We start from the raw sequence: 72,089 nt of genomic DNA on the forward strand, positions 1-72,089 counted from the left end.
CTCAAAATCTCTAAATATTTCAGTTCTGTTGAACCCCCTTTTCCCCTCAGAACATGCATATTTTTGGACACCAGCATCTAATTTAAATTGCCATTCAGTATACAAAACCTTCCATTCACTGAGCTTTTCCCTTGTGCAAAAATTGTCCAGTCAGACAGCAGATGGTTGTGGGGTTGTGTCAGTCTACCCTAAATATGGTACAGTACCTTTTTAACTGCAAATACAGAGGTTGGTTCAGGCAATGGACTCAGTGCCTCTTTATAAAGGCTTTTTAAGAACTATAATATTTTATATTCATTCATTTCTAAAGAATGTGCAGCAGAATACTATGTATATTTAGATTTTATAAAATGGGATTAAATGATTTTATACACTTTAATCAGTGTGCAGTAGTCCAGTGCAGTAGCATTCCCTCCCATGTGCCTAAGCCTCTCATTCACTCTGACACTGAGGGAAGGAGATTGACAAGTCGTGACAATGGGCTAAGAACTTTTTGAGTGATCAAGATATTGACGTGTGGTTTACATTTGACACAGGATTAATATTGCAAGGATAAAGCTGTTCTGTCTGTCTGACCTCTGACTCCCCTGCCTATGACAAGGATGTAATGCCCTTCTGAGGCAAGATGCATGCTGGGAAGAGTCCCTCGGTAACAGTTTGGAATGGAAGACCTCGCAATAACACCTGACCTGTTAACACCGAGGCTGAGCACTCAGGCATTGAGTTCTGGGTGTTTTAGCAAGTTTAATCTAAATTATATAAAACAGAAAGTCAATCTTTTTTCAAGTGGACCCCAAGCCCTAGGAGAAACTAGAGCGCATGATGAATGAAAAGTCTACAACTCATGAAACACATGTCAAGTCCACGAATATACTTAGAAAAATTCCCTCAGCAAAAAAATACTTTATTGTTCTTTCACACACCACACGTTTCCTGCTATGCTAGCTATTCTCACCTGATTGAGGGGGAATTCATTAATAGATACATTTTGCATGTATCATGTTCCAGATGACAAAACTAGGATGCATACAATGGTGAAGTACCATATTACAAGAAGAAATGATCTGTTGCATGATTCATAGAAGCTGTCTGCATGTATCAATTCTCCTTTTTGATGAATTATGAAAGTAACTATTGATTTATTGACATTGTAATTCGTATTTTATTGAAGAGTTCTACAAGAAGGTCATCACGAGCTGTAAAACATTTCATACTCCCCCCTTAAGTCCTTTGGAGTTATTAATTATAGATCTGATGCTCATCAGATAAAACGTTGTCATGGTTCCCAGGAGAAATGATGCAAATATGGACACGCATAATGTCATTTCAGAGAACAGGTTTATCACTTCTGCAAAAGTAGCATTCTTGGCCAGTGTTGCGATTATTAGTCCCAATTCTGGTGAGTGACAGAATGGACCATCTGTTCTCCTAATCACATACTATTTTTAGCATTGACGATGAAACTGGCAGTAAAAATGAACAGTATTCTAATTTTAAATGTTTTCAAAACGATCAGCTTTTTAGGAGTAAAAGGGCTATTGTCCAGTTGAAGAGTGATGTTTATTAGTAGACAGTGGATCAGAACCATTAAATGTAATCTTGCTAGTCTGTTTCAGACCTCAGGAGAGTGCTGAAAGTTGTTTCAACAGGGTTTCAAGCTGTGGTTATTTCAATCTTTTTGTCATTGGATCTTGAGAAGCAGTTTAACACAAATATGCAAAATACAAAGAGCTACAGGCCATCACTGCTGTTCATAATGTAATTCCAGAACTTGTTCTGCTATCTTACACTATTACAGTCTTAAACAAAGTATGGTCTCAAAAGTAATCTTGAACACATTTCACAATGTAAAGAAATAAGAATTTAAATTTCATTTATTAAGGTGCGCCTGGAACTGTGTGCTCTTCTCCTGATTGTTTTGCTGTTAAAGTCAGTTGTGATTGTGGTAGTAATTGTATAATAGTTATTTTGAAATAAAATATAGGTTGCTGGCAGGCTGATTATGGATGAATTGAATGAATTATGGCAGAGTGCATTTGAGTTATTGTTGGGAGTACAAGTCGACAAAATGTGGTAAATGTTAGTTTAATCACTGAAAACTGATATGCTTTATCCAAGAATTATCATCGTAAATTCAATTTAGCACACTTATAGACAAAATAAATATCAGCTGTGACTGGAAATGGCTAGATATGGGTGCAGGACCTAGAGAACCCTTCTGTTCTTTTGTGTGAATCCATTTACTCATTTGGTAGACTAAAATACAATCCTTTAGCCTATGTCAGCGTGCTTTTCAGCATATAGGCAGTTTTAAATACATTGATTATACATCCTGCAGCTCTGTAGAGATGGTCCTCACATAAGAGGGCTGAAGAGATTTGATGCAGGCGAGACAGGCTGCATCTTCAGGAAGGTAGTCATGTGCCTCCCCAACTCTAGAGGGAGCTGACACAGCACATCTTACCTTTCTTCCAGCATACCTTCCTCCCACATATTTTGTAATGCTGGATCAGCAATTCTGGCTTGAGTAATATCAATACAAATAAAAACAGGAAATTAAGTGATAAAATCAGGACCCTTTAGGTTGGTTCTAGATTGTATCACTGTTTTACACAAAAGCTCTTTCCCTGCTCAATCAACTGGATTGTTTATGTGAAGCACCTACTAACAATTTAGTCAAGTCTTACTTTTTCCTTTCTTCTTGTAAACATAGTCTACAATACTATTCCCATTGGAGAAGTAAGCATATTGTAATGATTTGTTTTACAATGTTTCTACAGCACTGTTTTGCTTCCATTTGCAGAATTTCAAGATATCACATATTGGACAGAGACATCAACAATGCCATTGTAGTCAGGGCATGAACTTGGAAGTTTCCGGAATGCTTGTGGTCCTGCTCTGCCAGCACCCCAAGCATGTCCACAGATAGCCGTGTCTGGCTGCTGGCGCGCACAAACGCATAAAGGAATCTCTAAAATCCATACAAGCTGTGACATCGTAGCCCTCGTTTCACCTTGTAATGTGACCGCCATTGCAGGAATGTGTGCGTCTCTCTCCACCTACACAGAGAAAGGGGCATACAGCCGCAGGACCAGTGTGCTTTGAAGCCTTTGAGCCGGCAAATATGTCCTCCTGGCCGCCTGACAGACGAGCTGGAGACGGGCCCTGACGGATGGCGTGATATGAACCGCGGGCTGAAGAGGCGGTGGTAAGTGTGGACGCGGATGGAGTGAGAGAAGACGGAGAGCAGCGCCTGCCAGAACAGAGACGCGGATAGACTGCGTGGAGAAGAGCGGGGCGCGGGTCAGGGGTGAAGGGGAGTGAACTGAAGTGGAGTATACACTACGCTCATTAAGGATCGACCTTGAAGAGAGATGAATTGCGTCCCCAGACCTCGGCCTGTCCGAAAAACCTGCCTTGATGAGCCTGGTTTCCCCCGTGCAGCGGTTCCAGGGCAGGCGCCGCCTCCCCTCCTCCACCGTGGGGCCCATCGCTGCACCCGGATCAGCCACCGATGGATCTTCCTGCACATTTGGCATGGGGCTATGTGGAGGGAGGGGGTAAGACAGAAAGAGAAAGATCTAGATTTAAATTATAATGAGCCATTAATTAATGTTCTATTTTTACATACTAAAAAACTCTGAGGATGTCAACCTGAGGATGTTGGAGATGAACACATATATTAGTGGTATTGGTGATACTTATTAATGGAGTTCTTCAATAATGCAACATATGCAAGGCCTTACATGATGACCTATGGGGGCGGATACCTAGCAGCCAGGTATGTAATAGTCGAAAGATTTGTAGCCAACGCAACCGAAGATGACTTTTTTTGAGCAAATATGCTTGCCAATGTTTTCAATGGCCCTCCACCATCATCAGTCAGAGTGCTGTCAAGCGACCATTACGGCTCTACGGACTCAAAGAAAAAGCAATTAGGTCAGGCACGCAGACCATACGGCTGAATTGGTGCCAAGGTCACAAGCTCTCCTCCATCTTGTCTGTTTTTTTTTTTTGCCTAATTTATTATTATTATTTTTTTTTGTGAGTGTTAGTATAAAAGAACACATTTGAGATTTCATTTTCCAAAATCTCAGAGAAGTGATGCAGTATTAACACCGAAGGGTGGTCACAAAAAATATTGATTTTATTTAGTTTTGAACTATTCTGCCAAATGACTAAAATCCATCCATCCATCCATCCATTATCTGAACCCGCTTATCCTGATCAGGGTCGCAGGGGAGCTGGAGCCTATCCCAGCATACATTGGGCGAAAGGCAGGAATACACCCTGGACAGGTCGCCAGTCCATCGCAGGGCACACACACCATTCACTCACACACTCATACCTACGGGCAATTTAGACTCTCCAATCAGCCTAACGTGCATGTCTTTGGACTGTGGGAGGAAACCGGAGTACCCGGAGGAAACCCACGCAGACACGGGGAGAACATGCAAACTCCGCACAGAGAGGCCCTGGCCGACGGGGATTCGAACCCAGGACCTCCTTGCTGTGAGGCGGCAGTGCTACCCACTGCACCATCCGTGCCGCCCAAATGACTAAAATGTAATGTAAAATGTATAGTATGTTTATTTTGGACCTTTCATTTAATTATTTTTGAAAGAAACTTATCTGTACAGAATGTTATACAGGTGCCTAAGACTTTTGCACAGTACTATATATAGTAGTCTTTCATTTACATCCTTAAGATATTTTTTTCAATATCTTCACCATTTAACAGCACATTTACTCAGTTATGTTGAATTATATTCAACCTCCGAACCCCAAAAACAAAATACATTTCTGAAGATATAAATCTTTTGCTCTTTGTAATTCCCACAGTGTAACTAACCTCAGTCAACCAGGGACACCAAACTGGCCCGTTGTGACGTTAGACCATATGTACTGACATGTTGATGTAGGATTATCCAGCCGTCCAGGGGTAGTGATGTGAATTGAAATGGCTTCTTTTGTATTTGTCTAGTCACCTTATATACACTTCCTTTGGATGAGAGGAACTGCAGCCTAATCCAAATTGGCTTGTCTTGTGTTTAACTGAGGTGTGTTAATTCTTATGAAAGGGGAAAGAGACATCACAGGCCACAGCACAGGCTTTCTGATTAAATGCTGGTGATTTGCTCAGGCCACTGCTGCCAGCATATTTTGAGGTGCCAAAATTGCATTTTAAATTATATTAAAATGAAACCTTTGCATTTACCATGAAATATGAAGTCTCCTTAAATTAAGGATTCCTTTCAATACAGTGGAATATGCTCAGAAATGAGTTATTGGCTATGTTTTGACCGTCACAAGTACATACTGTCACAGGAAGCACAAAGTAACTCTGCAACAATAAAAAAACAGTGTTAACTAATATATACTCTGTTAGAGTTTAATTAACTATTGAGTATAGCATCGAGGGAGGTTTTGAGTCATGGGGAGGTTCCCCTGCATCATTGTGAAACAGGCAGTTGTGCATAAGTGAATAGAAGCAGTTAGCGGTTAGCGGTTATCTCTAGAATGATACTCATGCTAGTGGGTTGCTGGAGTTGATGGTGGAGACTAATTCTCAGAATGCGAGACTTAAACACAGAGACTTTGGTGCTCTGAACTTGACTGTGGTTGTTTAGGGTTTAAATTCTAACCATGCTGCCTTCCTGAGCACCAGACACCTTCAAACACGCACTCTGCCTATTAGTCTGAAACAGGTTCTGTCTGGGGAGATTACGCAGTATCTCTATTCCCTGGAGAAACCAGAGGCTTGATCCAATCCAGTGCCGGGGCCCATGCCTGACAGTGCCAGGAAGGTGAAAATCTTGGTACCGTTTGAACTAAAAAAAGGAAAACAAAGGGGCTGAACCTCCAAAAGGAAAGAATCCATGATTCTGGACTTCCAAAAGAACAATGGCAGAAAACAGCACCCTTTTTTGAACTGAAATGGTGCTTTTTATTTTTGGTAAAGGCCAGGAAAATGTATTAGCCTTTGCTGTTGGCACATTGGACTATAACAATGAAATAAAAAAGGCAAACCTTTAGCTAATGAAGTGAAATGTTTAAAAGCAGACAATTCTCTTCCGTATGTAGCTAATTGGTCACATACACAGAATTTATTTATTTATTTATTAATCTAATCTTTTTCCCTTAAAGTTGAACTGAGCATTTACTATTCCGCCAAGCAATTGTCTGAATCTGTAGCTGTGCTCTTCTCTTAGGCACACGGCCACATCTGGAAAGTGTATATGCTTTTACCATGCAGTCCATGGGCACCCATTTGACCAGCGGGGGGGGGGGCCTTAGACAGTGATTAACATGGATCCATAACCGACTCCACTCTCTCATAGCGTTGGTGACAGAGAGCTGACTGTGGGGTTCAGCCATGCACCATGCAGATTATAACATATATTTAATGATATGCAACAATATATGATATGTCATTGTAGCAAAATATTAATATTTTATTTACATATATCTAAAATACATGTATGAATAATGTAAATATGTTTATATATCAGCTAAAATTAAGAATGCAAATTATGAACTATTTTTATAAACCAATGCAATATTTGTTCTTTTTCTTTCCTCTAGGGTCCTCACCGCACTTGTCCCTGTGTTTGATTTGACGTGGCTCTGGATAAGAGCGTCTGCTAAATGCCTGTAATGTAATGTAATGTAGTATACCTGGCATATACTGTATATGTTTTTTGTTTATTTAATAAAGTGATATATTTCTTTTACATGTGGGCATAGAGCAACATTCTTCTCTCTGAAATGACGCAGTCATGTGACCTGGAATGAAGCCAAATAAAGGTCCCTGGCATGACGGAGCCTGAGTGAAATGGAATGACTGATGATCATGTGTCAGGCAAACAGCCATCATGGGGGATGGAGTACCTGGTTTCCTGCACTGGCTTAAGGAGTTAATAACAGTCTTGGAGGTAGCTTGCCTCTTCTTGCTCTGACATAAGACTTTTGGGGTTACCAGGAATGAGATTCTGTTATGACACACTGTCTCAGTTTTATTGATGTGGTCTGTTGGGTTCCTGCCTGCATTCTGCCTGCAGCATTAATGCAAGGAAATGTACGTAATGTGCTTTGTATGTGTAGGTTAGAAATTGGTTGAGAGAATGTACAGTTAGAAATCTAGGACTGATAATGATAGGACTGATGATTCCCTGGATGATGGATGTATCTGTCTTCAAAGGCTTCAAAGACCATATTAAAGCTTCACAGAGGTTGGGCACACCGTAAACCGTCCACTAACAGGAAAAAAAACACAGCAGAACAATCAGGCTATCGTCTGCCGGGCCCAGTGTCGCAGCTCAAAATATATTTAGGAGGAGTGGAGATTCCATGTTTTGTCTGTGCCCCCTTCTGGCCCCAGAACAGCAAGACACAAAGCGGAGGAAGGGCAGGAAGGGTGAGGCCCAGAACCAACGTCGCCAGCCTTCGTGTTCTGGCCCTCCTGAGCGGCCTGAACCCAGTTGTGAGGAAGGGGCCGAAATCAACATGAAAACAACAATCGAGGATGGACAGCTGCTGTAAAACTGCTTGTCCTGTTCTATTTAGAGCCTCGTGGGCTACTGTAAGCACGACCCAGCTCCCTTTCAACCCCCCCCCCCCCACCCACCTTGGGGAAACGGATCAGAGCATCTTGAGGAACACTTCAAACGTGTCTTGATTAGGCATGTATTCTGAGCAGCACGTTACTGTCACCCCCACCCCCACCAGCACCGCCATCCCCCAGTCCCCACTCCTCATTCCCCTGCCTCCACTCAACTCAAGTAAGTTTTATTGCCAGACTATTGACCCTGCCCTGGCCCTGAACGTAAAGGACGTCCAGTTTACAGAGGCTCATTCTCTGCTCCCCCATTTTAGGAGGGCAGTTACCGCAATTTATGTCCGCGCCAGCTTGACTACACTGTGCACTTGCGTTTACCTGCAGCTAAATCTTTCTTTACCCTCCTGTTTGTTTCATACTCTTGCATAATTGCAGCTGTGGGACCAGGTACACTCAGAATGGAACCAAATGAAAAACAAAATTTTCAACAACACCACAAATCTGTTCCAGACTGTAGTACACATTGGTGTCAGCCAACCTACTTATGGAAAAAATGTAAATGGAAAATGTCTGATTTAATTACCGCCCCATACATTTCTTGAAAGGGTTGCTGAACGAGCGCAGGCTACTATTTACTTCGCCATTTGTGGACAGTGGCATATTCAATTGAAAAAAACACTACTTAATGATTGATGTTAGAAATGAATACAGTACAGAAATATTTTTCTACATTCATACACCTAGCAGTTGGATTGATAAGAGCAATTATAAGCAACACTCATTGGAATCATGTGTTGTATGCAGTACACACTTGAGGTGGCTACAGTTTATCCTCTGCCCAAATGGTGGACAGTCTTAGGCTCCATCAAATGTTTAATATCATTGCCATGTTTTTTTTTTTTTTCAAATAGTCTTTGAGTCTATCAAAGATGGTCTGATGTCTGTACAATGACTATTACAGTGTGTATTGGAACTTTTGTCCAAGCTAAAGTATGACAAGCAGGAAATTAGGTTTTAAAAATGGTTTATTATACAATTTGTAAGAACATTTTGCATAATGTTGCCTTCATCCAGAATCCTCTTCATATCGAGAGTTTGGGTTAGTCCTCTGGTCAAGAACATATCAGTGGCTCTGACTGATCTTGTCAACATCATCTAGATAATGTCAATATGTACAGACAATGATTAAGGCTTTAGGAAATGCATTTTGTGTGTAAAATTTAACTGAGGGAACAAACATATTAATTTAATTATAAAGGAAGACCTCCCAAGTTAATTGTACACAGGTCATTGCAGAGATCTAATTGCATATTTCACCACTGACTGTTTCATTGGATTAATTATGTGTGTGGTACAATGCCTCATTGGCTTATACACCTGTGAGAAATTAAGGTTCACTACAAATACAGATGTTGTGGCAAAGTAAATATGCTTAGTTGTGAGTAGGACTGCTTTGATCACAGTTGAACATTCTGGTTTGTATTATTATATCCTTTTAATTTGTCAAAAGGCTGCAGTTTTTATCCTATCCAACCTGGAGTCTCCAATAGACCTTCTGGATTCACCACCGTGTCATGCATACGTGCACGTGGAGCCCAGCCGCTGAAGTGTGTGCCCCTCTGATCCACACATATGAGCCAGTGACTAACACAGGAGAGAGCTAGCACTGGTTGGGAAGTACCAAGGAATCTTGGTCTGCAGAAGGACCCTACCTTTACACACTACCTGCTTTATCACCATGCACAAAATCTCTGCATTTACACCTGCAGCGCTTTCACTTTGTCCATCAACTTTCATGAAGTACTGCATCAGGAGAACTGCATGCATAATTCTCTTCAGGAGAATAGGTTTTTTTTTTTCCCTTCATTGTTGCAAATGGCGACAAAAATATTTCTCACACCGTGTTGGCCAATGACTAAGCATTGAGTGTGAAACCACATTTAACAGGCAACGCTTTCCTTCCGGTTGACTGAGGATAACGATCAAAGTAGAGGGGTTCTTTTAATCAATTGTTTCACTGAGAAACAAAAATGGATCTACAAACACATTCTTGTCATTTGATCTCCCAATGTTGGCACCCTTGCATGAACAAGGCTCATAGATCTTATGAACCATATGAGGTATTGCTTGGCCTGGTAGTTTTCCTAAAAAACATTGACTTCATGGTATTCTCTTGTGGCCTGCAGGAGAAGAATATTAAGCCTGATAAAAGATATGTAAAAAACATTGATATCATAATATAAACAAAGCAGAAGCCCCAAGATATTTTTTGTTAATATTCCCCAAAAATCTAAAATTGTAAATGTAATAATGTTTTATAAGGGCAGATTAATGACCCAAATTTAAATGCGTTGGAACTGGGCCAAAGAGAAGAAAAATCTGGGAATCAACTTAATATTTATTTCCCTGACAATCAAGTAGTGACCTGACCATGGGTTAAGTCTTTTCAGATTAATGTTATGTGTTCGTATAGAATGTCACGTCCAAACCCCCCCCAAGGGAGTAGTTGTACAGGGGCTCTTAAAACGGCATGGTCGAAAAAAGAGGAAAAAGCACAGAAGTTAATTAGAACCAAGCTGTGACCATCCTGCTCACCCAACCGTGAAGCACCTAGGCTCCTTTTTGAACCCATGTTTGGAATTCACACTGTCGTCTGTGACTAACATATGCCCTCCCTCCCAAAGCTAATATATTCTCGAGAATTTACTTTTCCTCTTTTATGGAGAGTCATGGAGACGGTACTCCACTTCAGTGGCTTCCAGCATCTAAAATGGCCTCCGTTGGGATTCAGCAGAGGTTAGAATGTGAGTGGGACCTTTCTCCACTGCTCAGCAGGGGTCATTAGACATCAGCTTGCAGAAAAATGGCAAATTTCCCGGTGTTGCATTATTGGGCACCATGTGGAAAGTTACCTGCTCTGGTTGCTTCCAGTTCTCAGTTCTTTGTCTCCGATTAACAATCTGGCTGATTGCCCCCCCCCAATCTGGCCAGTGTGTCAAAGAAACAGAATACAACAGATGAGGATATCAGACAGTAAAATAGTACACTCTAAAGAGATTTTGGATCTTTGGATTTGAATGAAATCCAGTATATAAATATAGCCACATGCCATCTATGACAACAGTATTATTACAGTAACTGTTATTCATTGCATCCACTCATCTCAGTTTACACACCAGCATGCAGTTAGTATCTTGTAACTGGTGAGAAAAAGAAATACCTGCATGTAAAGTTGTTTAATATCTAAATATTTTTTACCTGCAAAGGTATCCCATGCCTGAAATTCATTATGAGCATTCGATTCAGGTACCTTTTTTTCCTCAGTTGTACCCTCATGATATTTCTGGATGTGTGCACTACCCTTTCTTTAATCTTGAACATACCACACATCATTGATTTTGGAGTGATCGTATATCTGTATTTGTTTTCTCCGTCATCTCTGAAACATTTCTACCTTACCCTCATCTCATGTACAGTAAGACCTGCTGTAAATGACACTCTTCTGCTGTAATGCATCCTTTTAACAGTTACGTATTGCTACAGTCCCTTTGCCTAGACAGTAGTATCAGGTTTTAAAGAAAAAACAGGGCACCCCTGCCCCCCCCCCCCACTTCTCCAAATGTTCCCATGATTCGGCTTTCCAAAGGAAGAGAAAATACACAGTGGAAAGGAATCAGGAGAATTGAGGCCTTTCCGGAAAGTTCTCCACATTGTGTTTAAAATGCATCAGGAGGGGGGGGGGGGACTTGTCTTAGTGCAGGCCTCCACCTGCAACTCTGAGCAAATAAACAGCCCGCGCTCAACTGCTTGACTGTTCAAAGTCTCAGGAAACCGTCTGCCTTTAACCCGCTGATTGCTAATTTGTGCTCTGAACAGACTGAATCAGAGAGGAAGCTTGTTGCTCATTTCGAAAGGGCGGTTAGCCAGCCATGCCTTTGAAGTCGTTGGGGAGGAGGTTGTGATCCAGGCTCCGTTCGCGTGCAGTTCCCACCTGTGTCATTGAAATTGTCAGTTTCAGTATGCCTGCTGCGCTGTGGCTAACATATACACCCCAGCTCCCACCCGCCCCTAAGCACACACACCCCCCAGGTCTGGACACTGCGGTCCAGCTTGTGCCCACTGGGGGGACCGACACAGGCCCTGAGCTTTAGCGCTTGCTTCCAGGTCCTTCACTATATCTGTCTGTTATTGTGGCCCTGTGGTTAGCCTGCACGCTATCCATCAGCAGGGCCCATGCCAGTCATGCTGCCAGGCAGATAACTCTTCAGAATGAGCTTTTAGGCATCTGTGCAAGCTGTCTACTCTGCATGTGTAAGCGATTAAAAAACGGTATAATGTGAATTTTAAAAGCTTAGGAAATCTTAAATACTTAAAATTTTGATGCATTAAACGAAGCAAGGGTGAGCACAGTGATCCCTTCTACAGTGTTGAGCTTTTAGCTCTGAATCCAGGCACCGTGGTCAAGTGGGATGAACTTGGCTCCTGTGAGCTATTCAGCCCCAGTGATTATTTCAAAGGTAAAAGGTGGCGTGGAAACAACTGAGGTCAACACATATATGACCCCAAGAGACTAGACTCCCACATTACTTTCCCACATAAAGTGATTGCTAAACTAGCTTTGGAGACATACATTATTCTCTTTTTTGCCCCCAAAATGATCAAACATTAAGCTCTAACAATGGTAGTGATTGAACTAAGACTTCAACAGTTCACATTTTGTTCACATAACCATGTTTTGACAGGAACAGGCTGTCTTCTACAGTATATTCACTCCAGACACCTCAGACTAATGTATATATGCTTCACCAGATCCCAGAGGCAATTCCATTACGAATAACATCCCTTCTGGGTCGGTGTTTTATTACAGTCAATCTGCTGTGGATTATTAAAATGGTGGGTTTCTTCACATTTCACGAAACGAGACCAATATAAATCAAAAACACTTGAAAGCTGTCAGGATGAACAGGATACGAGTTGTGGGTACACAGTGTTGACTGAGATTTGTGCTGGCAGGTTGTTATATTTTAAAAGATCTATTTTGACAATAAATTACATCCAGTGATGGTTTCTCATGACCATCTGAAATATTAAAATAACAGATATCGTAGTTTTCACTGGGACGTACTGTACTATTCAAATGGGGATATCTATAGACTAGTAATACAATAACACTGCCAGCATATAAATGTCACAGCTGTTTATAGTTATGCTGCAATTTTGCACATTGGAAGGACTTGAATTTGCTCCAAAAGCACCAAAAATCAGCTCCAAAAATCTAATTAGTATTTGTGTTTGTATATTTTTATCCATTTATTTATGCAATTCGTTAAAGTTAAATATTTTAAATGAATCATTTTAGCAAGCTGGTTACTTGCCTATCCCCAACACTAAATGGATTGTTCCACTGATGAACTCTGTTACTATGTACACTTTTCTTGCTCATGTTTAGCATCACCAAACCAATCTCATGAACCACTGCTGGACAAGGCCTGAGAACTTCTGCCGTGGGCAAATAGTGGTTTTTTTACCAGCCTAACAAGGCTTTTAAAATAATACCTTTGGTCCAGGATACCACACGCTCTGGTAATCTTCTATTTATTCTTGTGCACTGTAGGGTCTTCACTCATTCCAAGAGCATGTAGCCTCTATTAATCTTAAGTAAACCCATCAGCCTTTTTCCTGTTTTGAGTGAAAGGATTTTCCTCCGGTCTTGTGCACGCTATGGCAAACGTGGCTCGCTGAAGCTGATTGTGTCAGCACTTGCATTAGTCTCTCCAAACTTCCAGCGGCACTTTGGCTTCTAGGACCGGAAGGATTTGTCTTGTCAGAACTAATTTGCTCCTATTAGCAAGGTGTTCCTTTGTAATACTCTGTGCCATTTAGCCTCAGAAAATCAGCCCCACAGACTTAGAAAACAAGTTGTTTTATGTTCTCACTGCTGTCATTCAGTCTAACTTAAAGAGTTAGGAGGCAACTCAATTCACTCGGTTTGGATGTAGTCACTCTCATTTCATCAGATCTTGGAGGTTTAAGTGCACATTAAATATACTTCCCTGGTCAGAGAGAGAGAGCAGAGTGAGGTAGGTATGGGGAGAGAGAGAGAAAGAAAAAGAGGAGAGGTCCACAGTTCTATATTTTCTCACCTGGTCGTCACGTTTGTGTGTTTCCGCAGTGTCCAGACCTGGGGGGTGTGTGTGCTTAGGGGCGGGTGGGGGCTGGGGTGTATATGTTAGCCACAGCGCAGCAGGCATGCTGAAACTGACAATTTCAATGACACAGGTGGGAACTGCACGCGAACGGAGCCTGGATCACAACCTCCTCCCCAACGACTTCAAAGGCATGGCTGGCTAACCGCCCTTTCGAAATGAGCAACAAGCTTCCTCTCAGGATTTAATCTAAACTGCTTGTGCACACTGCTCACCTATCATATGGAGACAGGTAATTAACTTTGGCTCCTATTTACATTCTTATGTAGATTAGAACATGACCTTGCATAAATGGACATCCACCTACTCAGTTTTCAGGCTAATTAGGTTAGCTACATTCAGCTACATTCAGATCATCCACCGATGCAGTCAGCACCAGTTCTCTGTCAGGCACCAGAACCAAGAACCCAATAGCAAGACCACGGAAGTGAAAGTTAGTCCACAACAGATCAGACAGGCAGGGGTCGATAAGCAGCAAATTAGGCAGTTTGTAAACGAGAGTCCAGGCAAACGTTCGGTGTCCAAGCAAACAGGTACAACAAGGGAAATCTAGAAAACACGGGAGATCAGACAGCCATAAATGCTTAGACAAAAACTTAGACAAAAACAGATACAGAAAAATACAGAACCTGACCGTTCTCGTTCTGAAATAAACTCAGATGTCCCCAGCAAACAACAAAGAGGACGGAGGGAGGAAATATTTCCTTCTACTTCCAGGCGGCTATAGCTAGTCATCGTTTGCATCTGGTCCTCACTTGTTCACTGGTGAAAGAGGAAACAAACACAGGCTGGCACAGGCACCCAGGGTGGACACGATCTCGCAGTGTTCGCTAAACTTGCCCCACTAGGTCATTTCCTGTCTGTTATAAATAATAATGACCTTTGGTGGAGTTAATTGTAAGCAAGGAACTATTTTTAAGAACAGTGTTTTCTTTTGATAATATTGATATACAAAAGTTTTTTTTTTTTTTTGTTTTTTTTTTTCACACAGTCGTCCTCCTGTGGAAAGGGCCGGGCGGAGAGCGTGTGGAGACGGGGCAGGGAGCCAGGCAGGGAGCCAGGCAGGTCTCCGGCTCCCAGGGCAAAGCCATCAAAGCTCCATTAAGCTGGCTGCTCCGGGCTCCGAGAAGCTTCCAGTTCTGGAAGCACAAACAATGATAATGGCTCCGAGCACTTAGCGTGGGCACAGGGCTTCAAAGCCAGGGGTTGGGAGATCACGCACGGGGCTATGGGAGAGAGCACCGAGGGGCTCCCAGAGTCTCAAGCATTCCAGGCAGTCTGATTTGGACAGGAGCCTAGGGAATCATAACCGCACTTATTGAACCTCTCTCCTTCGGCCTCAATGGGTGCATTTAAAATAAAACGCACAAGCTGGACAGTTGTCTTAAATAAACAAGGCCTTATTCGGAGATGTGATTGATACCCGACCACCACTGCCGTCGGGTTGAGTAACAGGTTAGGGGTCCTCTGGGATCGCGGCGAGTTTGGCGGGATGCCACCGCGCGTGAGCCAGGCCCATCACCGCCGTCTTTTTAACCTGAGGGCCCCCCGAAATAATCATTCACCCTGATCCTGATTAATGTACCGCAACGCTGAGGCTAAAGCACAGATTCCTCTCTCCTCCACATTCCTGCTCTCTCCTGTCAGCACCGCGAATACTGAGCGCTCTTCCCAGGTATACAAAAAACAGTGATAGGGCATTCCCTCACATTACAGTGCAAACATATATATTTTTTCGCTGGAAAGGAAGGGCCATTAACGATAAACAAACTTCCAGGTAGCAAATTAGTCTGTAACTACTGATAATGGGCTGTGAGGAGGGACGAAACCTGTCTGGGAAGTTTGGCTGGCGGTCATTTCTGGAGACGATTTGCAAAATGGCTACATGGTCTTATCATCCCCAAAAAAAAAATCTTGGCATGTTAGGCACAAACATTATATTCTTTGATTAAACGAAATGGAACACTAGCCATTGAAAAAAAGGCTCTGAACAGTCAGTCATTAGACAAATACATTTTTGTTCCATGTGATATTTCATAGCAGTCTGTGGCAGAAATGGATATGCCCTATAATGATGGGCAACCTGTTGCCTGATTCCTACAATTTTTTACTGTCATTTGTAATTATACAAATTACTGTTATAGCTTGATTTTCTCCAGGGGAATCCCAAACTTTCTCAAAGGCATGCATTGGCATGCCCTTTGAAATTATGGAGAAGATCCATCATGATATCCATCATCAAGTCTTGGCAAACAGACCACCCATATCACTCTGAAACCATGTGAAAAAGATGACATTATCTCTAAATAAGTAATGGGACATTCAGTCTCAGAGGATCCTTAAATTTGATTATCAGTATCATGACTAAAATCCTAACTTGTTTTAGTAGCCAAGAAATGTGTAACGAAGTGAAAAATGTAACTACAGAATATGTTTCTGTGAGATAATACATGCTGGCGTCCTCTTTTCGGTTAAATTAAGGATAGGGCATTCTAGTGGTTTAGCGAGACCCATAACACATAGGAAGGTAAATAAATACAGTGACCATGCGAAGGGATTAGGTCCAGGCAGGAAACTGGCCTTTAGTGAACCGGCCTGAGAGCGGAGAGATAAGATTTAACCCCCTGCTCTACTTCTGGAGTCAGACAAACATGGAAACTGCCCGACGCAGAGTCCACACGAGAAGGGCCTCCCGCCATTGTCCTCCGTCATGCCACGCTATCCCGGGGCGCCCCCGCATTGTGCTGCCAGCTCTGCCGCGCCTCCGGGGACCATGGGAAATGGTGTGCTGATGTGACCCTTCTTCTCATTGCTGAATGCAGTGTGGAAAGGGAAAGCATTGTGTGTGAACTGGCACCAGGCGAAGGAAAGCTGAGCACATTTCTTTTTTTTTCTTTTGTAATATTTTATGACTATTGTTAGGCCACACCTGTAGTCCTGATTGGATTCTCATTTGAGTCATCATCATTATCATCTTAATTGGTTTTGCATCATCACGTATCAGTCGTTAATGTAGTGTGTTTACTCTTGAAGTACTGACAATAAGAAATGCTTGTCCTTCTTGCTGCTTTGAAATGAACTCATGTTTACATTGCAAATAAAGATGACAGATTCCAGCCTTCAAGCTTCCTATATTCTGCTGCTATGCCCCCAGTTTTCTTCTGGCCTGCATAGTGTAAGCATTGGGAAAACCCCATTGTATCCACCAACAGTGTGCGAACGAGATGTTATGTTATTGTTTTTTTTCTTCTTCATTGTAATCAGATCAAGGGCTGTGATTTCAGTGGTAGTCGTGGGAAACCGTGCTTCCTCGTAAAAACTGCAGTCACAGAAAAGCACAGCACAATATGCAAGGCCATGCTTTGGGGAATCAGGTTTCCTGTGTTTGAATGAAATTAAATATTCCCCTCGGAGACAGGAACCTTGTCTACACGAGAGGACTAAGGCTGGCATCCCTCTGCTTGGAACCTGGCTCTGCTGGTAACTGCTGCCCCCAGTGCAGAGCTGTTATCCAAAGGGCAAGCTTCAGAGTGTGATGGGGCACTTGATACGGTCCCGACTGGTCATTTATCTCTGAGCAGCACAAACACACAGACGGAAAAATCGATTTGGTGTTATGTGTTATCGTGCCCACAGGAAACATCTGTGCAGCATTTTTTTAGAACTTGAGGTTGTGGATGCTGTTGCCCAATGATTAATGAAATGTAAAGAGAATGGGCAATGACCTGTGTCGCCAGGTACTATGATAAACTTATCATCATATAGGCTGCTGTCAAACTGCCACCGCAAAAAGGCTATGAAGGGGGCACGTTTACGGAAAGGCTAGTCATTATATAAAAGCTATAACTTTTATTTTTAAGAGGGGAAACATTATGATTATGTATTTAGGACATCGCATATCTTTCATATGGCAGCCTACCTCTGCTGTCTCACAGGTGCAATACAAATGCTGCATCTGGGATATGAGCCAGCAATCGCAGATTTATAAGTACTGCCCACAAGGTGTTTTTCCAAAAACACAACATCAAAGCTTCTGCTTCTGTGGATACTATTAAGGAACACACATAACATGTTATTTGCACAAATTTAATTCATTTCAGTACCTTATATTTAAAGGACTTTTAGAGTTTCACATGATTTTCTTACAATGAACATCTGGACACTAATTCAACTCTACTAGATACTGGCAGCCAGTCCCTGAACATGGCAAAAGCAGAAGTGAGCATGGGGCACCATCTAGTGGACAATGTGACAGAAATTAAATCTTACATGAATTTCAACTGTGGGCAAGACAAATAATGTTTTCCATCATTCAGACAACATACAATATATTATGCAAAAACAGTAAACCAAATACGGTGATTCCAGCATCCAAACAGGCAATGAATATTCCTTTGAATTAACATTCAGCCATGTCAATGTACCAAGACAAAAGCTCATGATAATAGTCCAAAATCCACAAAGCACCACGCACACTCATTGATGATGCATTCAGAGTGTTTTTCTTGTTTTCTCTTTGTTGCTTACTGTTTCTCCAAGAAACATGTCATACTGCCCATCTTGATGGAATTAAGGAGATTATAGATGTTGGAGAGAGAAATCTTAACCCCTACTTCCTGTCGTACAATGATAAAGACTCCAAAGACTCATACTGCAACACAAGTGCTTTAAATGGCACTTAAATTGTCAGAGTCTAATCAGTAATAGGTTATGTATTTTGCTTATAAGATGTTGCAGGTTAATTTATTGATAATGCACTCTATCTCTGGAGTGGAGTGTGTTTCTCTTGGTTCTTTATAGCTTACTATTTTTCGCATACAGCTCATCTTGACAGCTTTATGAGATTTTGAATGCCAGTTTGACCAGTCAATTCACAACATTATCAATTCAATCCCATCCAACCATCCAACTCAAATAAATGATTCCCTCTCTCCAGTTTTACAACTACTAATAGCATTCAATCTTTTAGTGGCAGGACATTTTCAATCGATGGTTGGTGATATTTGTTCTTTCAAGCGCACAAATCCTCTGTGTAGCTGTGTCCAAGGTGGATGTTGCCATTTCAATCACTTTGTCAGATTTCCACCAAGACATGAGCAAGGTGTAATTAACGTCCATGTATTTGTGGGGTCAGAAATGTTTGAATCCAGCCACCAACTCCTGCAAGCTCCCCAGGCCATGATCCGATGATGTTGGTGATTTCATGTTGATGATCACACACCAGCTGAACATTAATAGAGTGACAGTTCTTCGGATTCACATATTGGTCACTCCAATTAATGTTCAGCTGGTCTGTAATTGTCAATAGAAAATCAGTAACATTGTTGTCATGGCCTGGGAGCATGCATAACTCAAGAATAGAGAATTGAAAGTCTGGAGTACACAAGGGATGTCCTGACTTGTGAAAGTGGGTACCATCTAAGGCTCATGACACCGTTCATAAATCCAGCCCTTTTCTTTTTTTCCCCCCATTTCCCAGCCTTTTTTCACCCTGCTATTCATTATCACTTTTTCCTGATGTATGATACTATTGTCAGTCAAGCAGTAGACCTAGGCACTCAATTTGCCAGGAAAACTACAACAATGCATTGATGCACACAGGATCAATCATTGAAAAGACACTGCTAACATTCTGAACTCTGAGTTGAACCACGAGCACCTTATATTAACCTGCTGTAAAATCAAGCTAGTTCTCAGGCTGGTTATAAGCCAGTCTAGCTGGGTATGAGCTGGTCAACCAGTTAGTGCTGGTAATAACCTATTTCGATTTACATATCTAATAATCCTAGACCATACTCCATACCAGTTGGTGGCGGTAATGTTCCTTTTGTTGTTTAATAAACGCCATAAAACACCAAGAAGAAGAAAAAAAAGGAAGTGACGTTTTTTTCGACGCAATCTCTTCTCCGTTCAAGATGCCTGCGGCCGTGGTGATGGGTGACAACTACGAAAAATTACTAGAGCAATGTGAAGCTCAGGAGCTAGAGGTACTTGGTTTCAGACATGCATTTCAAAATATCTCATTGATATGGTTGCTGTCGTGTATTCGCTAACCATAAAAAATCAAAACCTGGTCTTGCGTATGCGTCAACTTGCTGATGTTAGCTGGGTAGCTAGCTAATGTTGGTAGCAGTGTTACTTGAAATTGCTGGCAAGCCCAATGTGTTTATGTGAAATTTCATCTAACATGTGGGCGTTTTACTACTGTACCTTACTTGTGGTAACAGTGGGTACCTTGTTGGGCTGTCAAATGAAATACGAATGGGCACTTGGCCGTGTTCTTGTTTACATGTATGTCATTTAACTTGGGTTTCAGTGTGAGCTGTACGGTAGTTTTAACTTGCTAGCCACCTAGCTTAGACTAGCGTTAATTTAACCAACCGGAAACTTCATTTTCAGCTGCAGGGGGTGGAATTTGCTGTGAAACTTGTTATTGCCAGCTGTCTGGGAGTTTTAGCAACCAATACGCTGCCAGTGTACGCGTCAATACCGCTAGCATTACATAGCAAGCATTGAGTGCGATAATGTGCTATTAGAGCAAAGCAGCTAGCGAACTGTTAGTTGTTTACTGAAACTATTAGCATTAGGTAGCTAAGTTAACTTATCTAATGATCTGGCAAGCCGACCAACTAGCACGCAATTTAGTGAGGCTTGTTGAGTGAAGTTGTTGAGCAGAGTGTGCCTTGATCTTTCTCTGAGGCAGGAATACTGCCAAAGGTGTTTTGGCATCTTGTCACCTCTAGCTGGCAGCATGTTTATGTGTAAATCTATGTTTTGTCATCGCGTCACCTCTAGCAACATGTTTATGGGTCATCCTGAACACGTTGCATAATTTATCTTGTCTTCCCCTGTCTTTTTCGTGGAAATTCTCTTCGAGTTTACGGGCGTTCAGAACATTGATCTATTCTCACTTAAAACCCATTTGCTATCCAAGAACGGATCATCAGTCAAATGTTGTAGTCAGCCCAGTATTACAAATACACAACTCTGCATTTTACTTTTATTTTGGGACTGAATTAATGCTCCCTCCCCCCCAAGGTAACACATCGGAGGGAAATCCAAAATTATCTGAATCCTCTTTTCTAGATTGCTGAAATAACCCCAAATGTGAAAGGAATAGCTCTGTGTACCGCCAACTTCTTTTTGCGTGCACACACTGTATGGAGTAACCGTTGATGCTATTCAGAGTTGATTAATGGACTTTTCTGTCCAGGCTCCAGGCGGGATCGCCACCCCTCAGGTGTATGCACAGCTGCTGGCCCTGTATCTCCTCCACAACGACATGTGAGTCCTCAACAACACAGGCTACTGTCTGGCCTGCTTCAGGCTTACATAATAATAACAACAACAACAACAACTATAATAATGTGGTGTTGAACAAAGTTATGGTGGGGGCATTGTTAAGAAGACTTGGGATGTTCAGGTTTTATGTTGACGTCTTGGTGTTATTTTAATGTCTTGTCTGGAGGCTGCTCAAGCTTTCTGTGAATGTGTAGAAAGAGAAAGTCCATTGCATTTCGATAATTTTATTAGTCAGCAAAGTAACACACATTCATAATGATGAATATTTTGAACATTTTTTATTGTAAGCGGTCATCATATTTGCAGATTCATATTATTTCGTATTTTGTCTTCAAATTTCTGTATCTGCAGCCATAACAGAATTTGTAATCCAGGTCTCTTTTGTATTTTCTGGAAGGAAATCACATTAGTCAGCTCAAGTTTGCAGGTTCAAATATCCAACCAGATTCATTCTGTACTAATCCTGTAGGGGACACTAGTGTATTCCAAATGTAAGTAAACTCAGCTTGTGCTTCTAGTGGTTTCTTGGCTTGCAAAGGCAATGCGGTAACTGTTGTTATTTCTTACAAAGCCCAATAATAAAGTTTGTTGGCACACATTAGTAGTCCCCCACTAATTACTAAAAGTTCAGTTTCTTGGTTACCATTTTTATAAAGTATGATGTTATCTTCACACTAAATGCATTTTGTACATTGAGCACACAGTTTTCATGCCATTTTGTTCACTACCATCCTGTGAAGTCAGGCCTGCAGCCTGAACTTTTTTCATATATATGCATATTCTTTTCACTAGTTCATAATCAACAGCAGATCTGTGAGGATTAAAAAAATAAAATAAAAGGGCATGCAAAAAGTAAGCATTTGTTATGGTCTACAAATATTAGTATGAAAATATCAAATATGTTTTATTTTCTTGAGGCTAAATATAACTGGGCTGAACTGAAAGAGTTGGCCAGTAACATTTGGTGACATATGTGAGCTAGAATTTGTTGTTGACTTTGTTTGCTTTGGTGATACACACAGAAACGATTAGACCCTTAATCCCTCATTGCTCCAGGAGGATATTGTCTTACAGCTTAGTCAAATCAACTGTAAGTCACTTGGGATAAAAGCATCAGCCAAATAACATGTACTATACAGTAATGCTTCTGATCCAGAATCAGTTGTTAAATGGCAAGATGTCCACTAGTCTCACTTGAGAACGGTTTTCTGTTTGCAGGAATAATGCTCGGTATCTTTGGAAGCGGATTCCACAAGCTATAAAAACTGTAAGTAATTTTGGAGACCATTAAAGACAAAAGAAATGCAGCCATGTTGTGTACCTGTAATTGGGCCTATTTATTCTCAAGCAGAATTATTTGGGCTCTGGAATTATCGGCGCCACTGACTGGCAATGCACAACAGTATAATTATTAAGATAAACTATAAAATGCCGATGTGAAAAATGCTGTGCTTTATAGATGTTTCAATGGAACTAACCAGAATCAAGGGTCCAAGGTATCAAATGAGCCTCAAACCACTGTGCTGCTGTCAATAGTTTCTCCTGATTATTAGTTTTTCCATTGACTTTAACAGGAAAATTGATCGGGAGAAACAATTCTTGTAGTATCTACTGCATATCTGGCAGCAGCATGATGGTTTCAGGATCATTTGAGCATGCAGATATGGACGAGTCTCTAGTTTGCAGAGAATAGTGTGAAAAACTAAAAACATCCAGTGAACAGCTGTTCAGCTGGCAGAAATGTAGTCCTATATGTAGCAGGGAAACGGGTTATTTTTGCTGTGTACTTAAAGCATTCAGATTTGAAATCAAAAGATTAATAAGTACAGATGCTCAATGCGTAATGTTTTACTGACACTGTTATTTTTGTGCATCATTTTCAGTGGAAATATTTAGTTCTTTGGAAATTGTGTGTTCCTTTTCATTCCAATTCAAAATGAATCGTTTTTCCTTGAAACTATCCATTATCTTCCCACAGAGAGGTATTTATTGGACTGAACAGATCTTGGCTTGCTGAAACACAAACTGTCTCAGGGTTTCGCCACGCATTAATTTTTATTAACAGATAATTTTGTTGAGGTCACTCACGATAGGAAGCACAAATCATATGAGGAATTCATGTGATGACTTGAAATGCATTCTTTCTTTTAAAAAATTTGGCATCGCCATTCCCGTCCGAATTGACAAACTGAACAAGCGTGTGCAATATACTCTCCCGCCTGCCGGCTTGCTAGAGCTAATTCCACTCCCCGGTTTCCACTGAAACACGCAGTGTCAGCCTGGTGCTTCTCTGCACGTTGCAGCCAGAGGCCACGCATATGCAGTGTGGGGGTGGAGGAGACCCAATCATACATGTGCGCAGAAAGCCAGCCATTGGTACCCGGATGGCCATCGGGTTCAAGCGATGAATGCTGATATCCGTGCCACCGAATCCCTCCTCCTCTCGGTCAGGACGGGGACGGGGACGGGTCAAGCGGTGCTCAAAAGCGTTCTTTTGATGGGATAATTGAAAGCAGCGCTGGCAGCGGAGGAGCGCACCGCCTCTGCTCTCGTGTGAGCGCGGACCCAGGCGTGCGAGCGCGTCCTTTGAGGTTTTATTATTAGAGCTGCTCCTGACACGGGCTGGCCCGCTGGCAGGGGCGACATCTGACATTTAGAGCCCCGTCTCCTGCAGCTTGAGGAAACGTCTGCCCCCGCACCGCCAGAAAGTGTTTAACTCTCAGCTGGGACGAGTGTGACGCAAAGCTCTGCCCCTGCCTTGCCCGTGTGCGGTGTGATGGAATTTAGTCACCTGTATGGGCACCTGCCTAAAAGTGTATCATACATTACTCAGGATTGCGGTGTCTAAAAAAACTATTGAATGAGCATGTTGTGTCTCTGACTGTTGGAAAATACAATTGGCATTATTCTGCCGCCATGCTTGAATAGCAAGTGCTGCGTTTACTCTGATTTTTATGTTTCACTCTTGCTAGACTTGCAAGTGTTATTTTAGGAAGGAGCTGCTGGTTTATAGACTGCAGCAGCAGAGCCCCCTGATGTTGAAGCGTAGGAGCGGGAGTGAACTTCCTGTCACTTCCTGTCTCTTCCTGCAGGCCAACCCTGAGCTGGCAGCGATCTGGGCGGTCGGACAGCGCATCTGGCAGCGGGACTTTCCAGGAATCTACTCCACCATCGCTGCCTACCAGTGGTCAGAGAGCATCCTGCCCGTCATGGAGGCCCTGAGAGGTAGCTGCCTCGCCTCACACACCTGCACATAGATACGTGCACAGAACCACACCTGCACAGGGATTCATGCAAAAATACACTCACCTGCACAGGGATACGTAAACAAAAACACTCACCTGCACAGGGATAGGTAAACAAAAACACTCACCTGCACAGGGATATGTGCACAGAACCACTCACCTGCACTGGGATAAATGCTCCAAACAACTCCCCACACACCTGTGCAGGGATACACAAAAACACACACCTGCACAGGGATACGTGCACATAAACACACACCTGCGAAGGGATACACAAAACCACACACTTTTGCAGGGATACACAAAACTTCTACTCACACACTTGCACAGGGATTCGTACACAAACACACACCGGCACAGGGATAAATGCACAAAACCACTCCCCACACACCTGCACAGGGCTACGTAAGCAAAACACACACCTGTGCAGGGATACACAGAAACACACCTGTTGAACACTGTATGCACAAAATACACCATCCTCACCTGTACAGGGCTACATGAAGATAAACACACACCTGTTCAAGCCGTGCAGAGTTTCATGACCAAATACACACACCAAACGCTTGCGCACTGAATTGGGTTACCTGTGTTACACCATACGCCTGTGTTTGGGTTACCTGTGTCACACTGTGCACCTGTGTAGGGTTGCCTGTGCCATGCCATACACCTGTGTAGGAGTGTCTGTAGTACACCACACTGTTATATGAAGTTACCTGCACCATATCATGCGATTGTTGTTGTAACAATCTATCTAGTAACATCTATTCCTACTATTCCTATTGCTACTACCTACTGAAGACAGCAACACGGCAACATTTTCTTCAATTTCTTTTTACAATTTGACCGTTTAAAACAATTGACTGTATAGCAAATGGATGTTTAAAGGTTAGCATATACTTTTATTTCGAAAAAGGAATTTAATTAATAATTCGTGGGTAAAAATTTTAGATTTATACTCAAGCTTCCATTTTCCAGCTACTTTAGTTTAACCACTTTATGGTTAACTTTGAAAACCCACTTAATCGATTCTGTTTAGTGAGACCCTAAAGGTGATAATGGGTCCATGATAGGTTTGAAAAAATAAAATATGAAGTTTGAAACACTTTGCCTCATAGTTATAATACTATATGCTCTCTGTGTGAAATCATATTTGAAGTGATGTCAGCTACTCATTGCTTGAAAAACATTACACCTCAACATTTGCATGTAAAAAAAGAAACACTGAGGCGGCAGCACTAATTCTATCTGTCACCATCGCTACATGTCAAAAATACTTTGGAGTATTTACTTTCAAGGCATTTCAAATTTGCTAGAATACAACCCTGTTGCTCGTTGAAAAACAATCATGCATTTAGCAGATGGTATTACAGTTCAACAGCACACAACTTTGTTAGAATTTTTAACCTTTTTAGAATCTATTCTAATCGTGATGCAGCTCTGCGTCATTGGAAATGAGTAAAGGACGTGGCACTCGACGATGGTCGCGTGATTATAAGTAGCGGAGGTAGGATGCATTCTCAGATTTTTAAAACCGTGCCGTTGAACCCCCCTGCGTTGTTGGAGAGAAGTGGTAACGTACGTACCTGTGAGTGGCGGATGAATTGAGGCTTGAACCCAGCGTGCTTGAATGCCCTTCTCTGCCTGTGCACGAGGCTGGGGACTGATGACGTAACCCCGCCCTGCCGCGGGTAAAAATATCACACCTTGTGCCCTCTGGCCTACCCCTCAACAGCTGGTATATTTAGCCGTCTGATAAACAACACAATAAGTACTGTACTTCCATGTCAGAGTTGCACAAGATTGTCGTCATGGGAAACGGTCGCATGTGTGACTGACTGACTGTTTACAGCATTCCATAATAGTACCAGCTTCTCCGGACCTGTGATAACTCTTAACTGGTGTTATGCTTGTTTTGCTTGTGTTGGCAAGGTCTCATTACTAGTTGCCAACAGACCAATGTGACCTATGTTTCAAACAAGTACATAAGTAAATACATAAATCAATAAAAAATGGAAATGAATTGAATTAAAAACAATTGAAAGGGTACTATGCATGTTTGCTCTATTGTAATTGCATTTTAAAATGATCGAATTGTTCATATTGGCTTTGTTCTCAAATGCGTAAATAAAGATAATAGATCTCATTAATCGTGAAATATGAAATGTATATTCAGCAGTGGAATGACTAGCTACCGTAAACCAGTTGATAATGGGTGTTTGCTAACTGAAAGTTACACTAAAAGATATCTTGGTGGCGAGCCACTCATGCATCATGTTAATGCTGGCTTTGTTACAGTAAGTCGACATTTTTCGTTTGCCTATATACATATTATTAGGTTTCACACAAACAGAAATAATGCCTTGAATCTGTGCATACTGTTGGCTTGTCATCTTTGTTAGGTAATGGAAAATGTAGCATTTTTTACGGTGCATATTATTTGGCCGCTGCAAATGGGGTTGTGGCAACCTTCATATTAACTTTGAAATAACTACAACTGTGGCTACATTTCAGGCTAAATTTAGCTTATTTTATATCCCCCGGAGATAGCAGCCTCTCTCAGTATAGATGGGGATCTAGGGATACTGTTCATCCATAGAAATAAACACGGTGTTGGTAGGCATACTTTTAAAATTGGGGTGGACAGGTAAGCATTTATTCTAAAGTGAAAGGGGATTACCAGAGGTTCTTTTTTTCTTGGTGCCCAGATGAAGGAAACGAGATGGATGTAAACAAAATTGCCTCTTTAGCAGGTGGCAGGGCCGCGCAGTACTGCCAGGAAACGGCGTATGAGGAAACAAACATCGTGTAGCCCTCTTCTGTCACATGTGGCCTGTTTATCTCTCACACTGACTTTGCCCTTAAGCATAACTCCCTGGGACAGGGGGATCGGGGGGGGGAGGGTGTAGCTCATTGTGGCATGTGACCCCCGTGAGGGGGGAGGGGCTTTTTCTCCGAAAAGAGACTGACAAACAAGCCAACAGGAATCCTCCAGCAGCCGGGGCGGCTATCGGGTGTCGCAGGCGGCCGGGCGCTATAAATGCGGGCCGTCGAGACCGAGCCCGGGCAGATCAAAACAAACCTCTCGACGAGAACAGCACTAGTAGCACCCAGCAGCAACGGTACCGGCTTCTCAGCGCAACGAACGCAAAGAGCCTTCTCAGTGCTTCCTTCCTTTTCCCATCAAGCTTTCAGGGATACAGTTCCGATTCGCACTTGGAGCCCAGAATGGATATCCGCACCGGCCACATGAGGAGGTCCTCCAGCCCCATGGAGAGCCTGGAGAAGCAGCTGAGCTGCCCCATCTGCCTGGACATGTTCACCAAGCCGGTGGTCATCCTCCCCTGCCAGCACAACCTCTGCCGGGGCTGCGCCAGCGACCTCTACGACTCCCGCAACCCCTACCACTTCTCCGGGGGCATCTTCCGGTGCCCCACCTGCCGCTTCGAGGTGGTGCTGGACCGGCACGGGGTCCACGGGCTCCAGAGGAACCTGCTGGTGGAGAACATCATAGATATCTACAAGCAGCAGCAGGAGGGCGGCGGGGGATCCACCGAGGCCCCGCTCAAGCCCAAGGACAGCAACGAGCCCATGTGCCAGGAGCACGAGGAGGAGAAGATCAACATCTACTGCATCACCTGCCAGGTTCCCACCTGCTCCCTCTGCAAGGTGTTCGGCTCCCACAAGGACTGCGAGGTGCAGCCGCTGCAGAACGTCTACCAGAACCACAAGGTGGAGCTCAGCAACTCCATCGAGATGCTGATGGCCGGCAACAGCTGCCTGCAGGCCCTGCTGACGCAGATGGAGGACAGCTGCAAGACAGTGCAGGAGAACAGCCAGCGGCAGAAGCAGGTCCTGGGCGAGAAGTTCGACCTGCTCTACGCCATCCTGGAGGAGCGCAAGGGCCAGCTCCTGGAGAAGATCGGCCAGGAGCAGGACGAGAAGGTGCGCTTCCTGCGCTCCCTGGTGCAGCAGCACACCGAGCAGCTGCAGGGCAGCACCAAGCTGATGGACGAGGCTGTGCAGACCATGGAGAAGAGCGGCGTGGCCGAGTTCCTCCTGACTGCCAAGCAGCTCATCAGCCAGACCAAGGATGCGGCGAAGAACTCCCTCCTGCAGAGGCCCGAGCCCGGGTTCGAGAAGATGGACCACTTCACGTTGGAGACGGAGGACATCGAAGCAATCCTGGGCAAAATGGACTTTGGGGCCGACTCAGATTACGAAGATGCAGACGACGAGGCAGAGGAAGAGGAAGAATAGATGAGCCTACGGTTTTAAACTTGTGAACTTTTAGTTTCTTGAAAGAGAAGGACATTTGATTGAAGCTTGTGGGGAGATCTGTGGAGGAGAAATCACATTAGGAGTTGACAAATGTTCTGTGGAGATGTATAGTTTTCTTAAATCCAGCGATAGTTCATGGTGCTGTGATGTCCTAGTTTATCTCCACCATAAGTGCAATGTTTTCTTTTTTTACACATACAAAATGTACCATTTTGTATATACTTTTGTATTTTATACTTTTGTATTGTAATGTCAGTTTTATACTGAATTATTTATTGATGTCCTGTAGATTCATGTTTACACTTAATAATATCTGCCTAGTTAAAAGTCTGAATTAGAGTTCAATGGCATTGGTATTGTTAGTTTTTCAGCAAGCCTAGATAGAATGTCTTCCATGTCGAATTGTTAAATACTTGAAAAAGGTATGGAATGCACTTGACTGATGGTCATAACGTTTAAAATAAAGTTGAAGTAAAGCAAACAATGCGGCATTCTTCTTGTTTACCATGGGCGAACGACTCGACGAGGCCACATCTTGTTTGGGGGAGCCAGGAGAAAACACAGAATTTGGTTTTGTTACCGGGGGGGGCGCGCAAATATTGCCTTTTGACACAGTTGAAAAAAGAGCCTTGCAGCAGTTTCTCGGGTGATGGGATCGGCTATTTTTAACAAAAGGAGATGGAGAGGCGATGAGGCTCTGGGAATAGACGGCCGGGGCATTGCGGGCGGAGTCGGATTTCTGTCCCTGACCCGACGGCTTCAGCTGCCGTGTACCATGCCTGGGAAGGCAAGGGGGCGGCGGGTTTGAGGACGCGGGGGGAGGGGGGCACTGCTGGCCCTCACCATATCAGTCTGTGGGCGCTGCTCAAAATAGACCCGAGGACATGTAGCAGCAAGGAAAGAAAACGGCACAACAAGGGTTTTTCTGTGGAGAACCAGGCTTTCTCTGAGCTCCCATCCGCATCCCTGTGCCTATGGCTTCAATCGCTGCCTTTCTTTTAGCTGTAATGATGTCATTTACATCTCCGGTGCAGTGTTTCACACATCCTGATAAGGCCTTGAATGCCCTACTTTAATTGGCTGAGTGTCTAAACTGCCACTGCAAATTTGCACAATTCAATGCCGTTTATCGTCGGTCAGTTGCTTATGCATCCAGAGTCCAGTTGTCATTTTTAAGGCTGATTCTACTCATGAATTTCTAATAAGTATAGTGAAGTTGGCAGATTTTTAGGGTTTAGGGTTTTTAGGGACCGATTAAATGGATTTCGTCATTAACTATGAAGTAGGTCAAATGCCTGTATGTAGTTTCCAGACCGAAATTGTACTGCTTTGGCCTCTTGCTGTTATTTCCTACCCCCCCATTGGTTCTCCTCATAATGATGTTATGATGTAATGATGAACTCAGAGAGTTGAAACCACATGCATTGCAGTTTTTCTCCCCCACCTTACTGTGTCTGTGTACACGCCTCTGTTGTCGTTGGATGTCTTCTTTATTTTGACGGAACACTTGTGGCTGTATGTTTTCCGTTGTACACTATCTCTTACATCCTCAGAGAACAAGGTCTGAGGGAACAAAATCCAGGCCACACAAGGCTGGAGCCCTGGGGTTTAATCAGCAGAATTTAAAGCCTCTTTCCTGGCCCCGTTACATCACTGTGCTGGCATCGCCTTGTAACGCGTTCTTTATTTATTTCCCCCAACATGTGCATCCATTTCAACCAAATGTGTAATTAATTAAAGACAATGCGCACACACAAGCACAGGAAAGGCATGGGTGAAAAAAAAAAAAAAAAAAAACCTGAAAAATTTTAGGAGATTTGCAGCGCTCAAAGCAGTGGTGTCGTTTTGTACACAAGCAGCTGTTCCTCCCCGTCGCGGTGGTTACTGTTGCGGTGTTACCGCGGGGTGTTGTTGATACATAAAAGTGTTGCCATGCTCCAGTTGGAAGGCTCTTATCCTTTGACGTTGGCATTGTTTATAAAGAGCACAACAAGATGCAGGAGGCCGGACGAGCCAACGAGCACGTCTGTCTGGCTCTTGGGGGCCTGGGGGCCCCTGCATATTTCACAAGCCGGCCATGGCTATGCAGAGAGGCTGCCACATGGTGCATGTCAGCACTTTTAGAGGCTGTCTTTGTCACATTAGAAATGATAAGAGAAACATTTGACCAGACCCCTTGTGCCTCATTACTGTGTGTGTGTGTGTGTGTGTGTGTGTGTGTGTCCACAGAAACCACTCGCAGGAGGGCATTTGGCCTGGTGGCGCAGGCCTACACGTCCATCACAGCGGATGACTTTGCCGCCTTTGTGGGATACTCAGTGGAGGAGGCAGTGAAAGGTGAGCTGAGCTGAGCCTGAGTCAGTGAGCCCTCTCTGACTCTCCTGAACCAGTGAGCCATTCCTCACCCACACACCTCAGTGACTCCTCTCGACCCAAAGCCTTCAACACGCACCTCCTGGTGTCCAAGTCACAGTCAGCTCTCACTGACTCTCCTGAACCAGTGAGCCATTCCTCACCCACACACCTCAATGACTCCTCTCGACCCAAAGCCTTCAACACGCACCTCCTTGTGTCCAAGTCAGTCAGCTCTCGCTAACTCTCCTGACCTTGAATCTCCTTAAAGGTGTCATCTTCATCTTTAACTGTCCGAACCCCACATCTATTGTACACATTCAGACCAATGTCATGCATTCTGTTGAATGCTCAGTACACTTGGTGGAAAGATATGATGTAATGACTAATGCTCAGTCTTCTGACTGTCTCGTTAAGCTTAAAAGAACCACAGAAAAGACGATGGCTGCAGTTCAGAGCCTGTCTACTGCCTCTTCTCTCTCTTTCAGGCCTTCTATTTTTACAGCACCGCCGTACTTTTGTCAGTGGGGTCACCTTGAGCCAGCAGAGGAGTCTCATTCTGTAACCGTATCTGTTGCTCACAGACCGTCTTTCTGTCTTTCCCTGTGTCTGTCTGTCTTTGTCATCTACAGGGGTTGTGAGTCAGGGCTGGCAGGCGGACCCCAACACCAGGATGGTTATGCCTCAGAAGCCAGGTAGGGGGAGCTGTTGCATCACTTTGAAACATTTGTGTTTTTTTGTTTGGTTTTCTGTTTTTCCACAAGGCGCGGGCCCATCACCGTTATCGTCCTTCTCCCACCAGACTTGGACTATTCCTGTGTTGATAGCAATTTCCATAAACCTCCGATAATGTTATTCTTCCTCTGAAACAGTTTACTTAAGAGGCTGTCCAGCCTGTTGAATTATCGCGTGCGCTTTCAGACGGTCGTTCCTGTTGTTTTTTATGTTGAACATGCAACAACAGGAAGAGTTAGAGACGGAACCACAAGCATGCATATGCATTTATGTTTGTCTTCTGGGGTTTTTATTGTATTCACTAAGGACAGCCTTTAATAGGATGTCTGTTCCAAGGGTGAAGCCCTCCTCCAATCAGTGGGTCATCAGGCACAACATCTAAAGGACACATGTGGTGGCAGCCAGGCAGCCTTCCCTTCTGATTAATGGCGCTTAGAAAATGGAAAACAAGTGGCCTAAGACATGAAACGTCTAGAATTACTTACTAAACGACCACAAAAAATGCAGTTGTTTTAATGGGTTTAATAAATCAATTTCTAAATGAATACATTTTCACAGCGTTCTTTAATTCAGCGTGTATATTAAAGCACATTTAAAGATTTCTCAGTGGACGGGAGAGTATAGCGGTAAAATCATGATTTAGATGAAGGGGAGTGGGGCTGTGTGATTGGGGTTCCCATGGTGCCCTGAGGATTGGGCAGAGAGTGGTGCTGTCCAAGCATCTGTGGGATCTCTGCAGCACAGGAAACACCTCTGCTTCTGCAGCTCGGCTCTGGCCAAGCCTGCCTGAGGCACGCAGTGTACACTCGGCTGTATGGAATCTGCCCTTTTTCCCTTTCCCTCCCTCCGTCTCTCTCTCTCCCCCTCTTTCTCCTCTGCTTCCTCCCTCTTTCCTTCACTCTCCGTATCTTTTTCCAACCCCTCCCTCTCTCTTTCTCTTCCCTCTCCATCTCTTTCCCTCCCCTCTGTGCTGTATTTCCTTCTCCCCCTCTTTCTTTGTTCTCCTCCCCCTTTCACTCCCCTCCTCTCTCTGGCTCTCTCTCACTCTCACTCTCTCCTCCTCTTTTGCAGATCCTCCCCCAGTCTCTCTGGTTCCCAACGAGCAGCAGCTGGCCAGGCTCACTGACTACGTGGCTTTCCTTGAGAACTGATAAAGCTGGCCCAGCCCGGCCCATCCCAGCCCGCTGGTCAGCACCTCTGGCTCCCCCCGTGCATGGTGCACCTTTAACTCCCACAGCCCCCTCCACCCCCACCTCCCCTCCCCTCCCACCCTCCATCCCCCTCCCTCCCAAACACCCCACCCACCCTCCACCAACTCTCCCCTCCCGTCAACCCCCCCTCCTGACCTCCCCACCCTCCACCCCACCTCCCCTCCCACCCTCCACCTCCCTCCCAACCCCTCTCCAACAGCCAGAGCCACTCAACCCCCGGATGATGAGCTAGTTCCCAGTGCATGGTTCTGAGCCTACCGTGACTGTACCACACACACCATTAATACTGCGTTAGACCTGTGAGCCGTTCGCCCAGAGGGCACATGCCCAGCCTATACCCTGTGCCGGTCTTCTCCGGCGAGGAGCGGTAATCTGAGGAAGCGCCTCACAGGGCTGAGACGCCGGAGGTACCGTTTCACCCCCCCCCCCCCCGCGCCCCCCGCGCCCCCTCGACGAACTGACGGTGACACGGGACTCCAGCCGCTTTTGGCACGCCGTAGCAAATGTCATTTTCACACAGCCTGTAAAGTATTTCTGATGCCGGCTTAGCTGTCTACTGTAGGAGTTTCTAAAAGGAAAACTACAGAAAATATGTACGTGTTCATAGTGCTTTTTTTTTTGTTGCTTTTTTTTATGCTTTGCATGTCTCATTGACACGTGGGTGATGGAGATTGGGGATTTGGGAAGAAGTATCCTGCCATTTGGTTTCTGCATCAGTGTTTTGCAGTCACCCTGTGGCCTCGTCTGTTGAACTGCAGTTTCTGTGTCTGTCTTTACAATAAAAAGGAAAAACCCACAGCGTTTCTTTTGTTCCTTCACTGGGGGACATTATATCTTCCTTCTCAGGAAATGGGTTTTGTAATCGCCATGTCGTCTGCCTTCTGTGAAGACAGGAGCTGCTAACGGTCCTGAGTGTCTCTCTGTCCATGGTTGGTTCAGTCAGGATGTATTGAACTGCAACTATTTAGTTTAAATTATTCCAAGGCTTCATTCATTCTCATTCACAAGAGACAAAACTGAGAGAGTAATGGAAGAAACGTTGTGAAATCCTAACTGCAGACGGGGGTGGCGGAGGTTAAAACTGGCCCCGCTTCTTTGTGTTTTGAAAACTAGCAGAGGTATAAACCTGTGACAGGCTTGTTTCTACTCCTTCCAGTGTCTCGTATGCTGTAAAAGGCCAGTTAAATCTCTCAGACCACTAAAAAGAAATCTCATATGTTCCCACATCTGCTCGTAACCCCCGCCTATGAAGGACAATAGATCAGCTTTAATTGAAGTTTAGCTTTTAAGTGTTTCGATGAGCTTCTGAGTGACTGGATCATGTCCCATTTTTTACGGCTCGATGAGGCGAATGCATTCCCTGGAAGGCCTCGTTCTGCACAGAGAGCCCACATTTGACTTTTATTTCACTGTCCTCTCCCGTTTCAGAACGGTGTGTGTAAACATCCAAAAGCCCAATTAAACAATGTTTCCTTTGGAGAGTGAGCGAGAAGTGAGCTGAACGAATCCGGGTGTTACGGTTGGGGTTTTGTAGTCGGTGCAGTGGGGCCTCTGTGAGTCTGTGAATCTGCTGGCCTGAAGAATGAACAGAAACGCAAGCGTGACAACCAAGCGTGGAGGAAAATGACACCCTGTCCGTGTCTGCGGCTGGTCCCCATGGAGCCGCGTCCTGGACTGACAAACGGAGCTGACTCATTGCATTGTGGGAGAAATGGGAAAAATGCTATTGTTGGGTCTATGAGTCTGAGCTCAAGAGGAGACCCATATAATCATGAACCTTGGAGAACCTCCCAGTCGAGGCAGTGTGTCAAATACATACGTTTCAATCACACATTTGTGTATATTTCATTTGATACGGGTTTGCCTCCTTTTTCTTCTGTGGTTTATGCTTTCGCGCACCTGCAGACCAACTGCAGCATCTTGTGCGGCTCACAGCTGCGCGGGGCTGCCTGTAACGGTATGTAAGACATTTTGTTTGCTGCGTGTACAAGCAGTGATCTCAGGTTGCGGACACGTGTGTCAGCCAGCACCGGCCCCGGGCCCCAGACCCCTGGTCTCAGCTGACTGCAGCTGGTTGGCGTCAGTCACTTGCATGCCTGTACACGCTTTTGGTGAATGATTGAATGGTGCGGTATGCACCCCCCGACACCCGGCTCTCCCATGTCCTGCCTAGCTACAGCTGGTGTTCGGGTGACTGGCCACAAATTTGAAAGGAATACCAGAATGCAATCTTTCCTTTAATAAACTCCATCCTCACGGGCCATGTGAGAGCCTCTTCCTGCTGCAACTCTCATTACCGCGACTGCTTTTATCGTACTTCTGTCTTCCGCACGGTGCCAATAATTATCCCATCAATAGTGCAACTATCAATCTAGTACTGTTTGTGATCATTTTAAAAACTACAAAGATTTTGTATGTTTATCAAGAGAGGCAGTAGCACTATTATCCCATGAAGGGTTTTAACAAACAAGCATTGCTGCAAAAAGGCCAAATGCCACTTTTTGTAAACAGCTGGGGTATGCTGGTTGTTCTCTCATATTAACCAGGATTAAACTCGATCTCCTTCGAGCTCTATCTGCCAATAAACCAGACATGGGGGAGGCGGAGGATTTCATCTGAGCCGATGGCTGTCTTGAACCCGTTAAGAAAGCACGAATGAATAACAAGTCGAGTGATGATAACCTTATCAGCAGCTGATTTCAGTTAACTGGCTATTTTAGCATTCCACACACTGCTCCCTCCCTTCAGTCATTTGAATCAAGGACAGTTGAAGTTAAAAGTTTACCTGCTTTGTTTTTTCTTTTTCGTTTCGACTAAAATGAGAAGGCAAGGACTGTAGCATTATCAAAGTAGATGCAATAGACCAGGGGTCGGCAACCATGGTCCTGGAGAGCCGCAGGGTGTGCTGGTTTTTGTTTTCGCTTTAATACCAGCAACTGATTCATACCCAAGAAACCAGGTGAGGCGAGTTAACTGTGTAATCCACTGCTTTAATCGATCAATTAAGTGCTGAGTAACGACAAAAGCCAGCACACCCTGCGGCTCTCCAGGACCAGGGTTGCCGACCCCTGCAATAGACTATAAGAAATTGTGTTAATGTTTCTGTTTTTTTTAAAGCTGACGACGGTTTATAAATAAAAGGCGATTCTTCGGACCCACCTCCATGGTTTCTTCCGCCTGAGAAATTCAGCTTTTCTTGAAAATGGCCTTGCTTCCAATCACAAGCCAGCTGTTTTATGGAAAAACCTCCACTACTCAAAAAGGTGCATACTGTGGGTACAGCTGCTGTTTAAGACACTGTAAACAAGGACCGGTGATATATTTAGCAGGCACGGTCAGTTGGACGTCCACACATTTTTAATGTAATCAGTCCAGTAAAATGGATTTTTGTTTACACTGCCACAGAGAAGCATATACAGCGCATTGTATTTTGTAATCAGTTCCTCACTCCGTTCTTTATAAGTGTAGCTGTTGAGTGGGAAAAGGGGTCAGAGGTCAGCATTATCATGCAAATATGTCAAACGATACTGTCAAACCAGCTGGATGGGGTTGTACTCTATGCCTGCTGTATGTGTGTGTGTGTGTTTCTGTGAGCATGTGTGCACGTTTGTACATTTGCATGTATATGTGTGTGTTTGTGTGCATGTGGGCATGCATCTGTGTATATGCGTCTGTGTGTGTGCATGCAAGTATATACACGTGTGTGTACTTGTGTGTACACATGGGTGCGTGTGTGTGCGTGCATGTCATTGTGTGTTCGTGTGTGCGTGCATGTCTTTGTGTGTGTTCATGTGTGTGCATGCATGTGCATGTGTTTGTATGTGTGTGTGCCTGTCTTTGTATGTGGGTTTGTGTGTGTGTATGTGTGTGCATGTCTTTGTATGTGTGTGTTTGTGTGCGTGTCTAAGCTGCAGACATCCCGATTGTTAACCAAAAACAATGCGCGGTCGGTGGCAGGAGGAATGCTTTGAAGTCGGAGGCTGTGTCAGCAGGGGTCACGGGGCACGTGAGCCACGGGCCCAGAGGGCCTCTTTCTTTCCTTAAACGCTTAAAGATGGCGGCATCCAGATGCCCTCCGCCCCAGCTCGCTGCGCCATCCTTCCCATCTGCGCCCTGGCAAAGTGCGGGCGACAGGGGACATCTCAAAGACACGTAATGGATTCCCTCCTGCACTGCCTCCACGTATTTCCAAGTTAGTGGTTTCAATTGTTTGCCTGTTTATTCATCTTTGATTTATTTTAACAGAGTTGGAGCTGCGCCTCGAAATCCTTTACACAAGCCCATAAGCGAAACAGGTTGTGTGTTCTAGATGGCGGAAACCTGAGACATCTCTGCAGTTGCTGGGTCCATAGAGTAAAGTCTTTGCTTTCAGCTCGTTATCGAGCTGGAAACCGACACTGAAGTCCGGTCACAGTGACTCTGTGCGGTCGGAGACATCGCCTCCGCTGCGTGAGATGCGAAACCACGTTCCTGACTCACTGTGATCTATAAAGGTTTCATGGGACTTTTGAAAAGAGATGGGGTTTTCCCAGGCTTCCTGGCTTAATTTAAAATCTGGGCTGAAATTCCCCTCCTCCGCCACCTCCGCTAATTGTGTCTACTGCACATCACCCAGAGAGCCGCTGCACGTGATAATGGATGATTCACCCAGTGCCTTGTAACCGACGAAAGGTGCTAAACCGATACTATCCATTATTAGTATCATTATTATCATGAATCACTGATGCCGTGCTCTCTTGCAGTGGAGGTGTTCTGTATGCTAACTTCAGGGAGGGCGAAGAACAGGATTTATCCGACTGGATGCTGACTCTAATGGACACATATTGTCATTGGCACTCAGCAGTAGGGGTGTGGAAGTTCTCTAGACTTCCCAGCGCTTAAAGTGCTTAACGGCCGTTTCTACAGCAACTCTCCTATTTTGCCGTTGGTCCTATAACTAGCTCAGAGGTTTTTTCCTCTCAACTAATATTAGATCTCTGAATCAGTCTGGAGTCACCTCTGTCCTTGCAGGCAGAGACGCACACACACACACACACAGCAAAATGGGACAAAGTGAATGAGGTGGTTGCATGGCCAATAGCTTATACCAGGGGTGACTTTGGGCTGCCATCGCTCTCTCCGTGCCAGAGGCCCTTGGGAATGGACTACACTGGCCAGAAGACTATCTGGTGGCAGGGAAACAGAGTGACAGCTCATGGGCTTGGCATGGAGGCTGTGTCCTAACTAACTGTAGAGGGAATTTTTCTTGTGCAACACATAGCCCAGGCCTGAGGTGACTGGGCAAGAGGTGTGGGCACTGACACTTCACTGGTGTCCATTCTCATGAAAGCTCTCAAAAAGGTCACTAAATAATACAAATAATGTAACATCTGATCTGTCCTTTTTCTGTTATATAGTTAATTCCATAACGCTTTCCATCGATCACATCTTGGAAAAAAATATGACCTGAATACCAGAGGGTGTCTAAAGATGAAATATTTATTAAAGCTAATTTGACAGACGGATGCAGCATGTATTCTGGTCACATTATTTTTCCATCAATACGTCACCAGTAGCCTAAAACAAGAGTTGCTGCTGACATCATTGCGTCTAACTGTATCTGTTGCTCATGTACTGGCCCATGACATGAAAGTGTTACACAGATTATGAAAATAAATTAAAAGCCATGTCTCCTACTCGGTTGCGCTGCCCTCAAATCTCTTTAGGGTTTGATCCAAATGTAAGCCATCTCTCCCTTCTTAATATATCACCCCTCCTCTGACCCAAAATGGCACTCTGAAATAAAAGCTCCAACACATTGCCCTGAGATGATTTCACAGTAGGAAATATGAGCACAGGCCAATAGAAAATGTGCATGTTATTGGTAGTGTTAACTCAAGAAAAAAGCAACACAAAAAAAATACAATGTGTTTCCTCCTCTAAAATAGTGTCTTGCCATCACCACTGGTCAAAGTGAATGTTAAATTAACTGAGGCTGGCCTGACTACACGGAATAAAGTTTAGCACATCTTTCTGCAAATGCATTATTACTAATTTATAACGCATTTAAAATAAAACGCTTAAGTAAACATGGCACCTGTACACATTCGGACACCCTGCCACTTCATACTTACACCTGCCAACACCTCCTTTGGCTGAACCGCAATCGCTTCTGAACATTTCCTGTGGCCAGCTAACTCTTTCTCTTCTTGCTTTTTACATTTTTTCTAACTCTTCTTTACTGAAATCTTCTGGTCTGAATGGCATCTCCCCACAGATTTTCAATAATATGCAAGTCTTTTTTTTTCTTTACTTTGAGTACAAGGAATATAACTCCTTGCAATGATGAAATCTGTTTCCACAGAACCCTGTGACTCCAAACAGAAAGAATGTATATTTGCTAAATCATTACTACACAGTTGGCAAGCAAACCCAATTTCTCATTTTTAAAGTCAGCTCTCTCTATCCATATAGACTTTGTAGGCAGATATTCTGGGTAACTCAATACGAATACGGCAAGTAGTCTTGACTGCTAACTAATTATATTGTCTGGCCTGTTCTATGTACATCTTTTAGCTATTTATGTTGTCGTCTGCCTGATACAGATCAGCGGCTATCCGGTGCAGCAGACAGGAATAAGTTTAGATATCTAAATCCAAAACAGGATTGCAAAGGCCCTGGATTCTCATCCTCTAACCTCATTTTGAAATGGGTGACTGAAGGTTAGATGGTTTAACAGGGACCAGCAGCGATACCACCCTACGGAAACATCATGCAGCTGAAGCCATGGCAACAAAACAAGGAAAGGCTTGGGTAACAGTCGGATAGGCGGTGACCTTAAGAAATTTAACTGCTGTTGGAAGGGTTGTCCGTGGGACAGATGGAGGTTCTGTTCCCTCTAGACCAAGGAGCTCATTAAACGGACAGAGGTGTTAACCCCGGCCTCAAATCCCAAAACCCGGCTATCTCAATCTGGCCACACAATCATCTCCTGGCCCTCTCTCACATGCTTCTCACAGGGTCAGGCCCTCTCTGTGAAAGAGAAGAGGAATCCTTGGTTGACCCGCCCGGTTAAATGAACGCTCAGAGAGAATGGGCTTAGCACTGGCGAGAAGGGGCGAGGAGCTCCTTTCTCCAATGCGTCTTTTTATTGGCCGCACAACATGGAAACCGGGAATCATAACTGACTGTGTAGGGTCTTTGTGTTCCTTGTGGCGACTGAGTCAAATGGAATTATAATATAGGGCGGAATTAGTACCGGCTGCACTGTGATCTTTGATCAGTCGCATATTTTCTCTTGTTTACTCCTTTCCATATTATCTTGGTTTGTGTACTGTACGGCCTTTACAGTGGTCTTTTTTAAATTGCATTTCGAGTTGGTTAAATTGGAAGTGTGTGGTAGAATGAGTTCTCCTGACAGCCCCTGTTTTATGTTGCTGTGAGGTGGCACTCATGCATTTGTCAGCTTCAGCTTCAGTTGACTTTTTTCCCCCTGCTTTTGGCAAAGTGCAATGAATGAATGAATGATAGCTTCATTTGAAAAGCTATATTCATAACTGAGTTGTGCCACAAATAGTGTATGTTTTGGAATGGGTCAGATATCGAGGATCATAATGTGGCTCTATCTATCTTAGAAGCAATATTTAGCTTCAAATATAAATAGATTGTGTTAAAACCCATCATTGTCTGCAACTCATAAGTATCTTTGCAAAGTGACAATGTTTTGGTCTGAAATGCACAGATTTGCTGAAACAAAGCATTTGTCTTTTCCTCTTTAGGCCAGGGTGGGTGATTTTTTTCTTCTTTTTTATCGTCTATTAAAAAAAAATAAAGCTACATCTGATGCAAAAATGTTTCCATATGCGTGGGTGAGTCATCCGCTCAGATGCTGTAAAAGAGCGCAGGGCCGAGGGGAGATGGGGGGGGGGAGATTGCTGCGCTGGCCTGAGACAAGCCCCATTTTGTTTTTAGACCTTCTGCAGGGACTGCTCGTTTCGTGATTTATGTTTTCTGCGCGATAAGATCTTTGAAGTCTTTTTTTACGGCGTTTTGCGGCTGTTCGTCAAACGATGGTGCTGATTTTCAGATTATGCATTGCTCTGTCAGGAGAGATCTGCTTTGGATGCAGATGTGCTCTCACGTTTACAGAAGAGCTGCTCTCCTCCCGAAGGCAGGAAATGGGAAGGAATGCTTATCTTTTCTAATTTTCGGAGCAAACACTGTGAGCCCTTCCAAGATAAGCTCCTCTGTTTTTCAAGGCCAGTCTCCTGTCCTGTGTTTAATTATTGCCTCTCATAAGACTGCGTTGTCTGTTTTTGGTGTTGGAGACATGCTTTTCCACAGGCAAAATTCAAATGTGAGAGTAAATTGGTGCCTATTGCAGGAGGTCTCACGTTCTAGGACAGCCAACAACTGAACTCCTTTAAAACTTTGACTACTGGCGTTGCTAATTTCTTAGCCTAACCCTGAAATCATAAAGACAGAAAATGGTTATGGAAAAATCACACCAGATGTAATGCGTCTCTCTCCATGACAGGGATCTCTGGGAGCACTCTGTTTCAGACACAGCTGTTTTTAGTTTAGTTTTTTTGTTGCTTTAGAAACCTTTTCCCCAGTCCAGTGTTTTGTGATTGCTTGAAAATAAAAAATTCAAGTTTTCTTTTAAGCCGTATAGACCTGTATCTTTCTTTAATTTCAGAATATTTGTTAAGCCTTCAGGATTGAAAGTGTAAATCACTTATCACCCAAGCCAATGCAGGATGCAGGGTTTCACGTAGAAAATAATTTCCCACTGTATTTCTGAAATATTGGGGGGTTACAATAGGGTACTTATGGGTACTGTAATTAGTAATTAGTAACTAATAACACATTTTGAATGAGTGTCATTAAATGCAGTGGAGTAACTTCCCTTGCTTGTGGTACATTTCACCACTGCATTGCCGACAGCTGCTGTCCAGGGAAGAGCATGAAAAACAGAGAGCAGACTTCCCCCTCAAAGATTTCCCTCGCTTTCAAAGCTTCCTGTCTGAACACTGAGGAGACACGCTTCCTGTGTGAGCATACAGAAGATGCTCCGAGCAGTCTGTGCTAGCATCGTGGAGGAGACAGTCTGAGCTCTCTGTTTCCCTTTCAACTCATTTAGGAGACATTCTTCTTTTGTGAGCATGTAGGAGGCACCGAGCTCCCTGGGCGAATGTCGAGGAGATGCTTTTCCTGTAAGTGTGTAAGATACATTACAGGTGAATATTCCCTGGGTGAATATTTGAGAGACACTCTTCCTGTAAATGTGTAAAAATCATTCCGAGCTCCCTGTGTGGCCATGGAAGAGGTGTTCTGAGCTCCTTAGGTCAATGATTAGGAGATGCTCTGACCACCATGTGTAAGTCTGTAGTAGAAACTCTGCACCAGCACTACTCAACTCCTCGTCCTGCGGGCAGCAGTGTCGGCACGTATTTGCTCCTGCCTTGCGCTACACCGCCTGATTTCACTCATTCTTTTACCTGCTTGGTTCAGATAATAAGCTAATTTGTGAAATCAGATGGTGTAGGACACATTTGAAGCAAATACCTGCAGACACTGAGGCCCGCAGGACGTGGAGTTGAGTAGCGCTGCTCTACATTGCTTTTGTAAGCATGTGGGAGATACTCTGACCCTGAGCCGTGCTCTGGCAGAACCACAGCGAGCCTGGCTGACCGCGCTGGGGCTAAGGCTGAAAACATTTTACGTATACTCTGAGAAACCTGGCAGAGCTGTGTCAGAGCCGTTCAGCCTTTTAGCTGGCTCAACTCGGAAAAAAAACACAGCCTGCAGAGAAGGAAGCCCCAGTACTGTTCTTGGCTCACCCCTCCATCTCACACAAAATGGAGGATGGGGATGGAGGGGAAGATGTCTGTTTGTCTCCAGAGGGGAAAAACACAGCTCCTGCACAGTTCTTCTGTTCCTGCATTTGATGGATGTGAAATTTTGGGCCCAATATATTTAGCCTTGTTTTAATCTGTCCTGAGACTTGAATAAAAAAAATAATTTAAAAAAACGTTTAATATAGTTGGTGTTTTATTGTGTGCATCTTATGGCTTGTTTTCTACAAAAGTCCACATTTATTTGAAAATGATCACATACTCAGCAGAGTCTCACAGATGGGAATATTTTCAAGTTAATAGTGAGGAATTTTAAGTGAGTGCACTTCTTTTTAATCTTTTTTAGTACCTTTGATGGTGGTGCAAAATGATACTTAATCATGAGGGACTCAAAATGAATGCAATTGAAAGCACAGGTATATTTGTAAATTCAGTCCATCAAGGTAATGTTCTTTTTTTAGGAAAGCTGTTAAATCGAAACAACTTGTTTTTTAGTGAATGAGCATAAACACTTAATTTATAAATTGCTGATGACTAATCTTTTGCCAGATTAGTTAGTTTCATGTTTTCCAGAGGAAGCATGAAACCCCTTGAGAAGCATTATCTTATTTTACATATTTATTTTTTAATCTTTCAGTTTTTTCTCATGGGAACGGTCTGGCTTCTTCTCAGAGACATGGGAGAAGCGGCCCAGTCATCCAGCGGTCTGGGTATTCTGAGACTGACATACTGTGCACTGATCATCTCTGATGAAAAACATCCAATATACCAATGTAATTTAATTACAATTCAATATAATGTAGTTTGAATGCATAGTTTTGGTGCAACCAGAGATCATTCCAAGAAGACAGTCCAAGAAGACTGATGGATTCAACATTTGTCCTTATTGTGACTCTATGTTTGTGGCAGTTAAAAGTGTCACACCCCTTAGGAAAAAAATCTAAATGCAAATGAAAATTTTCGCATGAGAAAACAAGACATGAAATCACGCGAGATTTTCAGTTGCCCTTTTTCCAACGTGAACTACAATTTTCAATAACAAAACATGTGACTTGAAATAGCATAGGTTCCCCTTTTATTATTTTTTATTATTTTTATAGTTCACATGTTGTGCTCTTTGCATGTTGGATGTTCATATGTGGTTTGTTATTTTGTTGTGAGAGACCCCCCACCCCCTTTAAATATGTTTGAAGAATTGCACTGGCAGAAAAGACACAAAATCAATTTTCTAATTTCACTTTTAATTATCTTGCAATGTAAATTTTACACTAGTCAATACGTATTGCATTAACTTTGTTTTTATTTTCTTGTGCCTGTCTGTGTGTAAATGCCTTTCGAGCCTCTTAATTTTAAGCACACAGGCCACTTGACACATTCTGTTCACATGCCTGGAGTGCTCAGGTCCCCAAAGCAGCCATTTCAAAATATTTGTTCCATGTGTCCTCTCACCCAGGAATGTCTCGCTCTACCTGGAATAAAGAACAGGATATTGCTGTAGGGGTAGAGTCACATTCCCAGAGAGGCCTGTAGTCAGTACACTGTCCACTGAAAATCAATATTTACTTTTGACCCATTGTGGGTTTGGTTATACTTATTCAGAATTTCATACTGTTATATATGCTGTCATCATTCTTGCTTATCAAACTTTCATGTGCAACTGCCTCAGTAATTGTGATTCAATTATTTCAATGTTAAAGCCTTTTTCCTGTCCTGCTTCCGCTATTTTATCCAGTCCCTGTAAATAACAACAAAACATTTTGTATCCTTCATGGAATTCCTCTGTCTGCTCATTCTGTCATCCCAAATATCATATTTTCTGATATACTGTGTATGGATGTTGGACACAAAGACCTTTCCCTTCCTGGTCCAGGAAAGGGCCTCAAATGCTAAAGCAGACCTGGAGAGGTCGCCAAACTCACAGGAGATTATCTTCACATTTGACAATGGCTTGGGTTGATCAGCGGCACAGATCCAGGGTATCCAGGTAGCCCCTGAGCCCTCATTGCTGAGTCTGCCTGACTCTGTCCAGAGGAGAAAGTGTACCAGATGACTATCTCTGAAATGGAGGTCATATTCAGTCCTTTAACTATCCAGAATGTCTTCATACAGATTGATCAGAGATATGGGGGGGGTGGGGGGGGGGACAGACAGGCTGACACAGCTGTACACAAACCAGGCTCTCTTTGGAACGGTTTATTTTATCTTTGCCAACAATGCACTTTTCTCAAAAATTGGTGGGAGGGGGGGGGGGGGGGTGTTGATACGCTGTCCTAAATCAGAGGGTTCATGTAACAACAAACTACAGCGGTGACCATTCAAATTGGTCCGTTAAATAAATATAAAATGTCCTCCTTGCTTAACAATGCATCCAGGCTCGGTGTACGGTTTGGGACTGCACACTCTGAGATTTAAAGGAAGCAGAACACGCAGTACACCTCGGAATGTCCAGTCCTTTCTGGGGAAGTTACCCAATGAGAAAAGCAATTTTAGTTAAAAGTGCAATATTCTGCACTAATTGGAAAAAATTATTTAAATAAGTTCTGATGTGAATAACAATGAGATACCATTGGCTATAAACTGTAGTGGAGTGTAATCACAGTATATTTCAACTAACTTTCAGCAAATTGAAAGGTGGCCTTCATTATGGAAGCTCAACACACTTTGTTTTCAAGGGTCTCCAGATGCTGGTTGCATAACTGTGGCATGTGCACACCTCCATAAGTGCATGTTATCACTGTTTCCAGTTCAGTGTTAAACAGCGGAAATTTACAAAGTGTCCGAGATTACATTCTGAAAAGATTTATTGTCTACAGATTCGTCTGGAATTCAAACATATGGCACACGTTGACAAGGCTATATATCTTGCCTTCAGATGATTTATAGTATTTGTTTAGATTACTTATTAAGGGCTCATAGTGGCTTAAAGGAAACTGAAGTGTCTATGCTTCATTAACCAACCTCAAGTATCTTTGACAATTTCGACATTTATCTTGAAGGAAAATGGCAAGAAAACCTGTCTAGAATAATATATAGTGAGTCTCTAGTCCCCCACTCAAGGTGGCTGCATAATTAAAATAACAGATAAACTGTCAGATAAAACTACTTGATAACCATTGCAAAAATACAGCCACCCACATAATGGGACTTGGTATAGTGCAACAGGGCACCAATTGCCTGGTATGCTTTCTTTTTCTTCTTTTTTTTGCCGCCGGAAATTGATCATTCTTTTGCTGTTTTTGTAACTTTAAAACATTTTATTCGGTCACTCAAACCTCTCACAACAACATGCCACAATCTTTTTCCCTTCTTCCACTGAGTTGGATATTGTTAAATTCTGAAATGTTTCTTTTAATCCAAAAATGTGTTATTTGTTTGAAGTGAACTACTTATTTTTATTATTAAATTGTAGAGTTTATGTGGAAGGGCATGTTCGATAGAAGTATTTATTTGTTTAGACCTTCGTATTTACATTTTGGCGTTGCTTTCTGAATTCACTGTATTTAATTATGCTGTATGTGCTTTTGAGATGGAGCAGCACAATGTAATGACTCTCTTCTCTCTCTCTCTTTTCTGAGGTAATGGTGTCTGCTGATTAGTGCTGCATATACATATATTCATTCACAAATTCATGTCTAGAATATGTTACCAAAACTCATGGTCTCACTCACGACACCCAGTTTGAGTAGCTGTAGTTAGTCAACACATGCTGCAAGAAAGAAATTAATCAATTTAGAGATGGCACTTGAGATTGGCAGTTACAATGTTTAATGTCAGCTATCAATTAATCATTATCAAACACTTTCTAATGCATGATGGATGCTATCTACTGTAATAAATCCTCATAGGTCTACACTCTGAATTTCGAACTGGAGTCTGGAGGGCCACGGTGCCTTCTGGTTTTCACTAACTCACTGTATAAATATTTCACAGGCACTGTTTCCAAGGCCTAAATTGGCTTCTGACTGACACAAAACCACACAAAAAACGGCAGGCCTCCTTGGCTCAGCCAGTTGGAATCCTTACCAATGGAAAAAAAAAGTTTTATTAGTTTAATATTGTAAGATGTTAATTCTGATCCAAGAGCAGTGAATCATGTTATTTTATGTTTGTATGCAAAGCTTAGGAATAATTACATTGGAAATTTATGTTTGACTGCAAAGGCTTTGGAATATAATTTTCAGCAATTCATTTAAATTTTAGTTCTTTCCCATGCATTTTTGAAAGGACGTTGTCCACAAGTCCCATCATTGTATCGTCCTCCATAAATTCAGGAGGCCCTTGAAATGTGGACTGCAAGCTAATGATTTTTTTGCACTTTGCAGGAATGCCAGGAGCACTGGAGACAGCCCATATAATTCATATGTACTGTACATATGCACACATCATAACAGGCTTGATTATTACCGTTATTACCAACTACTGAGTTTATTGTTAACATGAGGCCACCCATAGTTTCCAAAGGGGAAGCCTTTTGTCCTGAATCCCAGACAAGATGCTGGTTCTCAGTTCTCCGTCAGCACCCTGGGAATTACAACTGGAGTTCTGCAGAGTGCATGCATCATGCATGTTTAAACAAATCAGCAGAATAAACCACATCTATTGGTCAGTGGTCAGTGAGTCATCTGTGGAAAAGAAATGATATCTCACTGCCAGTGGCTGAAAGATATAGTTTAATGGGGGAAATGTGTCTTCATTTTTAATTTTTTTTTCAAAAAATGCAGGGCTGTGGTATTGGGTCAAAGGAACCTGAACAGGGAATTCCAATGTGGATGTTTCATTTGTGCAGCGGTTAGCTGAATTTCCCCGGTGACTAACGTCCCACAGAGAAAGCCAGGACTGGGTAACGGGAGCTCTTGCAGTCGCTTAGCCGACCTGCGATTTGTTGAAATGGAGACATTGTGGCTCTGCTGGTCCGCGGTTGTTCTCTCCCACTCTCTCCGAATCGCCGTTTCTTCTCTCCGCGGGCGTGTACATGGGCCAGGACGCACAGAGGAGGGAGAGGCCGGCGAGTTTCTGCTCCAGTCTTCGATGCAATACGCTGGACAGGAGCAACAGCTCCCACGGTTGCCGGGGACCTCAGAGGTTACGGACACAAGGCTGTTCTTGAAGCCCACTGTTCAGTAATCAGGCTCCAGAGGCCGTTCTTATTTTCGCTACTCGCCTCTTCCCACATTCTGGAAAATGTGTGGGCTTTAAATATCATATCAAACACGCATCTTAAAAAAAAACAAAAAACTTTATTACCAGTGACTCTTATTTGAAGAAGATTACAAGGCTAGCACAGAATGGATCATTTTATAGAAACATTTAACTGTGAAAATATGCCCTAAGCCATCCTTCAGCAATGGCCTTAGTCAGCAGCTATACCAAGAGAGGAATGTTGCAGCGCTTTCCTTCCCATAAATGTAATCACTATTCACTATTGTGCACTAAACACCCACCGTGACTGCCATCTCCAAACTGCTTTTTGTTAAGAAAAGTGTAAAAAAATAAAATAAATAGCATCATATAATCCCATGCTAACCCACTGAGGTGCAGTCAGACGGACAATGACAACACACTCACTCATTGACATATTATAAAAGGAGAAACAGAAGTATGTGTATTTTAACAGTATTTTTACAGTAACAAACACTGCATATGAATATCCATATCTACTAGGAACATATGCAAATGCTTTTTTTTTGTTGCTATTATGCATAGTACAATATGCAGTACTCTACTCTAAACCCTAACCCTCCAGATTTTGCAAGTAATGCGGCACGCACCTTGATAGCACTGTTTTGTCAATGTCTAATTATAGTGGTGTTTGCTTGCCTTGTGTATATTGTATTTATTAAGTTGCTTTGGTTATAAGCATCTGCCAAATCCCCAACTGTAAACTGTTAAGGAGCAAAGAGAGCACAATTTACAACAATACACATTGGTTTTTCCAGCTCATTTGTCCAACACTTTTACATAGCTTGGATTTTCTCGGTGATCTGTGGGGGATTTCTATCTTTTATCCTTTTTCGGGAGGAGGTGATGGAATGTAATCTCCTCGAAATATGGAACCTCCTCTAAGCACTGTAAGAGCAGGGATCTGGATTTATTTTTCATGGCTGGGCTGCACAGACCTCTTCATCTGGGCCCACCGAGCGGCTCAAAGAGTCAGTTAGATTAATGCTGAAGCTGCTACAGCGCAGGGTAAAGGCAGGCTTCATGAGTCATGGGCAGGTTTTGTGTGCGGAGGCCAAATACAACAGGCCTTAAGCCCCCTCATTATTAACTTCAGGGAGTTCAGGGCCAACCCTATGACTGTGAAGCTATGGAGCCATTATAGGCAAAACAGAAGTTGAATTGAAAACTAGCTTTGCAGGAAATGAATAGCGCTCTGGTGCTATTATTCTAACCTTTCTCAGTCCGCTGATTTCAGTCAACCTGCCTCAAGCATATTAATGTGCATGTTTACTATGGCACATTGTATCACCACAGTGATAAAAGAGATAAAATTGACTGTACATTTCTTCATATTGTATACAGTATTAAACTTCTTGGTTGTGATATGTATTGTTATCCTTGCAAAATTGGGGGGCATTGTCAGACATACATTTCTGATGACAATTTCATGGGATAATTAAAGAATATTTAGGAATTTTGGGAACACATTTTGGGGGCGGGAGGTAAACTGAATTGGAGTCCAAGTCAATTTATTTTCTCACAGATACAGACTTGCAAATTTCATGTAAATGGGAACTGAAAAAGCAGAAAAAAAGGATTAGTAGTGTAACATTTTAGAACAAATAAGTAGTTTACAAGTTTAATTACCACATATTTTTGACATATTAATTCAGGATCCAGCATTTAAAAATGAGAGGTTTCAATGTCTAAAGCTCACACATGTTACTTATCAGAATTAGTTTACCCCTGTTATACAGCCACATAGCCAGCTGTGCTGTGTTTAAGACACCATATTGGTCTATAGTGTCAAGAATGTCTGACATAAATAGAAACAAGTAAAGTGTTGTTGCATCCTTGGTTACCAGGCTGCTAGCTATTCACATTTTAGACCACAGAGTCGAGCATTGTCTAAGATTTGTACTAGACAGAACTTTTTGTACTTTAATTGAGTTTAATCATGTCATCATGCCAGGCAGTAAAATCTGGGGAAATTTATAGAAGGGTGGGTGGGCAAAAATAGATTAAAATTACCAGACTAAAGTACAAAAAATATCCGAATAAATACAATAGCTATTTACTATAATCAAAACTGTAAGTTGTATTGAAAGTGTAAAACAACCAGTGTACTTTAAATATTTAGATTTAAAATACAGTCCATACAATCTGCATTATCTCTTCATTATCTTTTCATCAGGTTCAAGTTATCTACTGTGTATTCTGTTTGATTGGTGGTCCACTTGGGATAGTGGCCTCTTGTCCGTAAAAGGTTGCGCTACAGTTCTCGTGCTCTGCCAGCCTTTCTGCTTTCAGCTGAGATGCTATGAGGAGCTTTTAGACCTATTTTTAAGACCAATTTGTTTTCACATAATTTCAAAGTCCCTGTTGTTTTTGTTGGCCCCTGCAATGTCCTCTTTTGGTTAAGGAGAATACAGATAAGCACAGGCTTGATTCCAGAGTTTGTTCTTCCAGCCTGCAGTGCTGTTCACCCTGCAGTCCACCAGCAGTCACCACAGTTACCATCCTGCCATAGCACACTCTGTGTGTAGCTGGCTCAGGTAGACAACTAGACGATTCGCCCTTGAGAAACCCGTCCTCTTAATACCAACTAGGGTCTGCTGTGTTTAACCAAAAGCAGAGGATTGTGTCATAGAGTCTAAATAGTACTATGTACAGTACTGTGCAAAAGTCTTAGGCACCAGTATAACATTCTGTACAGATAAGATTCTTTAAAAAAAGAATACAATGAAAGGTCCTAAATAAACATGCTATACATTTTACATTGCATTTTAGTAATTTGGCAAATAGTTAAATAGTAAATAGTTAAAAACTGAATCAAATCAATATTTTTTGTGACCAAGCTTCGGCGTTAAAACTGCATCACTTCTCTGAGACAGCCAATGCTGTCCTGCAGTTCTATAAGACAATCAGCAGGGAGGTTGTTCCAAGCAAGTTGGAGAACTTGCCACAGTTCTTCTGCAGACTTTGGTTGGCTGCTTGCTTTTGATCGCAGACAGCCTTGATCAAGTTTTTATGTAAAAAGTAGTCAATTGCTTACAGTAATATGTTACTTTTTAAAATTAAATGTTTTGGAAAATGTCAAATGTTATTTTATGCTAACACACACAAAAAAATAAACATATATATATATATATATATATATAATAAAGTCTACAGTGCCTAAGACTTTTGCAAAGATGCCAATGTGATGATTTTCACTTGAAGATGGCTTCTTTTTTTTAACAAAACTTTTCAGGAAATTTAATTGTTTAGATTTCATTTGAAAATTGCTATAATTTCAGGGTTACCACAAACTACCCTCGTGATAATGTGTAATTATGCAATATGAAATGGCTAATTAAAGTTGTTGGGTTGTCCTCAGATATGTGCTATGCTGTTCACTGTTCAATTTAGACATCTTGAATTCAGCAACCACAATTTTATTTTTTTTGTCATTGTCAACTTTTTCCTTCTTTTTTTTATCATGGCCAGTTATTTCAGTTTTTATTTGTTTTAACTATAAACAATATCCTTACTCTGGATAACAATGATATTGAATACAAAGGAATGACAGTGATTTTATATCTTGCATTTTTCTTGCATGTTTTAATGACGAGCTTTGCAATGCAACTTCACGGAACACATTTTATTTATTTATTTTTTGGTGAAATGCTCCAAAACCACAGAAGCAAAATACTTACATCTGGAAGAAATCATTTATACGGGGAAAATATATAAGAAAGGCCCCCCTGCCTGTTTGCACACATACACTTGTACACACCCCACCTTTACTGCCCCTCTGGATGCATTAATCCTGGGAAAACATACCTCCTTAGCTCCACCTCTGTCTTGAAGACATTTGCTTGCACATTAAATTCTTTTAAATAAGTCCAGTTTCATACATCCAGATATTAACTTTAGCCAGATGTTGGGTTCACCTACAGTCTCAGTGTTTCACTGGTTGTTTCTGCGGTGCCTTTTTTTTTAGACACTGCAGCCTGCTTCTCTAGTTAATAGAGCGTGAGTGACTCCCAGCCTTATTGGTGAATTGATCAGAATCCAGCCCATGAGAGTGCCATATTGTTCCCAAAATAGATTACCGTCGCTAACAGTGCTTCTCTCACTCTCATTCATTAATGACAATGAATGAATCCCAGTCTGCCTGCTTTATTTCAGTCAGGGCCCTGCTAACATTTCTGGCTCTATGGAAAGTGCCATGGAGACGGCAGTGGGAACGTTGATTGTTTTTGGAAAGCGAGCATAATTTCATTCGCCGTTGTGCAGCTGGAAGGCTGGCGGGGGGAAAATTGACGTCGCTCCCCGAGTCGCCCACGCTAAGTAGTTAAAAAAGGAAAAAAAAATAGAAAAATTTGACACAAAGTGCTGCCTGTTACTGTGTTTGCAATAATGCCTCACTCACTGCACTGTGACTCAGGGCCAAAGCCTTCCCATCCGGTGCTGTAGCCGCTCAATATAGCTTTTGCAGACTCGTACTGCTAGTGAGTTGAGTAAGACCCTGGCCCTTGGAAAGTTGCCCTAGCAGCTGTTCCATCCCGCCTCGCTCAACCCCCCTCCCCCCACTCCCCGGTCCCTCTGGTCCCCACGCCTTAATCTCCCCATGCCAAAGAGAATAGAGGCATGGTGTAAAAGTTCGCCAAGCACCGCATCCTGAGAACAGTCACACGGTCCTTGTGAAGAGTCAGGCTGTTCGTCATCTGTGCGTTTGGGTTTAGATTAGGGGGAGGCAGCCTTGTTGCAAGACCGGTTCTGGCACTGGGGGGCTGCTCTCCAGCATGTCTTCCACACCAAACCTGTTTGGTTTGGAATAAATACACGCTACTTTATTACAAACACTGGTGTCTTCTACAATGCTTTGCTGTTGGGTCCTTAACTGTAGGGTGACCAAGCTTGATTTTGTTTTGTTTGTGTTACTGTTCTATAATACTGATAAGGTCAAACAAATGAAAAAAAAAAAAGTATATATCTAATAATTAATAATAAATAATTTTGTACAAACATTTTTTGTGTATCTACCTGAAATGTGAGATTGCTGTAAGAGCCTGAATATAGTTCATACGATTAAAGGATGGGACAGTTTGGAAATGTAATCATTTAAGTATAATAAACATTTCTAGTGAGATACAGTTCTGTTCACAAACCTTTTGCTCTTCAGCTGGATTAACATTGCATCAGTTAAATCCTGTCCAAGGCCTTCGGCTTAGAACTGATCTCTTCCTCTTCCTGGAGCATACACCACTTCCCTGAATAGAGTTCACATGCTCCTTTATTTTGAGATGAGTGAGACGAAATCATTGCTCTTGCTAACTTTCTGACTTAGTTGGATTCATCAGAATTAAGACTTTTTATGGCACATGAAAGCATAAAGGCATGTGATGTTTGTATGTGCAATGAATGGCCAAGACTGGAAATGCCCTAAATCTATCACAAGAAACTGATCAGAAGTGTTCTGCAAGCCGCTGCTTGTATTGCGTACACAGTACTGAAATATTCTATGTCTTTTTATGCATTTGGCCAATGCTATAACCCTGAGCAATTAACAAGACCATTATGGAAAGAAACTTTAGGATTACATCACAAGAGAGCAGTTACAAAACAGCCGATGACACTGTAAATAAGCTCCAAGATGAAAAACAGACCTGAAATAGAGGCACGTGTCAATCATTATTTTAGCATGCGCGCAAAACTTCACCCCTTTGTGTAAAATGAACCCAGTGCACTCAGTCAGTGAAGAGTTGCATGCTGGGTGCTTGATGCTGAAGTTAAGCATTTTAATACGCAGATGTAAATTATGGCGGTAGTAACATGGCTGTCTGTTGGATAGTCTCCAGGCTGACAGAAATATTAATGATAAATGAAAAGTGCAATGATGTGTCAGCTGGCCCAAACTTGTGTCAGCTGGCCTGAACATATGTTCGCAAAAAACCTGTGCAGTCCCAAACAACTTATGGACGGCCATCTTACGGATGGCTCCAGCCTCTCTGATTACTTAATTTGCCTAAGCATTTCCTTAGTTCAGTAAATTATTAAGTGCAAAAAGAAATTAATTAGCGGATTACAATGATTATGCAAACACATTGTGCATTGTAGCAGTCTGAAATTCTTATTTAAAAAGTTATTAAATACATCACTTCATGTCTGACGCAAACAACTTTATATGTTGAAATAGGATTGGAAAATGATCTCTTTCATATGTGGAGGGGGTGATGGGAAAGGGGAGATATGAGGCAAATGGTAGGAGGGAATGGATGTATGACATTTAGCTCACACACTTTCTATTGTCGAGAGACTAGTTTGCAGCGTTTCCAGTTAGGAAAATGATCAAAAGGAACTCTTTCCCTTGCATTTGGGGAGGGCAGGGATACTGCCGTTTGGCAGATGCGTTTGGTGGAGGGTAGGCTAGGCTAGGCCCAGTGGGACATTTGAGGAAATATTTATTTTATTTTATTTTACTGACTGATTAACTCAGAGACATCTGTGTGTGATACAGTACTGCCAATACCTCCCCCTCCTCACCCTGAATCTCCTGCTGGCTTCTCCCCGCTTGTCCTGGATGGTTTGGATAAAGTCTTTCATGAGGGTGATGGGCTTCTGCTTCATTGCATTTCATGAACAACTACCAACATCAGAGATTCTTGCAAGCAAAAGGAGTAAATTTATAAATCAGGTCAAACTCACTGAACTGATGGGTGTGCAGCTAAAACTCTGTCGTTGTTTTGATCACAGACAGTTTGAACTTAATGACAAATTTAGATCAGTTGCACAGGAAGAAAATTCAGTGAAAGTTTATTTTACTCAACTGTAATGGCAGAATAAAACTATGCATGACACCTGCTGGTTCTGTGTATTAACAGAACTCTCTGTGCTCTATGTATCTGTATAATATACCATAGAAAATCTTCCAAACCCTAAAAGATAACCTCAAATCTTTCGAAGACACCTCACCCCCCTTTCTATAGTTTCCACATGATTACTGAGTCATCTTCTCGACAATCTTTTTCTGGAAAAAAAAGCCTAAGGATGGTAACTCTGAATGCTGTTGTAATCAGGCAGGACTGAAGAATTAGATTTCAATTTAGGCAACAACAACACATAAACATATTACATTCACTGGCAGCAACAATATAATATATTAAGTTAAGCATGCTTAAATTTGATTAGTCTTTTCTGCATAGACTGAATATTCTTCCCATATTAATGATTTTCATTCAATGATTTTACAAATCTCACAATTGCAATCATGTATAATCCATGTGCTTTCAGCTCAGCCACCCTATACTCTTCATAGTTGAAACAGTTAAAGCTAACTAGGCAGGTGTGGGCTTCTCTGGACCTACTGTACCTGGTTAAGCAAAAAACTAAAAACTAAAATATATACACCAATAGAGGCTCTCACACACAGAGAAAGGACAAGTGCTCTCCTTCCAACTTATTACTCATATTTTCTCTCGCTGGTGTCCAACTCACCGGGTGTGAATAAAATGTTGTTTTCACAGTGTTTTAGCCAGTTTATGCTCATTTTCCATTTGGAGTTTACTGCCTTCCCCTGCAGGGAACTGGCAGTTACGGTCTGTGGAAGAGGCCATGAAAGCACCTGGTGCAGCACACTAGCCTTTTTTTAAATGCCTTGAAACAAAGACACGGAGTCTGTGCAAGTGGATGACAAAAGCTGAACATTTCAGAGCCTCCCTGCAAAACTTTCTGTTTGTTCACCTGCATCTTCGTTGTTCACAAATCCGCTTGCGTGGTAGCTGAGCTGTGCCTTACTTTGAAAGTTTTTGGTGGTTTTTTACCTCAGGTACATATGCCTATGGAAAGCAACCTACATCAATACAAACATAAAATGCAAATTATGGCACATTCAAAGTGTAGCATTTCACATTACAGGCTACAATATATATTGGTAGATTGATTTATGTCACGCATTCCAAAGAATTACTAGGATGCACTCATGTTTCCTTGATCAAGAAAAGTCACTTCTAGCTCTTAGATTGAACACTCAATGGGTTGGATTTGATCCATTTGATCGATTTTCCTTGATTGTGTAAGAGTATTAAATTATTAATATCTGGCATTATCACTCAGGGCTGGTCAGCTTGCTGGCTAACTCTGGTATTGTGGCAAAATGTGGCTGTAAAGTAATTTAAGGAGCATGCACCATTAACCGCTACTATCTCCGCACCCATACGGGCAGGAGCCTGTGGGGGAAGACTCAGGCCTCCAGCCGTAAAACTCGTTACGACGGGGCAAAATCCTTTACGGCATGGGAAGGTTTCAGAGGGCACGGCCTGTTAGGCCCTGACCTTCTCCTGAACCCCCCTTCATTGCTCTCTCCCTCTTTACTCAGTCACTAAATGATGTGTACAGCATTGGATGTTTCATGACAAAGTCAGTTTAGATAATATTCATGTTTGGTATTATTCTGATTGTTTCAGTGCGACTGGTGCAATGGTTTTATTTCTGCAACAGCAAACCCTGTACATCATAACCAACCAGGAAAAACTGTGTGGAGCTCTGCCCCAGTGAAAGCCATGTGCCTCAACCCCCCTGCGCTTCCTGGGGAGGCGTGGCTCCAAATTACAGATGGGTGACCCATTTTTAGGGTTAACATCAAAGGCCAGATTTTGGATTTAAGGACAGCAAACTAAGCAATGTGGGAGAATGCAATCAGCCTCCTGTGCACACAGTGCACGTAATTTCTATGTACAGGGTGTCTGTAGCCAGACTCCCGTATGTAGCTTTTATTACCAGGTATGACTTTTAAGACTCCGTAATTTGGTTTCCGTTGTGATGTTTTTTGATTTGGAACTAGAATGTAATTACGTATGTAACCTGCCTGGTAAAATAAATTGTTAAAACTTGATCTGTTTGGTTTTCCTTACTGACACTCAAAGTTATACAGGGAATGCTTGGTTTACCCCCTCGAACTGGTCTAGGGAGGATGATTATTTCCACTTAATGTATCACGGCGTATAGCACCCGTAGACCTATGTTGGTAAATCCCTCGCCTCCGCATGGTAGTTCACTCATGTCGAGCACAGCCGTAGCTAGGTTGGTCTGCTTGGGTCCCTAGGCTGTAAACAGATATACCCAAGAGTAGCTATTCCTGCGAACTCTGATGACTACAGATAGCTAGTCAGTTTGTGAGACGTGCACATTACGCGCGATGTGACATGCGGTGGTACCAGCAGAGGACTGTTTGGAGAGTAAATCTCAGTACAGGATTCCTATAGCGATCAAGTCAAAATTATAAATACGACATCCACTAATGTGGATAACTAATCTAAATTATTATTCTAAAATGGAGTCAGATAAACGAAGGTGAATCTGTTGGCCCTATTGTGGAGATTCTGGGTCAGCCCGGACCAGTAAAGAGCGGAAGGCAGAGTGGTACTACTGCCTTTGTATTGTGGTTTGTTTATTGGCTGATCTAGACTGTCTGCATAGGGGCCACTAATTTTTAACCCTATTAGTATTCTTTCAGCAACACCAGAAGGACGAGCACGCTGATACCTTCAGCCCTCGCTAAATTCCGTCGTTGAGTTAGCGTGGGGTATTACAATTGTAAAGAGCCCACTGCAGTGAGAAGCTCACACATTACCAGTACCCTGCAGCCTCTGACTATGTATCTACCTGAAATGTGAGATTACTGCAAGAGCCTGAATATAGTTTATACGATTAAAGGATGGGACCATTTGTAAATGTAATCATTTAAGTATAATAAACATTTCCTTGTGAGATCCAGTTCTGTTCACAAACCTTTGCTCTTCAGCTGGATTAACATTGCATCAGCTAAATCCTATCCAAGGCCTTCGGCTCAGAACTGATCTCTTCCTCTTTCTGGACCAAACACTGACTCAGGAATGGCAGAACAGGTAGATTTAATCGCAAAGATGTACAGACATCACTCTCTCCTTTATGACTATGTTGTCTATAATGTGGGCTTTTTATCTCATATGTGGGGTGACATTGGCCCAGGAGGTAAGAGCATTCGTCTGGCAGTCTGATGGTTGCCGGTTCAATCCCTCCCTGAGCAAGACACCTTACACCCAAATGTTCCTGACGAGCTGGTTGGTGCTGGTTGGCAGCCAATATATGTGTGTGTGTGTGTGTGTGTGTGTGTGTGTGTATGTGTGTGTGTGTGTGTGAATGGGTGAATGGGTGAATGAGAAGCTATATAAATGCATAAACAGCTTACAAGCACTCGACATTTGTAATACGTTAGTTGTTGTCTATGAGAGATAGCATTAGTAGTGGAAAATGGTAAATTGGCGGGTGGCAAGGACTAATGGGGGGCAGGCGGAAATGTGATTTAGCATACTCCGTATTCCCTACATGGGTGAGGGTGGCCAGAGAAAGCAACACAACTGGCAGCTCCAATTGTGAGAAGTTCCATTTGAGAAGTGTTTTCAGCCTTCAAATAAAACCGTATATTCAAAGCATCTCTCGTTATTCATACTCGCAGTCTGTGGAAACGATGTGACTCTTACTCAATCACACTTTGTTTCGTGAAACACGAGCGGCATGAAAGGGAGGCGATTCGTCAGAGCTGATATTGAGGCTGCTCCAAATCAGAAGCAATAATAACGGCCCCGTGCCAGAGAACGTCTACGCGGCGCTCGACAGGAATCGAGCCGTGTGACCAGATCAATCCGGTCAGGAAACTGGGAGGGGATAACAGAGGCAGCTGTAGGGGGTGAAGAGAGAGGGGAAGAAAAATTAAATTAAAGAAAAAAAAATTTTGTTTTATTTTTTTTGGCCACCGATAAGAGAGTCTTGTGTCATAATGCTCACCACTTCAAGAGTCCGGCCACAGCTTCTCTGTATCCCCCTTGGCACTTTTGTGAGACGAGTAACTTTTCATGTTACGTAACCTTTCATGTTTGTCTGGCCCTTATATCACCCTGTCCATCTTGCACAGACAGTAGGACGTCGTATGTATGAATGACAGCAATATGAACAGAGATATGAACTTTAAAGTATTATTTTAGCCTGAAAAATATAACTCAGTTACGCAGTAGTTTTCCATGAAAATAAAACCATGTTTAAACATTGCAATCAACCGTGTCAAAGTTGATGACAATATAATGCGTTCAAATATAATAGTACCAATATTAGGTTCATTTAATTTCAGCACAGCAAGCAAATATTGTTCTTAGATCTTTTGGAACAAAAAATCCATCCTTCCCCTCAACATAAAACACAATGTGAATTTTATCATCAGTAGTCCACTTGATTTTTTATCAGGCTCATTTTATTTTACTGCAAATGAATTTTCGCAAATTAATGTTTAATTGCCGGCTTTAAAATTCTAATGACGAGTTTCCTTGTGGTGTAGTAGTACTTGAAATGTTCCTTGCTAACTGGCTGCAAGTAAATGTCTCCCCATCATGTAAGAACAATATTTTAGGTTAACCACTAGGTGGCAAAACACAGGGTTTTAAAGGGCATTCACCACTGAAGTCTCAGTGCCTGGAGAGTGCCTGCTCTACTCATTATGTTATCACCCTGTCAGTGTCTCTAGCCACTGCTGTTTTATGGCTATTTCCCTTTACCTTGTACAGTATGCGAGACTGGATTTCGCTTAGATAGGATGTCAACCAGTCACATCTGGAAAGTTCATTTTTGACATCCATCCCTGTAATTTTCCCTGTCATGCTTCAGTCCTACAGTATTACTGTACATTGTATGTTCATTGATGAAGAGAAACGATCATGACAATGTTTTTCAAGTCCGGTTTAGTCTCTTTACAGTAGGCTACATCAAATGTTTTGAGATCAGGTTTTGAGATCTTTGAGGAAATGTATTATTTTTTACATAAATTAGCAGATGTGTTGCACATTAAGCGAATGCTTGTTGGTCTGTTCTATGTTGTATGCCTGTAAAATAATGGACTGACATTGCTGGTGCAGGAAGGCTGGAAGTACATAATGTACCACAGTATCTGCCAACAAGTGATGACGGAAAACCTACTAACTGACAGCTCCCTTCTCTGGGGCCATAATCTGTTACCTTGCAAGACTCTTAATGGTAATAATTATTATTAGATAAATGTGGAATTTGCAAGCTATTTTAAATGTTTTAAATGACATTTCTCTTCTGCTATTTAAAGTCCATAGAGGTGATCAGGGCCCCCAGGATCTCTGTGGCAAATCTGTTTTGCATTTGGCTGGATGCAGCCCAGCAGAGATTCATTGATAAAGAAGAGATCCACTGAATAGAATCTGAATTTGTTGACAAATATAATAAATAATGGTAACACTTCATAATAATGATCCTTTTTAAGTAATTTATATGTTATTAACTGATGAGCTAATCCTTAATAAATTATTTAAATAAATGTATCAACGATTAATAAAAATAATCTGTTGTTATAAACATAATATGTTGTAAGTCTTGTATAAATCCTGAGCTAATCATAAATAAAACATATTTAAATGATTAGTAAACAATTGGTTATCATGTAAATTAAACATTTACATGTGATTTGTAGCATTTAATGCATTAGATGATCATAGTTCCAATCACAGAAATAGCCAATACTTCTTCGTGTAATACGCAGTGCAATAGATGATTTAGGCCACGTGTCTCTGTTACCCAGCAGAACCACAAAACATCTTGGCAAAAAAGGGGTGAAACAAAACAGCTGACAATGATGTAGGGGTGAATGAAAAAGCACTTTGAAAGATTCATGACACACCATTTGGAACTTCAAAGCATGACAAATACCAGTGCTCATTTGGGGCTTCATGCCTACATATGACACACATATTCTGCTTCGAAATCAGTACCAGTGAGACCCAAAATAGAAAACTGGATCAGACTGTAGCTGAGGCAGAGAGCATTGTGCTTTCAAAAGCTTTGGCAGTGTGTAATTGTTTAAGTAAATAAAAGAAAAATATATCAGCAATAAAATCCTTTAATTCAAAAGTTATCTTTTGCTATTGCTCTTATGTAGAGTCAAGCAGTGGGCTTTCACCAAAGCATTGTGATAAATGGTAAATGGCAGGCATTTATATAGCGCCTTTATCCAAAGCGCTGTACAATTGATGCTTCTCCATTCACCCATTCATACACACACTCACGGCAATTGGCTGCCATGCAAGGCCCCGACCAGCTCGTCAGGAGCATTTTGGGGTTAGGTGTCTTGCTCAGGGACACTTCGACACAGCCCGGGTGGGGGATCGATCCGGCAACCCTCCAACTGCCAGATGACTGCTCTTACTGCCTGAGCCATGTCGCCCCACCAGTATGAGGATGAAAAAGTGAAATCCTGTGAGCCACACTCTCTTCAGGGGCCCACATCTCTTGCCTGTAACTGGGAAGAACACCGACAGGGTTTGTGGGCTTCAAGTACGTAAGGATCAATATCTCGATGATTGACCAAATAAAATAACCATAAACATAAATAATATATTCTCTTTTCTTTTTGAAATTTCCAAATTTAATGTATAGTAGATCCAAGAGATGGTTTTAAGAATGAGTGCTACTGGGGATAAAATTACTGAACGTTCCATGAAATTTTTTTTTTTAAGTTTATTTGGCCCAAAATGTGTTTTTAATCACCTTTTGCATATTCAGGGAGTTCTTCGGAGGACCTTCCAAAACTGGAAGCCAAGTAAAAAAACATTAATTGTAGCAACTACTCCCTGCATCTTTCTTTTCCTTTTCAGTCATTAAGAATGAGGAGGTGAGACTCAAGTACGTTCAAGGGATAGTTACCAGAGTGTGATGTAGATTGACACTCGATCACAGAATTCACTGGATATCAGCTCCTGGCCCTCCTGCAGTAACTGGCTGTGGTCATGAAGAGGTGTCCAAACTCACATTGGCAGATCACATCTGATGTTCATTCAAGTGCCTTTCACCATCTCAATAAGAAAGACTGCCCAGTGAATCAACAGTTTATTTTACATTTCAGAGCATCCAGAGTTTTCTTCCTACCGACAGCCAAAAAATGAGTGGGTTCAGACAGGTCTTCCAGAAATCATTTGGAGAGCTATAATCCAGAAATATAAAAATGACAGGATGAAAGTGCAGCTGGAGGTTTTGGTACCATATGTGAAAGTAAGCAACAAAAAAAAAGATTTAAAATCTCTCAGGAGAAACTAAATTACATAATCAGTCTAAAAGACCCTAATGCCCTCAATGGCATGAATTAGGAGTAGGTTCATTGACCTGATGGCCATTCAAAGACATAAGACATATCCAAGCAGTCAGTCTAACATGGAGGGTGATGCATTAGGGAGAGGCAGGGTTCGAGGGCAGTGTTCTGGAGTTAGCGTTGATAAGCCAGGGACATCAGGAGGTCTTTTAATGCTCTGACAGAAACCCAGTTCATATTTTGTTGGTCATAAACCATTAACATTTATTTTGAGGCCTGTAAATGTAATAAAGAGTATAACATATCCTTTGTTTTTATTTTTACTCAGGACACCTTATCCTGTCTCAACCAAATTTTCGCATATTCTCCAAAGGAGAAATCCCTTTTGAAATGCTGCCAAATTAGCTGTTTGAACCTTTCACTTGAACCTTATGTATAGAGCATAGTCAGCTGCCTTTGTGTCATTATGTACTGTACATTTTATATGGTTGGAAATGAACCCAGCAGTCCATAGGTTTAAAATAACAGGCAGACTTGACTGACATCATAGACTTCATGTTCAGACATTTAGAGTTGTACCTAATCAACATGTCTAGTATTCTCTGGGCTGATCACAGGGAGTAATGGGATTTTTCCTCCACCAGTGTGACAATTCTCATGAATGTCAATCTAAGGGACTGTCAAAGAATATCTGGCTAATGTGCACGTAGGAAGATAAATCTGGATACATTGTCTGCTGTGACTCAGCCTGCAGATAAATTAAGTATATTTCCATTAAGGCAGCATTTTCTGGGTTCTGTGGAAAGCTGGAAAGGCAACAGGATGAATCAGTCAGCTGCAAGCATTCAATTCAGCTGCGACACCTGGTGAGAATCTCCCACCCAATGTTTCAAAGTGCACATAAAGTAACAGAAATAATCATACAATTTTAATTTTCCTACCGCAGATGTAGGAGGACTCCACAGACCATAAATATCTCATGTTTATATAAACAGGTCTAAGCAAAATCATCAGGTTCCAGTCATCATGGCCTCTATTCAACATAAGCACTCCTGTTTATCTCAGTGAGTCATCCTGAGAAGAAATTAAATACGTTATCCATGCCTGTGGGAGCTGACCCTGCTCATTCGTTAATGCTATTTTATTATATTATATTTCTCATTTACTTCTAGTGACTATTGGTAGAATTCCACAACATATAAAAGCAGCACATTGGCCAAGTGATTAAAATCACTACGACAACACTGATACATAATGATACACTGGGCCACACATTCCTGCATTACTGGCCTTTCTGTATCTTTAATATGCTGAAAATATGCTTTTTTTTTTTCTTCAATTCCTTTGAATTTCCTGAACAAATAAAACCATTTTAACCACCTGAGGGTCGATGCATGTTTCACATCAAAGTCTGTTCATTAAGTACTTAAACTGCAATCACACCTGTTATTTTATCACTGCAAGGGTGACCTTTTTTTTAGATCCCTATAAGTGCTCAAGTTAACGTTCTGTTTCGTTTATGGATTTTCAATCAATTGATGGAGCCATTTCAATAGCTGAAATTCATTATCAAAAGGAATTCCGGTTGAAACAGCTGTCACCATCTTTATATCATCAGCGTAGCCAGAGGGAAACTTTGACTTCTCTGCTTTGGATTAGCTGGGATAAATACCATTAATCCCGTTGGTAGATGGTCGGAGCTTCTATTCCACAGAGTGGATTGAATTAAAATCAAATTAATCTGTCACAGCGTGAGAGATATATTCCACTTGCCGACATGTGAGACTGAGATCACGTTCAAGAGAGTGTCCAGAAAAACCCACGCCACTCTAAACACTCCAGTGTACTTTCAGTCAAACACTTATTTTCTTTCTCCTGCTGGATAACCTTGTGGTGACACCACATCCTCACTGTAGTTTCTGTTTCACTGTGGCTACCTGGACGTCAGTAATCTTTGTTCTACTCTCACACCCTCTACGCCCTCGTATTATTGTCTTTGAATTTAAGCAGTAAAGTGCTCAGGTATTTACAAATATTTTGTTCAGAATGCAGGGCTGCATAATAACATATTAATCTCACTACAAATACTCAAATGATCATGTTTTACACCAGGATTCATTATGTGGCCTGGCTAAAGTGTTCATGTGTTGTTTTAAAACTATTGCCCTGACAAATGATGAGTTTTTTGCACCATAATCATGCTTTGAATGACATTATTTTCTAGTTAGATGCAGATGAGGATGGGGATTTTTTGAGAGGCGGGGAGTCTATTTGAGAGATGTCAAATTACATTACATTACATTATTGGCATTTAGCCGATGCTCTTATCTAGAGTGACATACAGTTGATTAGACTATGCAGGAGACAGTCCTCCCCAGGAGCAATGCAGGTTTAAGGGCCTTGCTCAAGGGCCCAACGGCTGTGCGGGTCTTATTGTGGCTACACTGGGATTAGAACCACCGACCTTGCGTGTCCCAGTCACTGACCTTAACCACTACGCTACAGGCCGCCCAAATGAGGATGCACGCCGCTGTCTGAAAAGGATATTGATTGGAGTGGAACGGAAAATTGACATTGGCCCACTGGCACATAATGTCAATCTCATAAAATGTAAATTTTCCAGGAAGTGAATGGAAAATTCACAGAAAATGCACAGGTATTACAAAACTATTGCAAATGGCAAAACTTTGTTTCCAAATCACAAACTTGGCCCAGAGTAAAAGGTAAAGCTTATTATTTTCATTTACAGTATATTGTGTGTTGTTCTCATTTAACCACTTCTTTCAGTTCCACTTGCAATTTCTATAATGCTTTTTAAAGTGCCCAATCAATCAGCTTTAGAACAAAAGCCCTTCACTTCTGGAAAAAGTTATCCCTCATCTGTCAATGTGTACATTTTCCCCCTTGTAAATGACATCATGCTGTGATAACAGCATCCCAGCAGTGCGCCATTAGAATGTGATGTCACTGTTGTTGAAGAATGGATGGGACATTCAATCATTACACTAATGAGAACACCAATCATTCAGCCTTAGTTTTCATTCCCACTCAAGGGATACACTACAGTGGCTTCAGAAAGTATTCAGACCCCATATCTCTGTAAAAATGACAAAATTTAAAAACTGAACTTAATTGGATCAAAAGCTTGTAATTTAAACTAGAACATTTGTTTATCATGACAAACAATCTAAATTAGTTTCAGTCTAGCCAGCAATAAAGCAAATGATGCCAGGAAGTCATCTAATGAGTAATGAGACATTGTGTTGTCTTGTTAGTGTCTGGGGAGGATGATACTTCTTGGCTCCTCTATTGACTCACCCTGGTATTCTTGGATAGTTCTGGAATTATTTAATTTTCTTCTTTTCAACAAAAGTGCACTAAGAAACCCAAGTATTTGGTTTGGATTAGCAGATCAGGTCACCCGTTCTTGGAGGTTAATGTAGTCGTTTTAGAAATGTGTTTTGTGTTTCCTCAGGCTCATTGTCCAATATCCCATTTTGTCTAAAGATCTACAACCATTCAGTGTGACAAAGGGATATCCAAGGCAGTGCACAGTGACAAGGACAAGGGTGGCCTGTAGCATAGTGGTTTAGGTACATGACTGGGACCCACAAGGTCGGTGGTTCGATCCCTGGTGTCGCCACAATAAGATCTGCACTGCTGTTGGGCCCTTGAGCAAGGCCTGCATTGCTCCAGGGGAGGACTGTCTCCTGCTTAGTTTTTTGGGTTTTCACATCCACATTATCATGTACTAGGCTATCACATTGTGTTTAAGCTTTTTTTTCTAAAAATAAATGCAGAGTCAAATATAATGGGGTTCATTTCAAAGTGCTGAGGGAGAGGGGTGGGTAGGGGGTGGGTAGGAGAGTGGGAGGTCCATCCAGGCTGAGAGCTGGCCCAATAACTACTGTATTGGGCAACATCTGGGCTGTTTCTTGCCATGGTCTGGCACTTCTCTCTTGCTTCCATTTGCCCGGATCTGTGCCAATATACTTGGCTCAGGTCTAGACCTCAATTCATTCTGACACTGGGCCACACCGTGGGCGTCCTATCCGGACCTGAAACTTTGAGCCAGTTCCAGCCCACATGCATTTTACAAACCGGGATAGTATTTCCTTCCATATTACATTTGCACACATTTCACATGTAATGTTAAGATGTAATGAAAAGAAACAAAGGTAAACTGTCAGCTCTTAACAGTGGACAAGACTAGTCCTCACCCGAAGAACACTTATCCCCTTTTTCCACTGTCGATAATGCTTTGAATAAGTGGTTACAATTTTACTTGTCTCTCAGCCCTGGCTTCGAGAAGTACAAGTAAAATTTAAAGTCCTTATTAAAAACATTCAGAACTGTAGCATTTTTATGAGTGTGATGAGCAGATATTATTTTGGGGTTTAAGAGGCACCAATTCAGTGTTAAACTACTATTACTAACTAACTAACTAATATTATTTGGCATTTTATTTAAACTTTAGGTACTTACACTGAGGCCTTTTCAAGTGAGGGGCCTACATGTAGAGCATGTAGCATAGTGGTTAAGGAACAGGACTGGGACCCACAAGGTCGGTGGTTTGATAATGTAACGACGATCTGCACAGTTTTTGGGCTATTGAGCAAGGCCTTAACCCCACATTGCTCCAGGAGGATTGTCTCCTGCTTAGTCAACTGTAAGTCACTTTGGATAAAAGCATCAGCTAATGGAACATGTCTTTGGACTGTGGAAGTAAGCAGTGACATATGGAGAAAACCCAAGTGAACACAGGGACTCAATCTACGTAGCATGAATCCAGCCAGCCAGGACTTGAAACCAGAACCTCCTTCTTGTGAGGTAACAGTGACATAGACACAGACCACTGCTAAACCGTGCTGCCAAATATTGTATTCACATGAGATCCCTCCGCTCAATCAGACTGTTGCCATGGTTTCCTCTTTGGTGGGCAGAGTACATTACAATGACAGTTGTAAATAAATAAATGCATACTTAATTTTTTACGTTTTTGGACAAAAGATGTATTTTTCAACCAAAACCATTTTTGTTCATGAATGTCTTAGAATCTGTTCTATTTATTTCTTCATATACACAATATGCATCTCATTCCTCATGCATTTAAAAAATAAAAACAATGAATTCTTTCACTTTTTGTACTAAAGACTTGTGTATTTTTCAGATTTTTTCTAATAAATGCCTTAAAATGTGTTATGTTCCATTTATTTCTTCATATAAACTATAGGCAGCTCATTCCTTATTAATTTCAAAAATAAAACACAACCTTAATTTGTTAAACTTTTGGACAAAAGACCAAGACAAAAGAGCTTTTTCTGTGTTGAAACATGTTGTAATCAATTTATTTATTCATATTTATCACATTAATCTAATTCATCATCCATATCAACATTAAACACACACCCATTATTATTATTTATTTGTATTTATTTAATTCCTTCACATGTATCTCATTCATTATCCATTTCTAAAAACACATACTTAATGTCTTAATTTTTTGGACAAAAGACTATTCAGTATATAATCACTGAGCACTTTATTATGAACATCTGTACACTTAACAATGCAATTTTCTAATAATCCAATTGTGTGGCAGCAGTGGAATGAATACAATTATGCAGATATGGATCAGGAGCTTCAGTTAATGTTCATATCAACCATCATAATAGGGAAAACATTTAATCTGAGTGACTTCGACCATGGAATGGTTGTTGGTGGCAGACAGGGTGGTTTGAGTCTTAGAAACTGTTTATCTCCTGGGATTTTCACCCACAACAGTCTCTAGAGTTTGCAAAGAATGGTACAAAAAATCATCCAGTGAGCAGCAGTTCTGCAGGCAAAAATGTGTAATTAATGAGAGAGGTCAGAGGAGAAGGGCCAGACTGGTCAAAGCTGACAGGAAGGTGACAGTAATGCAAATAATCACACATTACAACAGTGGTATGCAGAAGAGCATCTCTGAACACGTCAAACCTCTAAGTTTATAGGCTACAGAAGCCAAGAAGTGGAAGCACAAGTCTAATAAATACCCTCAGTGAGTGTATCTATATGTAGTGTACATATAATTCCCTTAGGCAGAAAATAAATAATGTTTATGCAAGATCCATTGTGAAATAAATTAATGAAAATGTGTTTTAAGGCATTTATGATGGAAAATGTATTTTGTGGAAAATCAACAAAATACATAAGGCTATAATTCCTATAAGAGTGAGCCTTTCCGTGCCTCTCAGAAAGGAAAAAAAAAAAATTACCGGATCTAACCAAGTAGCAATTTTCTGTAATCAGCGTAGAGCGGTTTCCTGGGGGGCTCATGGAACGTTTTCAGCCTTCTGACAGCACCATTACAAACAGCACCCTGCATTGTGTCCTTTGGCTTCCATGGAGATAAACGAAAAATACTCTTTTGTAGGGGTGATTTTGGAAGAGGCTTTTTTTTTTTTTACCTTCTTGGACGAAGTTCCTCTCTTTTCCTCCCACTGAGCGGGACTTCTCAGGGTCTTCACAGAGAGGAGCTGGAGAGAGGACATCTGGGCTTGGCTGCATTGTGCAGAGGGTATTGCTCCCCATTCCTCATAAATCATCTCCCCGTCCACTGTGGCTGGCCAGGCTGCTGGCTTCCCCCCAAAAACACAAGCCTACTTTGGAACTCATTCTGAGGAAACAAAATCATTCATTTTCCTGCAGAGGAAGACAAAAGCATCCTGCACTGTTCGCTGCTGTTACAAAGGGTATCATTATCCGCTACAGAGCAGTGATGATGGCCTTTCCTTCCTGATTATTACTCACCAACTGAGCCCCAAAGTCTAAGTGCAGAAATATTTAGGGTACACTGTAGGATAGTTTGGTTTGGATGCAGTTTTGAGACACAGATCGATTCACTGAAACCTGCGGTTTCTCTCAGCTCCTCCATGGCTCCCAGTAAAATTCTGGATGAATTTATGGTGAAAAACACATCCACAAAGTGCTACGCAAGTGAATATGTTAAAACTGCTACTCCTCCTATTACTAGTAATACTCTTACCACAATTGGCACTACTACTAGACATTATATGACTACCAACTTACGTTAAAATGACTATCAATTCTATTTCAATGATGAAAGTATTAACAATAATGGATTTTTTTATTAGATGCCAGCTGTAAATCTCCCTCGCAGCAATAGAACTTCCCGGATCTGCACCTCTCTCATCATTCATACACACACACACACTTAAGCACACATTCCTCTTTCCTCCATCTCGCTCTCCCTCTGTCAGCGAGTGACATTTTCCAGACATGAAAGAGCAAACACAACCATAAAAGGCCTCACTTTGGGATGAGATACTCCAGGATCCCAAGCACAGCTGATACAGTTCTTATCCCATGTTTCCATCATTAAAGTTCAGCTTTCTCATTTTTTATTTCCACAAACATTAAGAGAACGGAAAAAAACCCAACGCAGGACCACTTCACTTCTACCCTTCAGCTAAAATGTTATAATAAACTTCTCACTCAAAAGCCTGTTAAAGAAATATCACTCCTGAAGTTTATTAGAAAGTCTAATTTTTATTTCCCATCCCCTCCCCCCCAAATAAAACACAAAATTAAACAAACAAAATAAAAACAGTACATTCCATATTTAAGAACTGGAACATGTTTGTGAAGCAAGGGTTCCAGAAGTGCATTTACAACACATCATGTCTGCTTACTATTGCTGAGTGACTGTCATCATATACATATTTTCACTAAAGAGTTATGTAAACACAACCACAGAATCTATACCATGTAAATCTTTATTGTTAAAAGTGAAATCCTAAAGCATAGCCAAGTGGCTCAGGATGAATCTTAGAAAATACTATAACAAAGTATCTGTCGGAAAATTTGTGTTTTGCTAATAAAGAACAGTTATTTTGTTTAATGCGTAATACCAGTTAAAAAGAAAAGATTTATAAAAAATTCTCTGACCAAGATATTCATACAGGTTTTTGTTTTAAATTATAAAAATGCACCTAATGTTTGAAAACAGTTTGTGTACATGTTCCAGAACCTTTAAAATACAAACTGGACAAGTTCAGCAACTCCATTGGTTTACACTTATAGCACCAGTACGAAAATCATGCAGCACTTTATTTAGCCTCTTCACTTTTTGGGTTCATTTGTTTATCGTGACAGAAAAAAAGAAAATGACTACTTCAAGGCTTTCTTTGCATGTGAATCCTTTGCAGGATCAGTGCAGTCATTGTTTCTTTGTTGTGGCTTCTGTTTTGGTTATTTTAAGTTGATCACCATGGAGGTAAAAGTTGATTTTCTTCACCAATGTTCTCCTATGTTCTCATTGCTGCCATGATCCCTGGCTTGCCAGGTGCTGTAAATAAAATGGAAGATATAGGTTTGTAATTCCCTTATGTCCAAAAATAATGTTCCCAACGTGATTTAGAAAGAAGTACTGCATGCAACGATGATTATAATTTTAATATGCATCAAACTATTTTTCAGTAATCCAAGCTTTACAGCTGTCAGCTAATTAAAGTGTTAATCCATGCATTATGCTTCTGTTTGTTAGGGATTAGAGTTAGAGTCTGACTGTGTACATCTATGTACAATGCAAGTTTTACAATTCAGCTTCTGGAGGTGTTTTGGCTGCAGTGTATTATAGGGTGAGGTATCCCAAGCACATGCTAACTCCACGCACTTAAACCTCTTCCTTGTCATTGTTTGCTGCCAGTTTGTGCTTTCCGAAGGCCATGCTATTGGGATCATGCTAAATGGGAAAATGAAACCATGGGAACAGGGGGGAGGACCCACCTGCTTTTCCACAGGCCTTCTGGCACTCCTCCTGGGTGTCAAAGCGGTTCTGGTTGCCCCCGCAGCCTCCGTACCAGAAGCGGGTACAGGCCTTGGTGGAGGACTCGTAGTGCCACTTCAGGACAAACTTTGCGCATGAACCCTCTACCTTGGGGAGCTCACAGATGTTTGTCCCAACAAGGGCAGCTGAGAACGAAGCAGGGGAGTGAGAGAAAATGGTGGTGAGGGTTAATGATCATATGGGAAATCAGTTGGCCAAGTCTGTTCTCACAACCTGAAGTTCAGCTGTCCGACAAGCCAAGGTTCCACAACTGACTTTGTGAGTGGAATGTAGCTTTCTTTAAGGGTAACCACGGTATCGATTTGCAATACTGTGGAAGAAAGCACGGATCTGTTTTCCACACAAAATGGTTTATATTTGCCCTTTAAGCTCTCGGGTATGAACAGAAGTAGTCAACAGCAAACACTTCAGCTCATCCTCACCAGATATGTATAATTCTCTTGAAAATTATTGGGGGTTTTTTGTTAATACATATCAATTCACAGGATGAGAAACACCACATTACAGCAACCTAGAAGTACCTTTCCTTGGGTGGTTTGAAACCTTGGCCTTGAAAAAACACCAAAGAAACTTATTTTGATAAGCACACATTGGCAAATGTTCAGGCAATCGTAATCCAGCTGCTCTCCAAGTTCTCTGACGTTCTTTTTCAAATTTATCTATCTACGACTTTGCTCCAGAAATGTCAATATGTTTAAAAGCCAGAAATACATTCACTGAACATGACAGCATACGTAAATCAGCTTCAGTTACCAGCAAACAGCAATTTTATAAATTACATTTTTTTATCTTACATACTGACCCATAAAAAACCATAATTGCTGTGCTCCACGGCATTAGAAAACAGGCCTGAACAAGCTCTATTATAACTTCATTAATTTGAGCATACAGTAGTTAAAATTATAACATTTCAGCTGCGAAACATCAACAACATTTTTTATCCACTACAGTGCATGCTCGGATAAGTATGTGGATGTTTTGGAATAAAAGCCGTTTCTATTGGCAGCTGCCATTATCCACCAGAACATTCCATTCAGAATAAAGTATTCTGGAAGACAATGGTACACGTGTTGATCATGATTGCAATGGTTACTTTCCCAGTTGAGCTTCACAGTTCCAGTTTTAGGATGGCACTACACAGGCATTCTGTGCCTATGCCTGTTCTGACCTGCACAGCTAAACCGCCTTACGCACAGGTACACCTGCATGTCCACTAGCCTCCACTCAGGGTTA

At 42.1% G+C, this 72,089-nt stretch overlaps 3 protein-coding genes across 3 annotated transcripts in view; 2 read left to right on the plus strand and 1 right to left on the minus strand.

Annotated features, from left to right (window-relative positions):
- The first annotated feature begins 19,617 nt into the window (after nucleotides 1-19,617).
- Nucleotides 19,618-33,686, plus strand: cops8 (COP9 signalosome subunit 8). The gene is made up of 7 exons (XM_061225895.1): nucleotides 19,618-19,751; nucleotides 20,978-21,048; nucleotides 22,285-22,333; nucleotides 24,159-24,291; nucleotides 30,822-30,929; nucleotides 31,577-31,639; nucleotides 32,751-33,686. The coding sequence occupies exons 1-7, from the start codon at nucleotides 19,680-19,682 to the stop codon at nucleotides 32,828-32,830; spliced, it is 576 nt and encodes a 191-aa protein (XP_061081879.1). The 5' UTR covers nucleotides 19,618-19,679; the 3' UTR covers nucleotides 32,831-33,686.
- trim63b (tripartite motif containing 63b) lies at nucleotides 27,239-29,100 on the plus strand. The gene has a single exon (XM_061225888.1). The coding sequence runs from the start codon at nucleotides 27,540-27,542 to the stop codon at nucleotides 28,569-28,571; it is 1,032 nt and encodes a 343-aa protein (XP_061081872.1). The 5' UTR covers nucleotides 27,239-27,539; the 3' UTR covers nucleotides 28,572-29,100.
- Nucleotides 33,687-69,765: 36,079 nt separating the features above from the next.
- The window catches only part of col6a3 (collagen, type VI, alpha 3), a 139,544-nt gene continuing 137,220 nt past the window's right edge, over nucleotides 69,766-72,089 (minus strand). Inside the window, 2 exon segments of the mRNA XM_061226918.1 lie at nucleotides 69,766-70,355; nucleotides 70,796-70,981. Of these exon segments, the coding sequence (XP_061082902.1) occupies nucleotides 70,315-70,355; nucleotides 70,796-70,981 (227 nt within the window). The 3' untranslated portion in view covers nucleotides 69,766-70,314.

Source organism: Conger conger, chromosome 17 (assembly GCF_963514075.1).
Source record: "Conger conger chromosome 17, fConCon1.1, whole genome shotgun sequence".
NCBI lineage: Eukaryota > Metazoa > Chordata > Actinopteri > Anguilliformes > Congridae > Conger > Conger conger.

What these genes read in the sequence shown, in the direction of transcription:
- cops8 (XM_061225895.1), top strand. Translation starts at nt 19,680, where the DNA reads ATGCCTGCGGCCGTGGTGATGGGTGACAACTACGAAAAATTACTAGAG. An exon ending in TATCTCCTCCACAACGACAT is followed by an intron (nt 21,049 to 22,284) that starts GTGAGTCCTCAA and finishes TTCTGTTTGCAG; the next exon opens with GAATAATGCTCGGTATCTTT. An exon ending in GGTTATGCCTCAGAAGCCAG is followed by an intron (nt 31,640 to 32,750) that starts GTAGGGGGAGCT and finishes CCTCTTTTGCAG; the next exon opens with ATCCTCCCCCAGTCTCTCTG.
- trim63b (XM_061225888.1), top strand. Translation starts at nt 27,540, where the DNA reads ATGGATATCCGCACCGGCCACATGAGGAGGTCCTCCAGCCCCATGGAG.